At 35.6% G+C, this 72,089-nt stretch overlaps 4 protein-coding genes across 4 annotated transcripts; 3 read left to right on the top strand and 1 right to left on the bottom strand.

The window, feature by feature from the left end:
* The first annotated feature begins 7,136 nt into the window (after window positions 1–7,136).
* LOC139855272 (uncharacterized) lies at window positions 7,137–8,183 on the top strand. Its single transcript, XM_071844508.1, has one exon. It carries the CDS (start codon window positions 7,137–7,139, stop codon window positions 8,181–8,183), a length of 1,047 nt encoding a protein of 348 aa, XP_071700609.1.
* A 6,621-nt stretch (window positions 8,184–14,804) lies between these two features.
* LOC139855476 (uncharacterized) lies at window positions 14,805–18,179 on the top strand. Its single transcript, XM_071844703.1, has 7 exons — window positions 14,805–14,990; window positions 15,105–15,274; window positions 15,922–15,998; window positions 16,226–16,291; window positions 16,441–16,515; window positions 16,592–16,666; window positions 17,653–18,179. The coding sequence occupies exons 1-7, from the start codon at window positions 14,839–14,841 to the stop codon at window positions 18,034–18,036; spliced, it is 999 nt and encodes a 332-aa protein (XP_071700804.1). The 5' UTR covers window positions 14,805–14,838; the 3' UTR covers window positions 18,037–18,179.
* A 392-nt stretch (window positions 18,180–18,571) lies between these two features.
* LOC139855273 (uncharacterized) lies at window positions 18,572–59,133 on the bottom strand. Its single transcript, XM_071844509.1, is given in 5 exon segments — window positions 18,572–18,861; window positions 18,864–19,000; window positions 24,514–24,540; window positions 26,612–26,647; window positions 58,991–59,133. Coding segments are annotated over 5 exon segments (633 nt in total).
* A 5,767-nt stretch (window positions 59,134–64,900) lies between these two features.
* LOC139855526 (uncharacterized) lies at window positions 64,901–68,784 on the top strand. The gene is made up of 17 exons (XM_071844762.1): window positions 64,901–64,985; window positions 65,206–65,361; window positions 65,457–65,628; window positions 65,726–65,805; window positions 65,906–66,001; window positions 66,098–66,218; window positions 66,437–66,495; window positions 66,600–66,671; window positions 66,798–66,868; window positions 66,957–67,053; window positions 67,242–67,316; window positions 67,425–67,523; window positions 67,875–68,009; window positions 68,106–68,135; window positions 68,223–68,285; window positions 68,377–68,454; window positions 68,589–68,784. Exons 2-17 carry the CDS (start codon window positions 65,218–65,220, stop codon window positions 68,694–68,696), a joined length of 1,500 nt encoding a protein of 499 aa, XP_071700863.1. The 5' UTR covers window positions 64,901–64,985; window positions 65,206–65,217; the 3' UTR covers window positions 68,697–68,784.
* Window positions 68,785–72,089: the final 3,305 nt, after the last annotated feature.

Raw genomic sequence — 72,089 nt, forward strand, 5'->3', positions numbered from 1 at the left:
CGTCCCCAGCTCTTCACCGTCTCTATCTTCCCCGGATCTACTTGAATACCATCTTGGTTCACAATATGGCCAAGGAACTGAACTTCCCTTAGCCAAAATTCACATTTGGAGAATTTAGCATACAACTTCTCCTTCCGCAACGTCTTCAACACACTACGTAAATGATGTTCATGTTCCTTCATACTCTTCGAATATATAAGTATGTCGTCGATGAACACGATTACCGACTTGTCCAACATAGGTTGGCACACTCGGTTCATAAGATCCATGAATGCCGTCGGTGCATTCGTAAGACCAAAAGGCATAACTACGAATTCAAAATGCCCGTGTCGAGTTCGAAAAGCCGTTTTCTCAATATCTTCCTCACGGACCCGCATTTGGTGATAGCCGGACCGTAAGTCGATTTTAGAGAAATACGTTGCACCTTGGAGTTGGTCAAACAAATCGTCAATCCGAGGCAATGGATAACGATTCTTGATCGTCACTTTATTCAACTCCCTATAATCGATGCACATCCGCATACTACCATCCTTCTTCTTCACGAATAAAACCGGAGCGCCCCATGGCGAAGCACTCGGTCGGATAAAACCCTTCTCAAGTAACTCTTGGGTTTGATTTAACAACTCTTGCATTTCCGTTGGTGCTAAACGATAAGGAGTTTTAGCAATGGGGGTGGCCCCTGGAACCAACTCAATGCGAAATTCAACTTGTCTTTCCGCCGGAACACCCGGTAACTCATCCGGAAAAACGTCTTCAAATTCGTTAACCACCGGAATTTCACGAATGGATGGTGGCTCTTCACGAGTATCAACAACATGGGCAAGAAAAGCCATGCCACCACTAACAAGGAAACGACGCGTCCGTGCAAAAGTGCATATCGGTGCAAGTCTTCTTCGCTTATCGCCATGAATAATTAACTCTCCCCCACTTGGGGTCTTCACACGAATAGATTTTTTATGGCATGCAATATCGGCTCTATTACGATCGAGCCAATCCATACCAACAACGATATCAAAATCACCCAAAGTCGTCGGGATGAGATCAATTTCAAAGTTTTCGGCACCAAACACAACATTACAATTCTTACACACATCAACCACTAGTACCATCTTGCCATCCGCTATTTCGACTTCTACCGGACGACTTAACTTAACTAGCGGTTTATTTAACTTAGGCACAAATCTTGGTGACACAAACAACAAATTAGCACCACTATCAAAAAGTATCCTTGCCGGATGAGAGTTAACCATAAAAGTACCTGAGACAACTTCGTTGGATTTTTTGGCTTCATCATTGGTCATCAAGTAATTTCATCCCCTAGTTGTACCCGCTGCCTTCTCTAGCCGCTTAACATTATCGGTGTTCAAATCGGGACACTCCGTCCTTCGGTGCCCCTCTTTACCACAATTATAACAAGTAAGTTTGTTCGGCGCCTTGGTACAATCACGAGCCATGTGTCCTCTTTGTTTACAATTAAAACAAGTGGGCCCGTAACCCAGAGTATCACCCTTCTTCACGCTATTTGCACTTTCGAAACCCTTCTTTGACTTCTTGTTTGAAAAATTCGAATGACTTGAACCTTCAAACATTCTTTTAGAAAAAGAGAAATCACTTCTCTTTGGAACTTCCGGTTCAAAACCCCGAGCCAATTCAAATAACTCTTCAAAAGACTTAGCCATTCCCCGACTAATCTTACCCTTCAACTCATCATTCATGGTACGGTAGAAATCTTTCATCAACTTGAAATCGTCACCAACATATTCCGGACAAAAATGAGTCTTTGCCAAGAAGGTAGACTTGAGAGTAACCAAGTCCATTGAACCTTGTCGCAAATTGTGCAACTCGCCCCGGATTCTATCAAGGTCGGAAGAAGTTCGGTATTCTTTGAAGAATTCCTTCTTAAACTCTTCCCACGTCAAGCTCATGCATTGCTCTTCCCCATACAATTGGATTTTATCATCCCACCACAACTTGGAATCTTCACGCAACATACTAGACCCGTACCTCGTCTTCTTTTCGGGAGGACACTCCGCGGTACGAAAAGCCCCCTCGATATCGGAAATCCAACAAGTGCTTTTCAATGGATCCCTCACCCCATTAAACATCGGAGGTTAAGCATCCTTGAAATTCTTGTAATGGAAGTCCCGCCTTCCATGTCCGCCATTACCTTCACCTCCTTCACCCCGAGGATAAATATTTCTAGCGTCAAGTGCCTCCTCGATAGTGGCCTTCATTCGTTCATTTATCAAATCGGTTACTTGTCCATCAACTGAGTCTTGGAAGACCTTCCGGACGTCCTCAAGAAACGCCGCTTTTTTATTTTTAAAGATGGCCTCAACCTTGGTCGTGAATTCGAGGTCCTCACTCGTACCCTCGCTTTCGTTATCGGGTCCGTTTCTCGTCTTCATTCTATAAAACGGAATAGGTTAAACAATGAACGAAAGGACATAACATGTATGTATATATATATACCACACCACCCCATCTTGCTCAACATTCGTCGTACATCACTTGTTTGACATGACTTGAACCCGTAACAATGGTAGCTAATCATTGTTACGCGAGCACGTCGCCTTAACTCGCTAGTACAACGTCTATCTCGCTTGATGATTGCTAATACAACACAAAACAATTAGTGCAAGGTTAGTTCACATAAACTTAAGCACTAACCAATCCCGGCACGACCCGAATTCCTACAAGCCCCGCATAAAGCGCATACACGATTCAAGTCTAAGTCTAGGCACTTATCTCAAGTCGCCTAAATGCCTTAGATCATGCTCTGATACCACTTGTAACAACCCAAATCGAAATCGACACGAAAATATATATATATTTTTTTAAAAATAAGCCAATCTGGCCTGACAGGCTTAGCCCGCAGCGCGGTCAGCCCAGCCACGACGCGGCTTAACACTATTTCAGGAAGTCAGAATCATAAAGACCCTCGACCTTCAAAATAAGCTTTAGCCCGCGGCGCACCCATGAGGGCCGCAGCACGGCTCACCTGCTGTGCAGATTCTCACTTAATAAAATTCCACAAGCGCCAAATTTCGCAAACACGAGAACCAACATTTCAAAAGGCTTCGCGCCACACCAATAAACAAAGTTTACATGTTTTAAGACCCCCATTCAAATATTTAACCACCGAGCATTATTGCTCGTTACAATTCAAAATATAAGTTTCGACCACAAAAAGTTTAACTTCCAAACGACACTTAGAGCATGGTGTTTGGGGTTTAAACTACCCATATCTTTGTCGAACTTCCAAAAGCTAATTTTCCGAGAGTCACTAATCCAACTGAATACCTTTGCCCTTATCCGCTCCGGAGCCTAAAAAGGTAAACAACGAGAGGGTAAGCAAAACGCTTAGTGAATGCAATAATTACACATACACATATATAACCCATCTATTTGCAAATCACACCCAACAAATACCTCATACGAACTTGTAACTCAAATAGCATGTCATCAATACTCGTAATACTAACGAGTCGTACATTAAAACAAAATCGCATTAGCATATACTCAACCCTATATATATATATATATATATATATATATATATATATATATATATATATATATATATATATAATATGCTACACAATCACAACACAATATGGTTAACCATAAACGCTATGGTGCTACCGGCTCGTGGTTCACACTTCATTTTATAGTGCTACCAGCTCGTGGTTCACACTTGATGCTACCGGCTCGTGGTTCGAATCGCGACACTCGTCACCTACATGTTATGGCACTACTGGCTCGATGGTTCATACCATAACATTCACAAATAAATACGCTATATACATATACGTATAATTACTCCACTCACTTTAAAGTCTTTTGCGAAAGATAACCGAGCTTGCAACCTTCAATGTAACGTACCTATTACATTATGCATATAATCAATCACAAACTCAAGTTGGTCAATCAACACACTTACCATCCTAGGGTCATTTTGACCCATGGTGCAATTTCGACCCATTTGCACCCTTAACCCTAAAATTGGGTCAACTTTTCCAAAAACCTAACACATGCCAAATATGGTCTTAAAACACTTTTCAACCCGAGATTATCGCATTTTCACACTCATTAACCAACTTAGGTCATCAAAGACTCGTTTGACTCATTTCAAAGTCAACACACCCATTTGGGTCACCCGCAATCCAAATAACACCCAAAGACTCAACAACAAAGTGTGCTAGTGCTTTAACTACTCATTTAAGACCCGTAAACACATTTAACATTTCAAAATCCTAAGTTGGTCATCTTTGAGTCCTCATGACCTAAACTTCCCCAAAAACCCCCAAATCACTAACAAATGGGTTTTATGTTCATCACTAACCCAAACCCTAGCCCGTAAACTAATTAAAGTAAGGAAATCAAGGTTAAGACTTACCACCACAATCAAGACGTAGCTATTAACGAGGTGCACGACTTTAACACTTGCACTAAAACCCGAAACAAGCTCCTTCCTTTCTTGATTGAGCTTTCTCACACTAAAAGTCTTCTCTCTCACTAGAATTGAAGTGGAAAGGAAGTGGTGGTTGAAAATGGAGTAAATGGTGGTCTAGATCTGACCTTGGGGCTTTAAATCCGTCCCCCATGTGAATTTACCAAAAAGCCCTTTGAAATATCTAAAAGAAAAAGTAACAAATTCTGCCAGGTGACAGCCGCGCCGCGGGCCCGTTGGCCGCGCCGCGGCCCAAAGCTGAATCTGAGGGTCGCCAGCTGTATATATGTACAATATGTATGAAACGGTTTCGGGTCTTACAGCACTTACTTGACTACCGAAGGTTTACCCTCTATGAGGGAGTTAATGTGCTCGTTCATAGGGGGTTTTCCGCTAATCCAAAAAACCTAGATCATATTACAACTAAATACATTGAACATATACACCAATACACTCGAAACAAATCGATATCACTAACATAACATTATTGAAATGCTCAATAAACTTCAAATGAGCATAACAAACATGCGAAGCACAATTTAAATAAGTCCATAATCTCCGATCACCACCAAAACCGATCGATCCATCAACCAAAAGACTGATGAACCCACAACGATCGTTCCCCCGCATATACGTATGATAATTTCAATCTACTGAAAAGTGTTTATTGTATTGTATATTACATAATATTAACCGTTTTTTAGGACGGAGGAAGTAATTGTTACCAATCTATGGAGTAACTTACAGGACTCCTATTTTGATTGTTATTGATATGTATCTTATTTAATTATTGTTATTAATGAGAAGTGTTTATTAGTCGTGAAAGAAACCCAAAAAAAGGATCCGTGAATCGAAACAAGTTATGGTAAGAACCGGTATTAGCGAAACCGGACCGGTTCTTAAGATCCGAACCGGTATGATCGGATCCTAACGGCTAGAATATGTTGGTTCTAAACCGGATCTAAACCGAAGTTGTGGAGTATGTTCGAAGGATTATTTAGCCGAGGTATATTGGATACAAAATGTGGCATTATTAGAATGTACATTAGACGAATACATTAAAGATTTTATAATGGAGAAGAACAACAAAAGTTGGGATATCACCTCCAACAACCGAGACCGAGATCAAAATATAAGAAGGTGAATTTGATCCCTTTGACTTTGAAGAAAATATAGCGCGAATGTCGGATTACTTATTAGATGACGATCTAAGCGATGAAAATGAACATGTTCAAGATTAAGACGATTAAAGTTAACAATGCCGAAGCTCGATATACTTTAGACACTAATACATTTTCAAGTGATGGTCATGCTGAAGCTCAAAATGTATTAGCTTTTGTATAATTATATTGTTTAGATAAGAGTGTTGATAATTATTTATAGTTGTTTAAGCGTTATAAGTTATTATTGTATTGTTTAATATTAGCTATAGTGGTTTAATTAGTTATGATTATATTGTTTGTATTGTTGTTGTAAACATTATAAAAATCGATCCGGTAAAATCGAATCAAGAAAATTTATGAGTCGGAAAAAATGTCTGGAAAAACAGTTCAGAACCGAAAAAATTGATTTCGATAAAAAACCGACCCGAAAACCGAAAACTGGGTTTTTAGAAACCGGTTTTTTTGAGCTATTTAGAGCTTATAGTCAATATGTGAAAGTTCCATATTATCAACTATATTATTGTGCGTGAAATTAGATGAATAATATGATCGTTTTATTTGTGTAATATTTTAACGTTATACTATTCACAACATTGAATTTTTCATTTATCTTTCAAATTCTAGCTAGTGTCATCATGACGTTACGACTACAACATATCTCTTTATGTTTGTTTACTAATGTCATCATGATATCACAATGACAACGTGATAATTCATTTAAACAACTTTTTACACTAGTTGCCTCTTCTGCTCATGTCAAACTGACGTAAGTAATATTATTTTGAATATTTTTAACTGACATAAAAATAACAATTGTACACTTTAATAACCGTCATTGTAAAGTCAACCGCAACCGCTACATGCAGCATATTAATGAGCGTTAACGACATTCTTAAGAGTTTTCATTACAAAATTCGTATTAAAAATGTCCTTTAAATTTAAATCCTTATTCCATATTAAAAAAAGGTATAGGGTTGGGATTCGAACGTGAGACCTATTGCAAGGAACTCAGAGCCCCAACCACTCGGCTATCTAGTAATGGTTCCTTATTACTTACATATACACAAGTTTATAACATCCAAAGACAACACCGTTGAAAGACATTTACCAAAATCTTCAAAGGTATATCGACAATTCAGAACAACTGGGATATATACGACGTCATATACATGATTGTCACAGAAATGATTATATACTATAATAAAATATAACATGTTAACAAAATTTCAAAATTAGAATATGAAATTAGATATTTAATAATAATAACGAATTTTATCGAAATAATATATTCTCTAATGAGCTAATTGCAATTATCTCGTGTTCATCTTCACTACATAACTACCAGGTCAACTTTTAATTTAAGTCGCATAAGAATTCGTCTATAAAAAAAATTTGTATTACCACTTAGTTATATGATATGATATATACAAAATCATAAAACACTCATATACACCTCCCGGCACGAACACATACTTTCTCATCCAATCCAAACAAACATTTATAGAAAACACATAAATATGATGACTAAATCATCTACTTTCACCGGTGATGGTGGGATGAAAAATATTGTCAACTTGAGCCTACATGTATTCAGAGGGCGGTGGTTCATGATGTTTGCCTGCCTACTCATCATGTCAGTCGCCGGAGCAATTTATATGTTTGCTATATACTCCGGTGACATAAAAACTGCACTTGGTTATGATCAAAGTACACTTAATCTTTTAAGTACTTTTAAAGAATTAGGTGGTAATGCTGGGATCATTTCGGGTTTAATTAGCGAGATCTCACCGCCGTGGGTCGTGCTTTTACTAGGAGCGATTATGAGCTTTTCCGGGTACATTATGGTCTGGTTAGCGGTTACAAAAAGGATCGCTAAACCGCCTATTTGGCAAATGTGTTTGTTTATTTGTATAGGTGCAAATTCACAAACTTTTGCCAATACAGGCGCGTTAGTTACTTGTGTTAGAAACTTCCCTGAAAGCCGAGGGGTAGTTTTGGGTCTTTTGAAGGGGTTTGTTGGGTTAAGTGGTGCAATTATTACCCAATTGTATCATAGTTTTTATGGGCATGATACAAGATCTTTGATCTTGTTTATCGGGTGGCTTCCAGCTGTGGTTTCAATCGTTTTTATTCAAATCGTTAGAATTTTAAATGTTGTTCGACAAGTGAATGAGGTTAAAACATTTTATAACCTTTTGTATATTTCGTTAGGGTTAGCCGGACTTCTTATGGTTATAACTATAATCCAAAATAAGCTTCAATTTTTGAAAATCGAGTATGTTATGACCGCCTCAGTTGTCCTTATTTTACTCTTTTCACCCATTGTTATCGTGATTAAAGAAGAATTGAAGCTTTGGAAAAGAAAGCAGGTTAATCAGTTCCCGGTTAACATAATAACCGGGAACCTGAACCTGAAAATGAATATGAACCCGAACCTGAACACTAACCTGAACACGAGTTTCGATAATGCAACATTCTTACCTCCAAAAAAGGATGTTTATTGTTGGGAAACAGTTATTGAACCACCCGAAAGAGGGGAAGATAACGCTCTTCTCTTCAACTTCTAGCTTCTTCACATGTGCCAGAATAGCAAAACGCCCATTCTTCATAACCTTTTGTGCCTTCAAGCAACTAATAAGGTTCAACTTCGGACTACATCTCTCTCCGTAAACAATCAGTGGCTCTCCAGTCTCGCGTGGTATACGGAGAATCTTCTCACCACAGATAACTTTGGCTCTTACTTTGGACAACCAGTCCATACCGACTATCACATCAAAGCTTCCCAATTTGATGGGTATTAGATCAATTTCAAAATCCACTCCAGCTAGGTTTATAATACCTCCTCGGCCAATTTGGTCAACTTTCTCATGTTTTCAATTGGCTACCTCAACAAGCATACTCTCCTCCAGAGGAACTAACGACCAATCTATCTTAGAGCAAAAGTGTCTACACACATAAATCCTAGATGGATTTTTCGGATATTTTCAAATTCCAATAGCACCAGAGGACCAAGAGAAAACCACATTCACGTGCCCTTATGGTACTTTTGCTTACAAACGCATGCCATTTGGACTTTGCAACGCCCCTGCAACCTTTCAAAGGTGTATGATGGCGATTTTTCATGACATGATAGAAGAATGCATGGAAGTTTTCATGGATGACTTTTCAGTCTTCGGTGATACATTTGAAACATGTCTAGCTAATCTTGAACGAATTCTTATTAGATGCGAACAATCAAATCTAGTACTTAATTGGGAGAAATGCCATTTCATGGTTAAAGAGGGCATCGTTCTTGGACATAAGATTTCAAAAGAAGGAATTGAAGTGGATAGAGCTAAAGTAGATGTAATTGCTAAACTTCCACATCCCACCAATGTTAGAGGAGTTAGGAGTTTTCTAGGGCATGCCGGTTTTTACCGACGTTTCATAAAAGATTTTTCTAAAATTGCCACTCCTATGAATAAACTCCTAGAAAAGGATGCTCCATTCATCTTTTCAGATGAGTGTATCAAATCTTTTAATATTCTTAAAGAGAAACTCACTAATGCGCCGATCATGATAACACCAAATTGGAATCTACCATTTGAACTAATGTGCGATGCAAGTGATTTTGCAATTAGATACAAATACTACAAAATCATCATACATTAACGTAAATAGAACAACGTACAAAGATTAAACAACACTAAGTTCCATTCACTAATAAAAAGTTGCATACATTCGCATAAGATTCGTACAATACATGAGTGAAACATGAAACTACAAACGGGATTACATAAAGAAACCTAATACAAAATCCCTATGGTGACGGTAGGTAAAGGATGTCCATCATGTGGGACACCTGGTCCTCGAGCTCAGTTACCCGAGCACGGAGGGTATCCACCTCCCTCGTCAGTTCCTCGACAGAGGGAGAGGCTAGTGGAGCAGGCAGTGCTGATGGTGCAGGTGGTGCCGGTGGTGCAGATGATGCTGGTGGAGCTGGTGGTGCAGACGGTCCAGCACCAGAACTAGATGCTGCATAATGGGGAGCCTTACGTATGAATGGATCAGCAGGATACGGGCGGTAACTCTAACCTTCAGTCCATGTGCGTTAACGAACGACCTACCTCCGTTAACCCCTGGAATAACAGTACCATCGAAACGATACCGCTTCTTCGGTGGGGTAGAGTGTGGCTGCACGAGTGCCTCCTCAGGGTCCTCGTCGGAATCATCGTCGCTAGAGTCATCGGATGATGAGTCGTCGGAATCATCGGAAGGTGGATGTGCTCGGCCGGTAGTCATCAGTCGGTATCGGCCGGGTGGAATCGGCACAACACGTCCATCAGGAAGGCGTCTAGCCCAATGATTATGCTCATTACGGAACGGAACGTCCCCATATTCCCCAGGAATCACAGCACCACCGGAATGGTGCTGTGGCTCCGAGGGTCCTGGGATGAGTAGAGCTGGAATCTCCGGTGGATCCTCATGTCCGTCTGAGATGATCACTGGGTTGGGTGCATGGCTACTGGCTCCAGAGGACGAAGCGCCAGAGTCGCTGGAGGGTAAAGAGAAAGGGATCTGTGTGTCGGCAGCAGTAGCAGGCGAGGTGGCGGATGAGTCTGAGTCGCTCTCCAAAATGATAACAGGTGGAATATCCGACATCTGAACAAGGAAAAATAACTTTTTCCATGTCAGTAAGTCATATAGCAAGCACGTATTAGGCAAAGTAACTACGTCAGTCTAGATCATCTATAGCAGTAAGTAGCATGGTAATAATGACAAGTATCATGCAATAGAAAGTAGGTAATAGCATGCAGTAGTGAAAGCAAGTAACAGTATACGACATATAGCAGTAAAAGTAAACACCAGCATGCAGCAAGTTCCGCAGAAACAAGTAAACTAGCAAGTTGTAGATTAGTCCTATTAGTGAATCCTACTTGGTCCGGTGTAGACTCACTAATGCAACCTAATTCCCTACAACCAATGCTCTGATACCAAATGTGACGCCCCGTACAAAATTAACGTGTACGGATCATCAACAACAGGATCATTACAAGGTCAAACACTATATGCTGTTTTAAAATAAGTTTGCATTCATAAGAAAAGGTGACGTCATAACCAACGTCAAATGTTTAACATACGATAATGTGCCTCTACGAATAGAAGGCGATAATAATAGTACGTGACCCATAGGTCGTTACAAATTCATTGTTTCAAAAGTAACATAGTTTGAATGCAAACTTATTTTAAAACATCATATAGTGTTTGACCTTGTAATGATCCTGTTGTTGATGATCCGTACACGTTAATTTTGTACGGGGCGTCACATTAAGTATGTTGAACAATGCGTCACGTGCTTGCAAGTTAAAGCCGAACATCAAAAACCGTATGGTAAGTTACAACTGTTAGAAATCCCGAAATGGAAATGGGAGCACATTACCATGGATTTCATCACAAAGTTACCTAAGACGGCGAGAACCCAATTTGATACGATTTGGGTGATAGTTGACAGATTGACAAAAAGTGCCTTGTTTCTTCCTATTCGGGAAGCGATATCGTCGGAGACTTTGGCTAAGTTGTTTATCAAGGAAGTGATATCAAGGCATGGGGTTCCTATATCTATTATTTCGGATCGAGATACTCGTTTCACATCTCGATTTTGGGAAAAGTTTCATGAAGATATGGGTACACAATTGAAATTGAGCACGGCGTACCATCCTCAAACGGACGGTCAAACCGAACGTACGAATCAAACATTGGAGGATATGTTACGGGCGTGCATTATTGATTTCGGTGGTAGTTGGGATGAGCACTTGCCTTTGGTGGAATTCTCGTACAATAATAGTTATCATACTAGTATCGGGATGCCACCTTATGAGATGCTTTATGGGCGAAGGTGTCGAACTTCAATTTGTTGGGGTGAACTGGGACAAAGAGAAATCGGGAGTACCGATTTGGTTTTAGAGACGAATAGTAAGATTGAGATGATTCAGACTCATTTGAAAGCGGCCCAAGATAGACAAAAGTCGTATGCCGATAAACGTAGATGATTGATTGAGTTCCAAGAAGGTGACATGGTGATGCTTAAGGTTTCGCCATGGAAGGTTATTATTCGGTTTCGAAAACGGGGGAAGTTAGCTCCTCGATTTATTGGGCCATTTAAAATCTTAGCTCGTGTTACCCAAGTTGCGTATCGTTTGGAATTACCCGAAGAGCTTGCGGGGATCCACAATACATTTCATGTTTCCCATCTCCGTAAGTGTCTTGCGGATGATTCTTCGTGGATGCCACTAGACGAAATTGAGCTAAACAACAAGTTAGAGTATGTGGAGGAGCCGATGGCTATACTCGATGAGAAAGTCAAAAGGTTGAGAAATAAAGAGGTGAGGACTTTTAAGGTCCAATGGCGTCGTAGCAAGGACGCAATCCGAATCAAGTGGGGGAGAGTTGTAAGACCCGAAACCGTTTCGTACATATTGTACATATATACAGCTGATGACCCTCAGATTCAGCTTTGGGCCACGGCGCGGTTGTCACCTGGCAGAATTTGTTACTTTTTCTTTTAGATATTTCAAAGGGCTTTTTGGTAAATTCACATGGGGGACGGATTTAAAGCCCCAAGGTCAGATCTAGACCACCATTTACTCCATTTTCAACCACCACTTCCTTTCCACTTCAATTCTAGTGAGAGAGAAGACTTTTAGTGTGAGAAAGCTCAATCAAGAAAGGAAGGAGCTTGTTTCGGGTTATAGTGCAAGTGTTAAAGTCATGCACCTCGTTAATAGCTACGTTTTGATTGTGGTGGTAAGTCTTAACCTTGATTTCCTTACTTTAATTAGTTTAAGGGCTAGGGTTTGGGTTAGTGATGAACATAAAACCCATTTGTTAGTGATTTGGGGGTTTTTGGGGAAGTTTGGGTCATGAGGACTCAAAGATGACCAACTTAGGGTTTTGAAATGTTAAATGTATTTATGGGTCTTAAATGAGTATTTAAAGCACTAGCACACTTTGTTGTTGAGTCTTTGGGTGTTATTTGGATTGCGGGTGACCCAAATGGGTGTGTTGACTTTAAAATAAGTCAAACGAGTCTTTGATGACCTAAGTTGGTTAATGTGTGTGAAAATGCGATAATCTCGGGTTGAGAAGTGTTTTAAGACCATATTTGGCATGTGTTAGGGTTTTGGCAAAGTTGACCCAATTTTAGGGTTAAGGGCGCAAATGGGTCGAAATTGCACCATGGGTCAAAATGACCCTAGGATGGTAAGTGTGTTGATTGACCAACTTGAGTTTGTGATTGATTATATGCATAATGTAATAGGTACGTTACATTGAAGGTTGCAAGCTCGGCTATCTTTCGCAAAAGACTTTAAAGTGAGTGGAGTAATTATACGTATATGTATATAGCGTATTTATTTGTGAATGTTATGGTATGAACCATCGAGTTGGTAGTGCCATAACATGTAGGTGACGAGTGTCGCGATTTGAACCACGAGCCGGTAGCATCAAGTGTGAACCACGAGCCGGTAGCACTATAAAATGAAGTGTGAACCACGAGCCGGTAGCACTATAAAATGAAGTGTGAACCACGAGCCGGTAGCACTATAAACAAGGCGTGAACCACGAGCCGGTATCGCCAAAGTGTGAACCACGAGCCGGTAGCACTTCAAAGGAGTATGAGTCAAATGCGTATGGTGTGAACCACGAGCCGGTAGCACCATAGCGTTTATGGTTAACCATATTGTGTTGTGATTGTGTAGCATATATATATATATATATATATATATATATATATATATATATATATATATATATATATATATATATATATATATATATTGGGTTGAGTATATGCTAATGCGGTTTTGTGTTAATGTACGACTCGTTAGTATTACGAGTATTGATGACATGCTATTTGAGTTACAAGTTCGTATGAGGTATTTGTTGGGTGTGATTTGCAAATAGATGGGTTATATATATGTATGTGTAATTATTGCATTCACTAAGCGTTTTGCTTACCCTCTCGTTGTTTACCTTTTTAGGCTCCGGAGCGGATAAGGGCAAAGGTATTCAGTTGGATTAGTGACTCTCGGAAAATTAGCTTTTGGAAGTTCGACCAAGATATGGGTAGTTTAAATCCCAAACACCATGCTCTAAGTGTCGTTTGGAAGTTAAACTTTTTGTGGTCGAAACTTATATTTTGAATTGTAACGAGCAATGATGCTCGGTGGTCAAATATTTGAATGGGGGTCATAAAACATGTAAACTTTGTTTATTGGTGTGGTGCGAAGCCTTTTGAAATGTTGGTTCTCGTGTTTGCGAAATTTGGCGCTTGTGGAATTTTATTAAGTGAGAATCTGCACAGCAGGTGAGCTGCACCGCGGCCCTCATGGGCGCGCCGCGGGCTAAAGCTTATTTTGAAGGTCGAGGGTCTTTATGATTCTGACTTCCTGAAATAGTGCTAAGCCGCACCGCGGGCTAAGCCTGTCAGGCCAGATTGACTTATTTTAATATATATATATATATATATATATATATATATATATATATATATATATATATATATATATAGTTGGGTTGTTACAAGTGCTCTTATCAACTCATCACACTCGGTATTACTTTTTTACCTTACTTTTACTTACAATGAGAATCTGAATATGACGGATGTAACTTAATTTAACTATCTTACACGATAAACGCTCCATTTTAAAAACCTTGTGTTGTAGCTCATGTGGTAGTGGTCTGCCTCTCTTAGCGAGAGGTCAGGAGTTCGACTCCCGTGGAGTGCAACATTGCATACAAGGTTGCCCATTTACCCTTGAATTTCACCCAAGGGTGACTTTCACACATCGCGTTGCCGGGGCAGTGGGGGATGATGTTTTTAACGCTCATGCTCTCAGATTGGGTCGAGTTTCCTCTAGACAGCAGTGGAGGGCGAGTTATGCAATTGTGGGAGATAAACGCGGGTGATTAAGTCACCCTAGTGATCCCGTAGTACTCTCTAAAAAAAATCACTCCATTTTAAAAGAGGTAAATTGCATTTATGTACTCGTATTTCATTATTGAAACTATAATCGGTAGTTGTATTTTATCTTTTTTAGGGGGTGAAATTGTAAGTTTCATATAGCTAAAGGATATTTGTGTCGTTTCCACGAAACTGAAGGACTTTTATATCATATCAGGGAAAAAATACTACAGTAAAAATAAACAGAACTCCAAGCATAAACCTTTGATAGAGTGAGAACGATGGATCGAGAATGGGGTTCGAAACCAGGTAGCGGTGGCGCGGCATCGGCTCAAAATGAAGCCATCGATCGACGTGAACGGCTTCGAAGGCTTGCTCTTGAAACTATCGATCTTGCTAAAGATCCCTATTTCATGCGCAATCATCTCGGAAGGTACTAAAATCCTAACCCTAGCTTTTTATACGTTGCAACTATTACTGTTACATAAATATAAATTAAATTAAATGACATGAGGTTAATGATTTGTTATTGTTATTAAAACTGTAGTTATGAGTGTAAGCTGTGTTTAACATTGCATAATAATGAGGGGAATTATCTAGCACATACACAAGGGAAAAGACATCAGACCAATTTAGCGAAACGAGCTGCTCGTGAAGCTAAAGATGCGCCTGCGCAACCGCAACCTCATAAGCGTAAAGTTAATTTTCGCAAGTCAGGTAATTGGCTTTCTTTTTGAATGCTGTGTTGTAATAATCGTTTATCCGTTGGAGTATTTGTTTGCTTATGATACTTGCAAGTTAAATAATGGCGCTTTTTAGTCATTTTCTTGATATTAGTTGAAGACGATTTTAGAAACAGGTTGTAATTTGAAGACTGGTGAGGATGTTATGATGTTAGGATGGCGTGCATCGCTTAGTAAATTTTGACCAATTCATGTCCCACACCTCCATCCCAAGGAAAACAATTGAGAAAAAATTAGTTATAAACAGAATTTTAGAAAAAACTAATTAATTATAGGCAGTTATCTTGAATGTTTATAGAACTGTAATTCTGTAAAAAAAAGAAATTATCACTACAATGTACTTCCTTAAAATTTACTATTGATCTGGATGGCCAGAGTTACAACGTTTTACATTTTCATGGCATCTAACTTGGTTCAAACCAAGAACTTAATAGTATATATTTAGGATCCGTTACACATAACCTTGTTTGTGTTCGTGTTTTTATGTTGTGACGCGTTATTATTATCTCTGTTTTTGAAAGAGTATATGGTATGTTGTATTCAACAAAGATCCTTTTTTTCTGTTTCTGTTATTCTATATGTAACTTAAAGTGGTTAACTTCAATTGTATTGGTTATACAGTCAAGATTGGTCGACCTGGCTACCGAGTGACAAAGCAGTTTGATCCGGATACAAAGCAAAGGTCTTTGCTATTCCAGGTATTTCTTCTTTTCATTAATTAAATTGTATCTGCTTGTTTTTAGAAACTTAAATGAGCTATACTTATTGTATGTGCTCGGTGCCATTAAACATTTGACTGCTTTGCACGATACAAATAATATTTGATGATAATGATACAATGTGTTTATTTTGTTTGATTTTTATACTTATATACGGTTCTGCTAAGATCTTGGGTTTGTTTTCTTGCATTTGTTCTTTATTGCAGATTGAGTATCCTGAAATCGAAGATCTTACTAAACCACGACATCGATTCATGTCATCCTTTGAACAGGTGCGGCTTTTTTCCCTTGCGATTGCTCATTCTGAACTTGTAACCTAATTGCCATGTTATTTATAGTTGTTATAGTTGTGCATTGGTCTTTGACTCTTTGCTAAGTAACATAAAGGTCACACTAACGGATACTTTATTCTACATTGCAGAAAGTCGAATCTTTTGACAAGAGATACCAGTATCTTCTGTTCGCAGCTGAACCATATGAGACTATTGGTTTCAAGGTAATTTATCATCCCATTTTTGTAATTATGCTTATGTGTTTATATTAACTGCTAACTAATGCAATTTGTTGTGTAGGTTCCAAGTACAGAAATCGACAAGTCTACTCCTAAGTTCTTCTCTCACTGGGATCCAGATTTTAAAATGTTTACGGTAATAAGTTTATATGCTTTACACGTTTTTCCCTTTTTAACCAGGGAAATGCTACACCTTGGCTTGGCTATTAAGGTCAAGTAGATATATTTTTTATATTTGTGTCATGTGAACATTTTACAAACTAAAAAGATGGTTTTGAACATGCTTCTTGTTCCCTCTCATTAGATGTGGCAAATTAGGTGGATTGAGTACGTCGTGTGACGATCAAAACATTTTTGGGTTACACAAGTATATTTTGGTTTGGATTGACCCAAAACTAATAATTTTGAATATGTATATATAGCTATTCATTACCTCTTAATGCAACAACAACAACAACAACAACAAAACCCAATACCACATAAGTGGTGTATGGGGGAGGTGAGATGTAGACAATACTTCCCCTATCCGAGAATAAAGACAAGTCATTTCTTCACCCAGAGTGAAACACTCTCAAAAGTAGAGAGTCATCCCTCTCTCTATTCGACGGATAAAGAGATTGCTTCCGAGAGGACCTCCGGCCTTTAAGTAGGAAAAAGTTTAAAAAGAAAAAAAAATAATAAAATAAAAATAATTAGACGCCATGAAAATGGTAGAATCAAATTTCCATGGGTTTTAACTCCTGCCTGAAAATTAATTTAGGCTCTAAGAGTCAGTCAAGTCGCCGATAAATCGACGATTGTTGTCGACTCAATAGAGCCGTTCATTACCTCTTAATGCATTGTTACAAATTTTATGTTGTTTCTACAGTAATCAAGTCCATAAATAAAATGATTTAAACTTTTTTTTTTCAAAAAAACACATTTTGGGCCATCTTCAACGCTTTTCTTGTAGATACTCTCACCCGAGTTGATCCACTCATAAGTATGTGGGTCAAAATTCTCTTCACGTATCAGTGACAATTATCAAATTTATTTGAGCACCTATGATCACAATTATTATATGTACTTATTTATCTTTCTATTGGGCATGTCATTTATATCTTGTTTTGTTCAATTATACAGTTGCAGTTATACTTTAAGGTAAAGCCACCGGAGACAAATAAACCTGCAGCTGCAGCAAATGGAACATCAGCTCCTGGTGTCCCACCACCACCACCACCTCAACAAGCTCCACCACCACCTCCGCCTGCATCACAAGGTCCTCCAATGGGGAACCCTCCTAGGGGTCCACCGCCTGGTTCTTTGCCGCCACCACCTCCTCCAACGGGAAATGGGCCGAGACCTATGCCACCTGGCGGAAACATGCCTGCTCCACCTCCTCCTGTTGGCAGTGGCATGCCAAACTTTACACATAGGCCTCCAATGCCACCACCGCCACAAGGGTTTCAAGGGCACCAAATGCAGAATCAACGACTTCACCCTCCACCGCCGCCACCAACCCAGTAATACTTATCGGCTCGCACACATTGTATTTTGTATTGATGGGCTCTTTTTGATAATATTCAGTTACTGTCCATTCAATCTTCTGTCATTGCTTTACGAACTAACAACTATGAAAGAATCCATATTAATGTAGTTTCATAATCTGATTTCCACCATAAACAATTCAAAGGGAGCTTTTAATTGATCGAATAGAGTTGACCTCTTAATTGAGCTCGTCACCAACGTGTTTAATGAGTAGAAACAAAGTGCTCATTTAGCTAGTACTTTTAAAGGACATAAGGAATAAAGATAAGTACATTGCACAGGTAGTAAAGGGGCTCTCTATATGTGAATACAAAAAAGAAAATATGCAGTGTCTTTTAACAAATACGCACAAGAGAATCACATGTCAAACTTTTAGTTCATTAATTAATACTAATTTTAATATTAATTAATTTAATATATTGCAGTAATACTGCTAATTTATATTTATTAACAAAAAACAGAGTAAAACTATATCCAATCCCACTTTCAAAATATCCAGATTCCAAAATTTTCATTATAAATCTTTATGTGGGACTACGAATATCCAACTATTTGAAAAAGATTGAAAAAATGATCTTAACATGAACAAAAACAGCCATCTTTCCATGGTTTTAAAAAGCCTAGACAAGGCTACCACTCCACGGATCCATGAGAACTCAATACAAAACGCCTTAACTTCAATGAGAACATCTTGAACGTTGATAATCTTGTTTCTGATCAAACTAGGTAAAACACACACGAGCCTCACCAGCCGGTTCTGCATGTACTTGTCCATGATAGTCTGACAAGACAATATACAGTTATGTACATATCCACAAACTCTATTGGTAAGTCTACCGCTTGGGTTAGCCGGTTCACAACTTCCATTAAATGAAGACTCATGTCCATGTTCACAAGAACCATGTAATAATTGCGGATTTCGGGTAAATTTTTAGTTTGTATTCTCCACCAATTTAGGTAGTCTTCTTGGAGTTAACTGTTGTGATTATGAGAGGATCGCCTGGACGTTGGTACACACAAATTTGAGAGAAAATAACTCTATTACTCACAAGAATAGATTACAGAGTATTACAAAACTCAAATAAACAAAAACACTCTCAAACTAACACACTAGGAATTCTCACCACTATCTAGGGATGTATTCACTCTTGGTTAGGATTACACATTTAACTCACACACACTAAATAGGTGTGATTACACTTTTCTTAATGATTTACAATGAAGGTTTGGACCTCTATTTATAGAAAACTTTGAGGAGGTGGAATGGTGTGAACATAACGTGGTGTGAACACGAAAATGGTGGCTAGCCGTAATCGTTTTCAATTTTGCTACTTCCTTATGAGGAGGTGTATTGGTGTGAACGGAGAACAACTTGCTAGCCGTCATTATTATCAAGTTTGCTTCTTCTACATGAGTTGTCAAAGTTGACTAGCTTTGAATATCTAGACGATTCTAGATTACGGCTAGAATGGAAACATCTAGAAGATACGGCTGGAAATCATCAATTCTCCCCTCCAGACGTATCCATAGAAAACATTCCGGTTATGTCTCTGCATAACTCTAACTTCTCTCGAGTCACCACCTTTGTCAACATATCCGCAGGATTCTCCTTTGTATGGATCTTCACTAGTCTCAGCAGTTGTCGATCAATTACCTCGCGTATCCAATGATAGAGAATATCAATATGTTTTGTACGGGAATGGTACATGGAGTTCTTGCTCAAATCTAGAGCACTCTGACTATCACAATGTACCTTGTACTCCTTTTGCTTGATTCCAAATTCTTGTAGATAACGCTTTAACCATAACATTTCTTTTTCAGCTTCCGCGGCAGCAATATACTCTGCTTCAGTTGTGGATAATGCAACACACTTCTGTAGTCTTGACTGCCATGAAACAGCTCCTCCTGCAAAAGTGTAAATGAATCCTGAAGTAGATTTCCTACTATCAAGATCTCCAGCCATATCAGCATCCGTATAACCTTCCAAGATTGGATCAGCTCCCCCGTAACAAAGACATATCTTCGTTGTACCTTTAAGATATCTGAGAATCCATTTTACCGCATGCCAATGCTCTTTCCCGGGGTTAGAGAGAAAACGACTCACTGTTCCCACTGCGTGAGCAATATCGGGCCTCGTACACACCATTGCATACATCAAACTTCCAACTGCTGAAGAATATGGTACTGACGACATCTCCCCGATCTCTTCCATGGATGAGGGACATGATCTCTTACTTAACTTGAAATGATTGGCTAATGGAATGCTAACAGGTTTGGCATTGTTCATATTGAACCGTGAAAGCACTCGTTCAATATGCTTCTCCTGAGATAGCCATAACCTTCTATTCTTCCTATCTCGGGTAATCTGCATTTCCAAAATTTATTGAGCCTGTCCTAAGTCTTTCATGTCAAAAGACTTAGAGAGTTCCTTCTGAAATGTCCCGTTCTTATTGATTAAAAACGTTCCATATTAATTGATTTCGTTGCGAGGTTTTGACCTCTATATGAGACGTTTTTCAAAGACTGCATTCATTTTAAAACAAACCATAACCTTTATTTCATCAATAAAGTTTTAAAAAGCTTTACGTAGATTATCAAATAATGATAATCTAAAATATCCTGTTTACACACGACCATTACATAATGGTTTACAATACACATATGTTACAACAAAATAAGTTTCTTGAATGCAGTTTTTACACAATATCATACAAGCATGGACTCCAAATCTCGTCCTTATTTAAGTATGCGACAGCGGAAGCTCTTAATAATCACCTGAGAATAAACATGCTTAAAACGTCAACAAAAATGTTGGTGAGTTATAGGTTTAACCTATATATATCAAATCATAATAATAGACCACAAGATTTCATATTTCAATACACATCCCATACATAGAGATAAAAATCATTCATATGGTGAACACCTGGTAACCGACATTAACAAGATGCATATATATAAGAATATCCCCATCATTCCGGGACACCCTTCGGATATGATATAAATTTCGAAGTACTAAAGCATCCGGTACTTTGGATGGGGTTTGTTAGGCCCAATAGATCTATCTTTAGGATTCGCGTCAATTAGGGTGTCTGTCCCCTAATTCTTAGATTACCAGACTTTATAAAAAGGGGCATATTCGATTTCGATAATTCAACCATAGAATGTAGTTTCACGTACTTGTGTCTATTTTGTAAATCATTTATAAAACCTGCATGTATTCTCATCCCAAAAATATTAGATTTTAAAAGTGGGACTATAACTCACTTTCACAGATTTTTACTTCGTCGGGAAGTAAGACTTGGCCACTGGTTGATTCACGAACCTATAACAATATATACATATATATCAAAGTATGTTCAAAATATATTTACAACACTTTTAATATATTTTGATGTTTTAAGTTTATTAAGTCAGCTGTCCTCGTTAGTAACCTACAACTAGTTGTCCACAGTTAGATGTACAGAAATAAATCGATAAATATTATCTTGAATCAATCCACGACCCAGTGTATACGTATCTCAGTATTGATCACAACTCAAACTATATATATTTTGGAATCAACCTCAACCCTGTATAGCTAACTCCAACATTCACATATAGAGTGTCTATGGTTGTTCCGAAATATATATAGATGTGTCGACATGATAGGTCGAAACATTGTATACGTGTCTATGGTATCTCAAGATTACATAATATACAATACAAGTTGATTAAGTTATGGTTGGAATAGATTTGTTACCAATTTTCACGTAGCTAAAATGAGAAAAATTATCCAATCTTGTTTTACCCATAACTTCTTCATTTTAAATCCGTTTTGAGTGAATCAAATTGCTATGGTTTCATATTGAACTCTATTTTATGAATCTAAATAGAAAAAGTATAGGTTTATAGTCGAAAAAATAAGTTACAAGTCGTTTTTGTAAAGGTAGTCATTTCAGTCGAAAGAACGACGTCTAGATGACCATTTTAGAAAACATACTTCCACTTTGAGTTTAACCATAATTTTTGGATATAGTTTCATGTTCATAATAAAAATCATTTTCTCATAATAACAACTTTTAAATCAAAGTTTATCATAGTTTTTAATTAACTAACCCAAAACAGCCCGCGGTGTTACTACGACGACGTAAATCCGGTTTTACGGTGTTTTTCGTGTTTCCAGGTTTTAAATCATTAAGTTAGCATATCATATAGATATAGAACATGTGTTTAGTTGATTTTGAAAGTCAAGTTAGAAGGATTAATGTAACGATCCGTCAAAATCGCTATTGACGCAGCACGTTAATCATTGATTCCACAGTGAGGTTTTGACCTCTATATGATACGTTTTGATAAAATATTGCATTCATTAAAATAAGTGACTTTCTAAACATAGAAAGTTATAAACATGTGGGCGAGTGCTTAGGTATAAGCAAAACCCCAAAATACATAAGTCTTTAATTTACAGGTTGACTTCACAGTCCAATTATTTATTACACAACGCAGTTTTATTTTGAATGCAATAAACTTTGCACAAAGCATGAGAGACTCCATGCAGGCAACAAGCACATCACAGCGGAAGAATTCTAAGGACCTGAGAATAAAACATGCTAAAAAGTCAACACGAATGTTGGTGAGTTATAGGTTTAATTGCTCGAGTCATAAACATATATAAAGATAGACCACAAGATTTCATCAAAAGTTTATCAATAGATTCTACGTAACAGAGCACCCTGGTAACTAAACTTAACGCTATAGTGATAATTACCCCATTCGTTTTAATACACGCAAACCAACGTGTCTTAAACTCAAATAACATACGTCCGTTAAAAGGCTAGCGCTCTAGCTCGGACGGGGATGTCAAGCCCTATGGATCCATATACAATTATTCGCGCCCATCAGTCCATATCCTATGTACTGGCAGCTACTAGTTACCAAAGCTAAGGGATTTTCGGTTTAACTCAGTGTAGAATTTTGTATGTACTTGTGTCTTATTGCGTTTAAAATAAATTGCATGTATTCTCAGCCCAAAAATATTTAGAGTATTTAAAAAGGGAGACTATAACTCACGGTTCAATATTGAGACTCAATATTGTAGGCAAATTGCGTAGACGTAATGATGGTAGACGACTGTATAGTTGGCCTTGGATTCAAGAACAATACTCCGAACAATACCCAATATTTCCTTAGCTTAAATCGGTTTGAAACCCGAATTAAAAATACCCTCGAATATACTTTATTATTATTAAACTTAAAATTAAAATTATAATTATAATTATAAATTTAATTACAGAAGAGATAAATGATGTGTGATACATCGTCGAGAAAACTGGCATATTTATATTACTTTTCGATTTACTGTAGCTCATGCGATCGCATGAGTTTTCAGTGTTTTTGCCATGCGATCGCATGGCCGCCTTTCCCGTTTTGTTTGCTAGTTCGTCGACATCAAATAGTATTTACTGTAGCAAATAGTGTTTACTGTAGCAAATAGTATTTACTGTAGCAAATAGTGTTCACTGTACCAAATAGTGTTTTACTGTAGCAAATCACTGCAGCAAAGTCGTTTTCACTGTAGCACTGTAGCAAAATACGGTTTCACTGTAGTAAATAGTGTTTTACTGTAGCAAATAGTGTTTTACTATAGGAAAGTCGTTTTTACTTGTACATATATATATACATACATATAATTGTTCATGAATCGTCGAGAGTAGTCAAAGGTAATTGTATATATGAAACAGTTCTAAAATTTTTAAGACTCAATCTAACAGACTTTGTTTAACGTGTCAAAATAATAAATCGTATAGAGAATTGGTTTAAATAAGTCAAAATTTTTCGGGTCATCACAATTAACCTCCCCGTTAAAGAAAATTTCGTCCTGAAATTTTGAGTAGTACCTGTTTTATGAGCGATATTAGTGAACAAATGTGGATACTTTTGCTTCATTTGATCTTCACATTCCCAAGTAAACTTGGGTCCTCGTCTAGCGTTCCAACGAACTCTAACTATCGGTATTTTGCTTTGTTTTAATTGTTTGACCTCACGGTCCATGATTTCAACAGGTTCTTCAACAAAATGGAGTTTATCATTGATTCGTATTTCATCAAGAGGAATTACGACATCCTCTTCAGCTAAACATTTCTTCAAATTTGACACGTGAAATGTGTCATGAACACTACTAAGTTCTTGCGGTAGCTTTAATCGATAAGCAACTGCTCCAATTCTTTCGGTGATTTCAAAGGGTCCTACGTACCTAGGACTTAACTTTCCTCGTTTACCGAATCGTACTACGCCTTTCCAGGGTGACACTTTCAACATGACTTTGTCGCCCACTTGAAATTCTAGCGGTTTTCTTCTTACATCAGCATAACTCTTTTGGCGACTCATGGCCGTTTTCAATCGCTGTTGTATTTGAATGATCTTTTCGGTGGTTTCATGAATAATTTCTGGTCCAGTAAGTTGTCTTTCTCCTACTTCACTCCAACAGATAGGAGATCTGCACTTTCTACCGTAAAGTGCTTCAAATGGCGCTGCGTTGATGCTCGTATGATAGCTGTTATTGTATGAAAATTCTGCCAACGGTAAGTGTCGATCCCAACTGATTCCAAAGTCAATCACGCATGCCCGTAACATGTCTTCCAATGTTTGTATTGTTCTTTCACTTTGACCATCTGTCTGTGGGTGATAAGAGGTGCTCATATCTAATCGAGTTCCCAATGCTTTTTGTAATGACTGCCAGAAACGTGATGTGAATCGGGTGTCGCGATCAGATATGATAGAGATGGGTACACCATGCCTGGAAACTACTTCCTTCAAATATAGGCGTGCTAATTTCTCCATACTGTCTGTCTCCTTTATTGGTAGAAAGTGAGCTGATTTAGTTAGACGATCAACTATCACCCAAATAGTATCATGACTACTTGCAGTCCTTGGAAATTTCGTAATGAAATCCATGGTTATTCTTTCCCATTTCCACTGCGGAATTTCTGGTTGTTGCAGTAATCCTGACGGCTTTTGGTGCTCAGCTTTGACCTTTGCACACGTTAAACATTTGCTTACATAAGTAGCAATTTCTGTTTTCATATTAGGCCACCAATAAAACTTCTTGAGATCGTGGTACATTTTTCCGTTTCCTGGGTGAATTGAGTACCTCGTTTTGTGTGCTTCATCTAGTACTAGTTGCCTTAGGTTACCATGTTTTGGTACCCATATCCTACCAGCAAAATACAGGGTTCCATCGGCTTTTTCTTCAAGTTGTTTTTCTAACCCTTTGCTTATTTCGCCTTTTTCGTTTTCTTCTTTTAAAGCTTCTAACTGTGCTGCTTGAATTTTCTTTGTGAGATCAGTACGAATTGTAATATTCAATGCTCGGACCCTAAGAGGTTTTACTCTTTCTTTTCGACTTAGGGCATCAGCTACAACATTAGCCTTTCCGGGGTGGTAACGGATTTCACAATCGTAATCGTTTAACAACTCTACCCAGCGACGTTGCCTCATATTGAGTTGTTTTTGATCAAAAATATGCTGAAGACTCTTATGGTCGGTGTACACTGTACACTTGGTGCCATATAGATAGTGTCTCCATATTTTGAGTGCAAAAACTACTGCTCCAAGTTCTAAATCGTGCGTCGTATTGTTCTTTTCATGAATTTTTAGTTGTCGTGAGGCATATGCGATAACTTTAGTGCGTTGTATTAATACACATCCTAAACCTTGGAGCGAAGCGTCACAATAGATCACGAAATCATCATTTCCTTCTGGTAATGACAAAATGGGTGCAGACGTTAACTTCTTCTTTAATAACTGGAATGAGGATTCCTGTTCCGTGGACCAATCATACTTCTTTCCCTTTTGAGTCAATGCAGTTAAGGGTTTGGCGATTCTAGAGAAATCTTGAATGAATCTTCGGTAGTAACCATCAAGACCTAAGAATTGGCGGATTTGTGTTGGAGTTTTCGGTGTTTCCCATTTACTAATGGCTTCGATCTTGGCGGGGTCAACTTTAATTCCATGTTTACTGACAACGTGGCCCAAAAATTGTACTTCTTGTAACCAGAAATCACACTTCGAAAATTTTGCGTACAATTCTTCTTTCTTGAGTATCTCTAGTACCAGTCTTAAGTGTTGCTCATGTTCTTCCTTGTTCTTCGAGTAAATCAATATGTCGTCGATAAAAACAATGACAAATTTGTCTAAATACGGTCTACAGATGCAATTCATTAGATCCATAAATACTGCTGGAGCATTAGTTAATCCAAAAGGCATGACTAGAAACTCATAGTGACCGTAACGGGTTCTGAACGCGGTTTTAGGAACATCTTCTTCCTTCACTCTCAGCTGATGATATCCGGAGCGTAGATCAATCTTAGAATAAACACTTGATCCTTGCAATTGATCAAACAAATCATCAATCCTCGGTAATGGGTACCGATTCTTGATCGTTAATTTGTTTAATTCTCGGTAATCTATGCACATTCTCATAGATCCATCCTTCTTCTTGACGAACAGAATAAGAGCACCCCAAGGTGAAAAACTGGGATGAATAAATCCACGGTCCGATAATTCTTGCAACTGGTCTTGTAATTCTTGCATTTCTGAAGGTGCAAGTCTATATGGAGATCGGGCTACAGGTGCAGCTCCTGGTATGAGATCAATATGGAATTCTACACATCTGTGTGGAGGTAGCCCCGGTAATTCTTCTGGAAATACTCCGGGATATTCTCTTACAACCGGCATGTCATCAATGCTTCTTTCTTCAGTATTGATCTTCTTTACGTGTGCCAGAATAGCATAACAACCTTTTCTTATAAGTTTCTGGGCCTTCATACAGCTGATAAAGTTCAGCTTTGAGTTGCTCTTCTCCCCATAAATCATTAATGACGTTTCATCCTTACGAGGGATGCGGATTGGTTTCTCAGCGCAAACAACTTCCGCTCTTGTTTTGGACATCCAGTCCATGCCAACGATTACGTCAAAACTTCCTAATTCTACGGGTATCAAATCGATTTTGAAGGTTTCACCAGCGAGATTCATTTCGCAACCATGGCAAATTTTATCGGCTTTTATCAGTTTACCATTAGCTAATTCAATAGTATATTTATCGTCTAGAGGTAATGATGCACATTTTAGTTTAGAACTAAAGTCTTTACACATATAACTTCTATCAGCACCCGTATCAAACATAATAGAAGCTAGTTGATTATTAACGGTAAACGTACCCGTGACAAGATTAGGATCCTCACGTGCTTTACTGGCACTAACATTAAATGCCCTCCCACGTGCGGGTTCTTTGTTCTTCTCCTTATCAGGGCATTGATTTATAAAGTGACCAGACTTCCCGCATCCAAAACATTTCTTGACATCGGTCGGTTTTGTCTTTACTTCAGAAACAGTGGCATAATAATCTTTCTCCACATGTCCTTTCTTGTTGCACTTATCACAGACCACTTGACAATAACCTGCATGATGTGTGTAACATCTTTTGTAGAACGGATGGGGTCCCTTATAGTTTGGACTTGCAGTTGCCCCATCTTGTTTACCTTTAAAAGTTTCTTGTTTCTTCAGGTGAGTACTTTTGCCCTTATAGTCTTCCCATTTCCTCTTTCCTTCAGTTGTCTTGACTTCGGTAATTGGTGCCTTAAAAGAACTCTTTGTGATCTGGTCCATGAGTTGGTGTGCCATTGTCATGGCTTCCTGCATCTGATGTCAAAGCTAAGGGGTATAAAATACTATTAAATTTTAGCATGAAATACTATTAAATACGATACAATTTTACACAAGATATTTATTTATTTAGAGAATGGATATACTTAAACCTTGCTACAACACTTATAGGCAGTGTACCTAATCGTACAGTAGTGTAGTTTTTAGTAAGTCCGGTTTGTTCCACAGGGAATCTTTTTTAAACAAAGCTCAACGCTATATTAGTTTACTTTTATAAAAATACAAACATATATATAAGTAATATTATTATTATAAAGGGGGTTGTCGATTTTTAAACTTTAGTCGCAGTTAAAACCAAATGTAAAATAATAAATATAAATACAAGACTTAAATTAAAGCGTAAAGTAAATAACAATAATGAAATTGCGAATAATAAAAATGCGATAAAATAAACTTGCGATAATTAAAAAAAATACGATAATTAAAAATGCAATTAAATAAAATAACAATAAAAATGCGATAATTAGAGGTGCAATTAAATATAAAATAAAGGAAATTAAATATGAAATAAAAGAATTATGCTTATTTAAACTTCCGTAATCATGATGTTTGACGTGTTGATTTTAGTTTTATGCCCATGGGTTAATTGTCCTTTGTCCTGGATTATTTAATATGTCCATCTGGTTTTTGTCCATAACAGTCCATCAGTCATAAATATAAAGTGCGAGTGTCCTCGTCAAATTATTCTTATACCCGAAGTTAAATATTCCACCTAATTGGGGACTTAAACTGTAACAAGATTTTAATACTTTGTTTAATAATTACACCAGGATGTCGACTGAGTGTAACCCAAGGTTTTAATATTTTGTTATCAATTATACCAAGTGTCCTTGTACATAATTTCACCCCTGTTTTAATTATTCTAGTGGCTATTAATCCATTCCCGTGTCCGGTTAGATGAACGATTACTCGTACATATAAATACTCCGCCCATCGTGTCCGATTGAGTGTATATGGTAATTTATAGGGACGCCCAATTGTAAATCTTTATATTAACATTAACAAACTATCATTTAGTTAAACAAATATAAAGCCCATTAATAGCCCATAGTCTAATTTCCACAAGTGTCGTTCTTTTGTCCAAACCCCAATTATGGTACAAAGCCCAATTACCCAATTTTAGTAATTAGCCCAACATCATGATTACTTCGTTTTAAATAAGCATAATAATAACTTAGCTACGAGACATTAATGTAAAAAGGTTGAACATAACTTAGAATGATTAAAAATAGCGTAGCGTTACACGGACAGAATTTCGACTTACACCCTTACAACATTCGCTAACATACCCTTATTATTAGAATTATAATTAAAATTAAAATATAAATTATAAATATATATATATATATATATATATATATATATATATATATTTTACGTATGAGGAGAAGAAGAAAAAGATGATATTTTACGATCAGAATGCGCGAGCTTTATAGGGGGTTTCTGAATTTGGGGCTCCGCGACTCGCGGCCTTTTTGGCCTTCAAACTCCGCGAGTCGCGGAGATTGAAATAACAGCTCACAACTTTGGAGTGTTTCTCTGCCGACGGTTTTTATTTATAAATATAATATATATATATAATTAATATAATTAATTATATATTATATTATATTTATATACATAGTTAACTTGTAATTTTTAGTCCGTTGCGTCGAGCGTTGAGAGTTGACTCTGGTCCCGGTTCCGGATTTTCGAACGTCCTTGCTCACAATTTTATATTTTGTACTTTGCGTTTTGAATCTTGTACTCTTGTAATTTCGAGACGTTTCTTATCAATAATTGGAACCTCTTTGATTGTCTTTTGTACTTTTGAGCTTTTTGGTCGTTTGCATCTTCAATTCGTCGAGTCTGTCTTTTGTCTTCACCTTTTATTATTTAAACGAATATCACTTGTAAATAGAACAATTGCAACTAAAAGCTTGTCTTTCTTGAGGAATAATGCTATGAAATATATGTTCGTTTTTAGCATTATCAAATATTCCCACACTTGAGCGTTGCTTGTCCTCAAGCAATATCGTCTTGAAATACTAGAATCACTTCTTTATTCTTCACACTTTGTACATCAGTGATTTCTATACGGCGGTATAAACAATGGTAGTAACGATATGGTTTACAGTCCCACATGACTATAAAAATTTAGATCCATTAAGGAAATTGGATCTTTATGAAAACATTTGATCTTTTGAAAATTAAATCTAGTTTTTACCCTAGATAAGTTTTCCGGAATAACCCTTTACCGGTGTTTGCAAAATATTTTTGTGGGTTTGGTGGGTTTCAGATTTGAAAATTTTAGCTCAAAACTTGCGGTTTTGTGTCACCCACTTGCTAACCTTGTATTTGGAAAGCAACACGTCCAGTTTACTTGTCCCGTATATTACCTTTCGGTAAACTACCGTCCGGTTGTAAAGGAAAGCGTTGAACAAGCAACTGTTAAGGCAATGTCCCCTGACATGCTTTTAATTATGGTCTATAACGTGTCGGACGCAATTACTATCCTTGGTAGGAGCAATAGTAAAGCTCACCCTTATGATTTTTCGATATGGCACAAGGTCCTGTCTTTGACCACTATGCAACCACCGTTCTTACGGTTGACACCCGTTTTAGTTCAGGTGACCTAATGAATTCCAGGTGAATTCCTAGGATTTTACGTTCAATGGTAATGAACGCATTGAAAATAGAGTTTTCAGAAAACAAATCGGTTTGTAATTTTGATCAAAATATTTTCTCGTTCAAGCTCGAGTTTAGATATCATTGAATTCCATGAGTTTGAATTCTCAATCTTTAAGGTCAATCTCTAGGATTGAGTAATATCAGTCTTAAAAGCTGATTTTTAATCTTTAAGGAGATTATCCTTTCTGGGGATCTGATTCATTAGTCTTATCAAGCTAATTTTCATGGTGTCCCCCCATTATACAAGATAAATCCTTCTCATGGTTAGGATAAATCTGACCACTTGGCGACCCTGTTTAATGCTGAGGTCCGTGGATTTTCTGCTGATTTTAGTGATGACTTTTCTAGATTTTTCGTCAACCTACAGCTGGTCTGGACGACAACTTCATGACCTAAATCAAGAAGCGCGTGTCTTTTTCGGAAGACTTTACTTCCTTTTAATGATGGAATTGATTCATCGTGTAGATCCATCTTTTCTTTTCTTTCATCGGGTAAAACAGTTTAGTTTAGTCCAAAGCAAAAGTATTTTCAGTTATTTGTTACAGATATATGTGACATATGTTTAAGATAACTTGGTAAATTTTCCCACACTTGGCTTTTATTTTCCTTTTTATCGTCCTCTATTCCATTTTAAATGAATTTTAACATTTTAGTTTGTTTCTCAATTTATGTCCTTTCCGAGGTAACAATAATTTCGGTGTTAAAACCTAGTTTTATCGTTCATAAATATGTATAAACATGATTTTGAGTTCATTTAATTGAAAATTTTGAAAATTTTTACTAGAATTGGGTAGTTAGTATATAAGACTAGGGCTGTTTTTTTTTATCAAAGAGCACTAGATTCTAATACAACTACTGCTTTACTAGTATTTTTAATGGTAACCAAGTGTTTAAGATAAAAATTTTAAAATCCGAAAGAATTTAACCCCTTCCCACACTTAAGATCTTGCAATGCCCTCATTTGCAAGAAATCAGTAACAATTTAAATTATTGAGGGTGATTAGTGTGAAAATGATTAAATTTTTACCAAAGTTTCCAAATATATTGGCGTTTGTTTGCTGAATGATAAATGGTGCACATCATTTGTTCATTCCGTCTTGTTGTTATTTCACATATATTTTGCATCTTGTCGTCAAAATTAGTTGCTTTTGCTGAACTTAATGCCAGTCTTTGAAAATGCGTTGTTTTACCCTGTTGTGTACATAAGATAAACTGATAACATATATACATATTTTTGAAGTTTGGTATATTACCCCACATTCAAATATTATTAAAATCTAAGAATAAAAGTTAGATAATTATAAAAATGATTACAATATTAACAAAAGTATTAAACGTATCAATAATTACAAATTAAAAAAAAAATAAGTATACTAGGGATGATACTGGTACCAATAGGGGTTCCAGGCATAACCATAGGTGCTATAGAATGCTTCGGCAGGGTTATAAGTAGGATACGATGTCTGCATCTCTATAGACCAGGGAGGGAAGATGGGTTTCGGTGTAGGAATATAGTTTCTACCTATATGTTGGCAATGAGCTATGATTTGGTTCTAATGAACTTGCCAATCTTCAAATGCTCTCTGTCTAGCATTTTCATACTCCTGAGAAGCTATAAACCTTTGCATTTCTTGCATCTCATTCCCCCCTCCTACATTACCTTGCTGTTGGTTTCTCTCAACCTGTGGATGTCTACCATGGTATGGTACTGCGGCGTTATTTCGCCTCTTCAAAACTTTCGCACCATGGTATACATTTAAACCTATAGTATCGCGGGGTTCTGGTTCTTCCACTAATAATCCCCCCCGACTTATATCCACACCGAGATATTCACCAATCAAAGTAATAAAAATACCACCTCCTATTATGCTATGCGGTCGCATCCCCCGAACCATAGCTGATAAATAATAACCCACACAATATGGTATACTTACAGCGCTTTGTGGGTCTCGAATACACATATGGTAAAACAAATCCTGTTCATTTACTTTTTCCTTGTTCTTACCCCTTTGTGTAATCGAATTGGCTAAAAACCTATGAATCACTCTTAATTCGGCTCTATCTATATCCAAATAAGAGTAATTTCCCCCTTTGAAACGGTGATGGCTTGTCATTTGACTCCACACACCGTGTGTATCAAAATTTTCATCTATCTTTCTACCGTTTAGTATCAACCCTCTACAATCGGCAGATGCTAACTCCTCAGGCGTATATATACGTAAAGCCTGAGCCATGTCTAGTAAAGACATGTGGCGCATCGAACCGCCTAACAAAAATCTAATAAAAGAATGATCGGTTAAACTAGCTACCCGATCATTCAACTCTATACTACACAACAATTCTTCACACCATACTTTATATACAGGTCTACGCATGGTGAATAAACGTACCCAGTCATTAAAAGTAGAATTACCATAACTCTGTACAAGTAATTCCCTAATTGGCCCGGCCAATTCTACAGCTTCTAAGGGTCCCCATTCTATGACCCTCGGTACCTCAACAACCTTAGAATGAAGAGTATGCAAACCCCTTTGGTATTTTGGATAATCTATCCAAAGTCTGTCAAATCTCAGGTTCGGGTGCAACTCTTCCAAGTGCATATCAGAAAAGGTCATGACTGGATGAGGTATATCCTGCTTGTAGTAGTTATCCACCTCCTGTTGTTCTGCATTCTCAGCAGGAGCATTGCGGGCTTGGGATGAAGATTCACCCCTTTCAGTCTGCAAAACACATCAAACACAAATTTTGTGCATCCAAATATGCATTAGTGTCAGCAAAATCATCAATCAAAATAATTACAATGACATTATCAATTTATATCAAACTTAAGCTCATTTTCATATTTTCATCAAATCTACACTTTTTCAAATAAGCATATACGAAAATGTTCGCCAAGTTCATAAGCATTCAACTCAAATAACATGTCAAAATAATCATTACTAGCAATTAAACAAGTCTCAAATGGCATTATCTTTCAAAAATCAAGTTCATGAATTTTAGACTTGAAAAAGTCCACTTTAATTCTCAAAATCATGTTTAGGCTCAAAGTTTGGATCATTTAACTACCTAGACATGTTACACTACTCAATTTAGCAACAATTCATGACAAAAATCGGCCATAACCTGTTTATATCAAAAAGCCCCAAATTTGCTCAAGAACACAAACCCTAGATTACTCAAAATTTGAAGTTTAAGGCTTCTAATCATGTTAAACAGCATCAATTTAGGTTATACAAGCATAATACATATACAATTTAAGCATAATTACACTAAAAAGCATCAAAATCAAATTGGGGAAAAAATGGCTCAAGAACACTAATTTCGGATTAAATGGTGTTTAGGTGTAGAAATTTACCGTTTTTCTTGAGTAATTCCTAGATAGCATCCTTCTCAACATGATTTTAGTAAAAGATTTTGTGATTAACGGTTAAAAATTGTGATTTTGGGGGTTTTTTTTCGGGTTTTTCTTGGGTTTTTCGCTGTTCTTCGCAGTATTTTTGGGTGGGGGAGTGAACTGCTCTGTTTTTTACGTTTTATTTTTTTTCTGGGCTTTGGTCCCTCCGCGACTCGCGGTGTTTGGACCCTTCAAACTCCGCGAGTCGCGGAGTTTGGGTTTTTTTTTTTTTTTTTTTTTTTTATAATCATTAACTTATAAAACAATTAAGTACTTAATTTTAAAATTTTGTTTCCCTTGTTATTTAGGACGAGGTCGTTTCGGATCGATGTCCTAGTCCGTCCCTCGACAAAATTTAAAATTTGTCTTTTTGTAGCGATTGTTTTAAAAGCTAAGATTTTTGGGGTTTTTTTAATGTTTTTGGCATACTTTAATTCAATGAGATTAAAAATAATGATAATAAAAATTCTCGTCCCTCTCTCGGGTAAAGCAATTTCGGTTCAAAGACCTAGTCTTCAACTTACGACGAATTTTAAAAATCATATTTTTAACTTAATGAGAAAAAGTAAATTTTTGTTTTTAAATTCACACAACTTAAATATAAAATTCAAAATTTATATTAAAAATTCACACCAAACTTAAAATTTGAAATGCATAAAATTAAAAATTTATATTTTAAAAATTAAAAATTCACACCAAACTTAATTTAAAAATTTATAAATTTATACCAAACTTATATTAATTTTTCAAATATTTATAATTTTAAATATATTGTTTTTACAAAGTTTACAATATTAATTTAAGATTTAAATATTAATTTTAAAAACATGGTAAAAATAAAATTAAAAATCTTTTTGGCTTTTTATCCCACTTTAGTCAATCAAATATTATCAAAAATATGCACCCCTCTTTTCGGTAAAGTAATTTAGGTTCCAAGACCTAATTTAACTCATGACGAATTTTTGAAATATTTTGGGTTGATTGATTAAAGATATTTATACCTTAAGAATAAACGTTAAATTTCGCAGTGATGTAATAAATTTTTGAATGATATCAATAATTTCGGTCGCCAAACCTAATTTTATTCAATACCAATTTAATACTTTTTAGCGAACAAATTAGCGTTTATTATCAAAAGGTTAAAAATAAAAATAAAAATAAAAACTGTACAGACATACCTGTGAAATAGATTTCTTAGTTATATGATCTATCCCATTCATAAGATAGTCGGTTTAATTTGTTTCCATGGCTACATAGGCGTAACCTCGAGCATTCAGTGTCTTTTCTTCTAAACATATGAACGGTCCGTCTCTGCATAAAGTAACAAATTCAGTGTTTGAATAGGTTTGATTATTTGAACATTTACCTCCATGTGACCATTTTCCGCATTTGTGACATCGTTCTAGGTGTCGTGCTCTTCTTTTCGCTGCGGATTTTGATTTTCCTTTACCAAATTGTAACTTATTATCTTCGCATCTGGATTCTTTTCTAACTCCGTCCATTCTTTCTCTTATTACTGATACTAATTCACTCGGTAGTATGTCATTATTATGTTTAGTGATCAAAGCGTGTAGCATTAGACCATGGTTTAGTTCACAGGCAGTCTTCATTTCGTAAAAACCTAAAAAAAATAAAAATTCAGAATGGGGGGAGAAGACTAGTTCTTTAGGGTCTGCTAGGGAAAGACCATTCGGGTTCCATTTTTGAGAACTACACGAAAACAGATAATCTAACTCTAACAGAAATGCATATTATCCTTTAAAGACTTGATTCTCCCCACACTTAGTTAGCTGTGGTGTCGAAATTGTGATTAACTTCGTTGTCGACTTCCATCGGACCATGTATGTAATGTTTAACTCTGTGACCATTAACTTTAAATTCAATCCCATTTGAATTTATTAATTCTATCGTTCCGTATGGGAAAACTCTTTTGACTATGAATGGTCCAGACCATCTTGATTTCAATTTTCCAGGAAATAGCTTGAATCGTGAATTGAAAAGAAGAACTCTGTCTCCTTCTTTAAATTCTTTTGAACTTCTGATTCTTTTATCATGCCATTTCTTCATTCTTTCTTTATAGATTAACGAATTATCGTATGCTTCATGTCTTAATTCTTCTAATTCGTTTAGTTGACTTAATCGTAGACGTCCGGCTTCATGTAAATCAAGATTACATGTCTTCAAAGCCCAAAATGCTTTGTGTTCAATTTCTACTGGAAGATGACATGCTTTTCCATAAACAAGTCTAAAAGGTGTGGTTCCAATTGGAGTTTTGTAGGCTGTTCTAAAAGCCCAAAGTGCATCCTCCAATTTAATGGACCATTCCTTCGGATTTGATCCTACGGTTTTCTCTAGAATACGTTTTAAAGCTCGGTTGGTATTTTCAACTTGTCCACTTGTTTGTGGATGATATGCGGTGGAGATTTTATGAGTTACTCCATATCTTTTAAGAACTTTCTCAAGTTGATTATTACAGAAATGAGTACCCCGATCACTTATTAAAGCTTTCGGTGTTCCAAACCTTGCAAAAAGACGTTTTAAAAAGTTGACTACAACTCGTGCATCGTTATTTGGGAGAGCTTGTGCTTCCGCCCATTTAGATACATAATCAATGGCTACGAGTATATATAGATTATTATGAGATTTTGGAAATGGACCCATAAAGTCAATACCCCAAATGTCAAATACTTCACATACTTGGATGACATTTTGTGGCATTTCATCACGTTGACTTATTTTTCCGGCCCTTTGACATGCATCACAGGATTTGCAAAGAAGGTGTGCGTCTTTGTAAATTGTAGGCCAATAGAATCCAGCATCATAAACTTTTCTTGCTGTTAGTTGAGGCCCATAATGCCCTCCTGTTGGTCCTGTGTGACAATGGTTTAAAATTTTACTAGCTTCATCTCCAAATACACATCGGCGTATTATTCCATCGGGACAACTTTTAAACAGATGTGGATCTTCCCAGAAATAGTGTTTTATATCACTGAAGAATTTCTTTCATCTTTGGTACGATAATCCTTTTTCAAGGAATCCACAAACTAAGTAGTTTGCATAGTCTGCAAACCATGAAATTTCTTTATAATCTATCTTCAATAGATATTCATCATGAAAGTTGTCTTGTATGGCCGATTTATTTAGAACTTTTAACTCAGGATTTTCAAGACGAGAAAGATGATCAGCGGCGAGATTTTCTGCTCCTCTTTTATCTCGGATTTCAATATCAAACTCTTGTAAGAGTAAGATCCAACGGATTAATCTTGGTTTAGCATCTTGTTTCGAAAATAGGTATCTAAGAGCAGAATGGTCGGTATAGACCACCGTTTTTGCTAGAACGAGATATGATCGAAATTTGTCAAAAGCAAAGACAATAGCAAGGAGTTCTTTTTCAGTAGTTGTATAGTTCGTTTGTGCTCCTTGTAACGTCTTACTAGCATAATATATAGGTTGAAATCGTTTTTCAATCCTTTGTCCTAAAACGGCTCCCATTGCAAAATCACTTGCATCGCACATTAGTTCAAATGGTAGATTCCAATTTGGTGTTATCATGATCGGCGCATTAGTGAGTTTTTCTTTAAGAATATTAAAAGATTTGATACACTCATATGAGAAGATGAATGGAGCATCCTTTTCTAGGAGTTTATTCATAGGAGTGGCAATTTTAGAAAAATCTTTTATGAAACGTCGGTAAAAACCGGCATGCCCTAGAAAACTCCTAACTCCTCTAACATTGGTGGGATGTGGAAGTTTAGCAATTACATCTACTTTAGCTCTATCCACTTCAATTCCTTCTTTTGAAATTTTATGTCCAAGAACGATGCCTTCTTTAACCATGAAATGGCATTTCTCCCAATTAAGTACTAGATTTGATTGTTCGCATCTAATAAGCATTCGTTCAAGATTAACTAGACATGATTCAAATGTATCACCGAAGACTGAAAAGTCATCCATGAAAACTTGCATGCATTCTTCTATCATGTCGTGAAAAATCGCCATCATACACCTTTGAAAGGTTGCAGGGGCGTTGCAAAGTCCAAATGGCATGCGTTTGTAAGCAAAAGTACCATAAGAGCACGTGAATGTGGTTTTCTCTTGATCTTCGGGTGCTATTGGAATTTGAAAATATCCGGAAAATCCATCTAGAAAACAATAGTAACCATTTCCGGCTAATCTTTCCAACATTTGATCTATGAAAGGTAAGGGAAAGTGATCTTTTCTGGTGGCGTCATTTAATTTTCTATAATCAATACACACACGCCATCCTGTTACAGTTCTAGTAGGAATAAGCTCATTTTTCTCATTTGTAATGACAGTCATGCCACCCTTCTTAGGCACGCATTGAACTGGGCTTACCCATGGACTATCAGAGATTGGATAAATCAAACCTGCATCTAGCAGTTTAATAATCTCTTTTTTAACTACATCTTGCATATTTGGATTTAGTCTTCGTTGGCGTTGCACATACGTTTTATGACCTTCTTCCATAAGGATTTTATGTGTGCAATACGAAGGACTTATTCCTTTAATATCATGAATCTTCCATGCAATGGCTGGTTTATGAGCTTTCAACACAGAAATGAGTTGTGATTTCTCATTTTTAGTAAGAGAAGACGATATTATTACAGGTAATTCAGATTCACCATATAAATAAGCGTATTCCAAATGGTTTGGAAGTGGCTTTAACTCTAATTTCGGAGGTTCTTCTATCGATGATTTGTATCGATATCTGTCTTCTTCTTTTAGCATTTGAATTTCTTCTGTTGTTGGTTCATATCCATTAGCTATAAGTGTAGCTAACATTTCAGCTTCATCAATTGGTTCATTACCTTCTCCTAAAGAACATTCTCCTGTTCCTTGTAATTCTAGAAATTCTTCTAATAATTCTGCATGTGCATCTATAGTTTGAATATAATAACATGTATCATCTGCAGATTGTGGTTGTTGCATTGCTCTATCGACTGAAAAGGTAACACTCTCATCCTCTATACTTAGGGTCAGTTTCTTACCGAACACGTCTATCATTGCTTTAGCCGTGTTTAAGAATGGTCTTCCTAATATGAGAGGAACTTGAGAATCTTCTTCCATGTCCAAAACAACAAAATCTACTGGAAATACTAAAGTACCAACTTTAACTAGCATGTTCTCCATTATCCCTCTAGGATATTTTATTGATCTATCGGCTAGTTGTATACTTATTCTGGTTGGTTTCAATTCTCCAAGGTCTAGTTTAGCGTATAGTGAATACGGCATTAGATTTATACTAGCACCTAAGTCTGCCAATGCTTCTATTGAACTAAGACTACCCAGAAAACATGGAATTGTGAAACTTCCTGGATCAGATAATTTTTCTGGTATCTTATTCAACAGCACTGCTGAACAATTAGCATTCATAGTAACAGCCGAGAGCTCTTCCATTTTCTTTCTATTTGAGATTATATCTTTCAAGAATTTAGCATATCTAGGCATTCCTGAAATCACATCAATGAAAGGAAGATTTACATTTATCTGTTTAAACATATCTAAGAATTTGGATTGCTCGGCTTCAAGTTTTTCTTTCTTCATTTTACTCGGGTAAGGAAGTGGTGGTTGGTATGGTTTAACATAAGGTTTATCCTTAACTGTGTTATCTTCATTAACCTTTTCAACTACCGGTTCTTTTTCCTTATCTTGATCAGGTTGTGGTTCTTGTGGAGTAGGAATAGCTTCATCAGAAGTTACAGGTATTTCAGGTGGTTTAAGTGTTGTACCACTTCTTGTGGTAATAGCTTTAGCTGTTTCATTCCGGGGGTTAGCATTTGTATCACTAGGTAGACTTCCTGGTTTTCTTTCACCTATTAACCTTGCTAGGTTACTCACTTCTTGTTCCAGATTTTGAATAGAAGCTTGTTGATTTCTAAATGCTTGAGCATTTTGTTCATTAGTTTGTTTCTGAGATGTGAAAAACTGCGTTTGAGTTTCAACTAGCTTCGTCATCATATCTTCTAAATTCGGCTTTTTATCATCGGTTTGTTGTGGTGATTTGTTTTGAAAATTAGGTCGCTGCTGATTGTAAGTATTATTGGATACTTGTTGATTGCTAGGACCTTGTTGGTTGTTGTATGGAATATTTCGGTTATAATTTTGGTTTTGATTGTAAATCGGTCTTGGCGGTTGATAATTATTCTGATAATTATTTCCAGGCCTTTGGTTTATGTATGAAATATTCTCTCTTTGTTCCATTGTTAATTCAATACTGAGACAATCTTTTGTCAAATGTGGTCCTCCACACTGCTCACAACTAATTCGTATTGAGTGAATATCTTTAGTCATCTTTTCCATTCGTCTCTCGACAGCATCTATTTTTGCAGAAATAGAATCTAAGTCATGGCTAGAATCGGCTCTAGCTGCTTTAGATGATATAACGATATCTTTTTCTTGGTGCCACTCGTGTGAGTGGGAAGCAGTGTTATCAATAATTTTGTAAGCATCAGTTTCGGTTTTCTTCATAATAGAACCACCAGCTGCTATATCTATGTCTTTCCTTGTAGTGATGTCGCATCCTTGGTAGAATATTTGTACTATTTGACAGGTGTCTAAACCATGTTGCGGACATCCTCTTAACAACTTTCCATATCTTGTCCATGCCTCATATAGAGTTTCATTCGGTTTTTGTGTGAACGTAACAATTTCTGCTTGAAGTCTTACGGCTTTAGATGCAGGAAAGAATTGTTTAAGAAATTTGTCAACTAAAACATCCCATGTATCAATCGCCCCTTCAGGTAACGATTCTAACCAATCTTTGGCTTCTCCCTTTAAAGTCCAGGGAAATAACATGAGATATATCTGTTCATCCTCCACTTCTCGGATTTTAAATAGTGTGCAGATCCTATTAAAGGTACGTAGATGTTCATTTGGATCTTCCTTCGGCGCACCACTATATTGGCATTGATTAGTCACCATGTGTAGAATTTGTCCTTTGATTTCATAATCTGGCGTATTAATGTCTGGATGAGTAATTGCGTGACCTTGGCCAGTGCGTTTAGCTCTCATTCGGTCTTCCATACTTAAAGGTTCCAGATTCTCCATAATTGAATTTGTTGAATCGGAATCACTAGAGGATTCTGATTTAATGGTTCGTTCCTCAACAATCTCTGTTTGAATGATTGGTGGTTCCGGAGGAAAGTTTAATGGTTCAGGATCTACGAACCGTTCCTGAATATTCTCCGGATTCTCAATTATGAGGTCAGGTTCAAAAAATGGATTATCGGAAATTTGAACTGAAGTACTTGGTTGACTGGATGACGATTCTAAAGAAAAATCAACGGCGGTTATATTTGCTAAATGTCTTGATCTAGTTACAGGTGGTGAACGTACAAAAGGTGGTGATCGTCTTGCTCGGTGCATTCACTGAATATCCTATTAGTTTTTAAAAGGAAAGAAAAATTATAATAAGTTATCCAATTAATAGACTTTTCTGATTTTGCCCACGTTTCGAATAGCCAAAAGATGCAGCAGAGGGGCAGGATTCGTTTGGTCTCAATATAATTGAGGACTGTTTGGCTCCAATAACCCGGTCCACGTACAAATCCAACTATTACTACGAACCAGAAAATTTTGATGTCTATCAATTTAACCACTTAAAATAAATTTTCGTAATTTTAAGAAATTTAGATAAGAAGTAAAATAAAAATCTATGTCCTAAAACTAGAATAGCGAGAAATAAGAAAGAAAAAGAGTTCGTCGGAAAAAGATTGAAAAAAAAAAAGAAAAATGGTTGAAAAATAAAAGGTGACGGAAAAATAAAAGAAACTTATAAAACTTAAAAATACTTGACTAACCTAACCTTATTACTACAACTAACTTAAAATTATAATCGCAAATTGAGATTACTAATTGGAATGATAATTGATACATAGGTAAAAGGTGTCTAAAAATATTAAAGCTTACAGGAAAAACTAAATCCCAAATGGAATTAACTTAAAAAGAAACTAAAACTTAAAAAGGCGTCGCAAAATTCTAAAGCACCTAAATCTTAGTCTAAAGAAAAAGCACTTAAGGAATTCTACGGCAAAGCCTAAAAATCTAGAAGTAAAAATAACTATGGCAAAATCTAAGTTTAAAACTAAATATGAGCTAAAAATACAAATATTACGTTAAACGATTGAAAAGGGACAAAATATAAAAATATACAAAAAGTTGTAAAAATTACAATTTTTATAAAAATATTATTTTTATATTATTTATTTATTAAAACTATTAATTTTATAATTTAATTAAACTAATTTAAACAAAATATACAAAATAATAATAAAAACTAAAAACTAATTAAAAACTAAAAACATAATTAGGGTTTTAATTAATAAATAATAATAATAATAACTTCGTAATTAATGCCTGATTAGGGCTTCTGTCGCGTGTCAGAATACCTCCGCGAGTTGCGGTATATAATGCATCAAACCCCGCGAGTCGCGGGGTTCAGAATTTCAACTGACAGGTTTAATCTTCAACGCGTTTTTCTTTATTTATTTATTTATTTTATTTTCTGTTTTTAATTTTTTCTGTTTATAAAAAAAAATATGTGTATAAATAAAACTTATATTTAAAACTTAAATAAAAATAGAATCACTTTATAATTTTATAAATAAAAATCTTAAAACTAGATTTATATATATATTTTTTATATTTTTTTTATATATATATTTTTTTTAAAACAAAATACTTAAATAAAACTTATGTTTTTATAAAATAAAAATAAAGAAACTTTATAAAACTTAAATATTTAACAATAGCAAGGAGTTCTTTTTCAGTAGTTGTATTGTTCGTTTGTGCTCTTTGTAACGTCTTACTAGCATAATATATAGGTTGAAATCGTTTTTCAATCCTTTGTCCTAAAACGGCTCCCATTGCAAAATCACTTGCATCGCACATTAGTTCAAATGGTAGATTCCAATTTGGTGTTATCATGATCGGCGCATTAGTGAGTTTTTCTTTAAGAATATTAAAAGATTTGATACACTCATCTGAGAAGATGAATGGAGCATCCTTTTCTAGGAGTTTATTCATAGGAGTGGCAATTTTAGAAAAATCTTTTATGAAACGTCGGTAAAAACCGGCATGCCCTAGAAAACTCCTAACTCCTCTAACATTGGTGGGATGTGGAAGTTTATCTACTTTAGCTCTATCCACTTCAATTCCTTCTTTTGAAATTTTATGTCCAAGAACGATGCCTTCTTTAACCATGAAATGGCATTTCTCCCAATTAAGTACTAGATTTGATTGATCGAATCTAATAAGCATTCGTTCAAGATTAACTAGACATGATTCAAATGTATCACCGAAGACTGAAAAGTCATCCATGAAAACTTCCATGCATTCTTCTATCATGTCGTGAAAAATCGCCATCATACACCTTTGAAAGGTTGCAGGGGCGTTGCAAAGTCCAAATGGCATACGTTTGTAAGCAAAAGTACCATAAGGGCACGTGAATGTGGTTTTCTCTTGATCTTCGGGTGCTATTGGAATTTGAAAATATCCGGAAAATCCATCTAGAAAACAATAGTAACTATTTCCGGCTAATCTTTCCAACATTTGATCTATGAAAGGTAAGGGAAAGTGATCTTTTCTGGTGGCGTCATTTAATTTTCTATAATCAATACACACACGCCATCCTGTTACAGTTCTAGTAGGAATAAGCTCATTTTTCTCATTTGTAATGACAGTCATGCCACCCTTCTTAGGCACGCATTGAACTGGGCTTACCCATGGACTATCAGAGATTGGATAAATCAAACCTGCATCTAGCAGTTTAATAATCTCTTTTTTAACTACATCTTGCATATTTGGATTTAGTCTTCGTTGGCGTTGCACATACGTTTTATGACCTTCTTCCATAAGGATTTTATGTGTGCAATACGAAGGACTTATTCCTTTAATATCATGAATCTTCCATGCAATGGCTGGTTTATGAGCTTTCAACACAGAAATGAGTTGTGATTTCTCATTTTTAGTAAGAGAAGACGATATTATTACAGGTAATTCAGATTCACCATGTAAATAAGCGTATTCCAAATGGTTTGGAAGTGGCTTTAACTCTAATTTCGGAGGTTCTTCTATCGATGATTTGTATCGATATCTGTCTTCTTCTTTTAGCATTTGAATTTCTTCTGTTGTTGGTTCATATCCATTAGCTATAAGTGTAGCTAACATTTCAGCTTCATCAATTGGTTCATTACCTTCTCCTAAAGAACATTCTCCTGTTCCTTGTAATTCTAGAAATTCTTCTAATAATTCTGCATGTGCATCTATAGTTTGAATATAATAACATGTATCATCTGCAGATTGTGGTTGTTGCATTGCTCTATCGACTGAAAAGGTAACACTCTCATCCTCTATACTTAGGGTCAGTTTCTTACCGAACACGTCTATCATTGCTTTAGCCGTGTTTAAGAATGGTCTTCCTAATATGAGAGGAACTTGAGAATCTTCTTCCATGTCCAAAACAACAAAATCTACTGGAAATACTAAAGTACCAACTTTAACTAGCATGTTCTCCATTATCCCTCTAGGATATTTTATTGATCTATCGGCTAGTTGTATACTTATTCTGGTTGGTTTCAATTCTCCAAGGTCTAGTTTAGCGTATAGTGAATACGGCATTAGATTTATACTAGCACCTAAGTCTGCCAATGCTTCTATTGAACTAAGACTACCCAGAAAACATGGAATTGTGAAACTTCCTGGATCAGATAATTTTTCTGGTATCTTATTCAACAGCACTGCTGAACAATTAGCATTCATAGTAACAGCCGAGAGCTCTTCCATTTTCTTTCTATTTGAGATTATATCTTTCAAGAATTTAGCATATCTAGGCATTCCTGAAATCACATCAATGAAAGGAAGATTTACATTTATCTGTTTAAACATATCTAAGAATTTGGATTGCTCGGCTTCAAGTTTTTCTTTCTTCATTTTACTCAGGTAAGGAAGTGGTGGTTGGTATGGTTTAACATAAGGTTTATCCTTAACTGTGTTATCTTCATTAACCTTTTCAACTACCGGTTCTTTTTCCTTATCTTGATCAGGTTGTGGTTCTTGTGGAGTAGGAATAGCTTCATCAGAAGTTACAGGTATTTCAGGTGGTTTAAGTGTTGTACCACTTCTTATGGTAATAGCTTTAGCTGTTTCATTCCGGGGGTTAGCATTTGTATCACTAGGTAGACTTCCTGGTTTTCTTTCACCTATTAACCTTGCTAGGTTACTCACTTCTTGTTCCAGATTTTGAATAGAAGCTTGTTGATTTCTAAATGCTTGAGCATTTTGTTCATTAGTTTGTTTCTGAGATGTGAAAAACTGCGTTTGAGTTTCAACTAGCTTCGTCATCATATCTTCTAAATTCGGCTTTTTATTATCGGTTTGTTGTGGTGGTTTGTTTTGAAAATTAGGTCGTTGCTGATTGTAAGTATTATTGGATACTTGTTGATTGCTAGGACCTTGTTGGTTGTTGTATGGAATATTTCGGTTATAATTTTGGTTTTGATTGTAAATCGGTCTTGGCGGTTGATAATTATTCTGATAATTATTTCCAGGCCTTTGGTTTATGTATGAAATATTCTCTCTTTGTTCCATTGTTAATTCAATACTGAGACAATCTTTTGTCAAACGTGGTCCTCCACACTGCTCACAACTAATTCGTATTGAGTGAATATCTTTAGTCATCTTTTCCATTCGTCTCTCGACAGCATCTATTTTTGCAGAAATAGAATCTAAGTCATGGCTAGAATCGGCTCTAGCTGCTTTAGATGATATAACGATATCTTTTTCTTGGTGCCACTCGTGTGAGTGGGAAGCAGTGTTATCAATAATTTTGTAAGCATCAGTTTCGGTTTTCTTCATAATAGAACCACCAGCTGCTATATCTATGTCTTTCCTTGTAGTGATGTCGCATCCTTGGTAGAATATTTGTACTATTTGACAGGTGTCTAAACCATGTTGCGGACATCCTCTTAACAACTTTCCATATCTTGTCCATGCCTCATATAGAGTTTCATTCGGTTTTTGTGTGAACGTAACAATTTCTGCTTGAAGTCTTACGGCTTTAGATGCAGGAAAGAATTGTTTAAGAAATTTGTCAACTAAAACATCCCATGTATCAATCGCCCCTTCAGGTAACGATTCTAACCAATCTTTGGCTTCTCCCTTTAAAGTCCAGGGAAATAACATGAGATATATCTGTTCATCCTCCACTTCTCGGATTTTAAATAGTGTGCAGATCCTATTAAAGGTACGTAGATGTTCATTTGGATCTTCCTTCGGCGCACCACTAAATTGGCATTGATTAGTCACCATGTGTAGAATTTGTGCTTTGATTTCATAATCTGGCGCATTAATGTCTGGATGAGTAATTGCGTGACCTTGGCCAGTGCGTTTAGCTCTCATTCGGTCTTCCATACTTAAAGGTTCCAGATTCTCCATAATTGAATTTGTTGAATCGGAATCACTAGAGGATTCTGATTTAATGGTTCGTTCCTCAACAATCTCTGTTTGAATGATTGGTGGTTCCGGAGGAAAGTTTAATGGTTCAGGATCTACGAACCGTTCCTGAATATTCTCCGGATTCTCAATTGTGAGGTCAGGTTCAAAAAATGGATTATCGGAAATTTGAACTGAAGTACTTGGTTGACTGGATGACGATTCTAAAGAAAAATCAACGGCGGTTATATTTGCTAAATGTCTTGATCTAGTTACAGGTGGTGAACGTACAAAAGGTGGTGATCGTCTTGCTCGGTGCATTCACTGAATATCCTATTAGTTTTTAAAAGGAAAGAAAAATTATAATAAGTTATCCAATTAATAGACTTTTCTGATTTTGCCCACGTTTCGAATAGCCAAAAGATGCAGCAGAGGGGCAGGATTCGTTTGGTCTCAATATAATTGAGGACTGTTTGGCTGCAATAACCCGGTCCACGTACAAATCCAACTATTACTACGAACCAGAAAATTTTGATGTCTATCAATTTAACCACTTAAAATAAATTTTCGTAATTTTAAGAAATTTAGATAAGAAGTAGAATAAAAATCTATGTCCTAAAACTAGAATAGCGAGAAATAAGAAAGAAAAAGAGTTCGTCGGAAAAAGATTGAAAAAAAAAAGAAAAATGGTTGAAAAATAAAAGGTGACGGAAAAATAAAAGAAACTTATAAAACTTAAAAATACTTGACTAACCTAACCTTATTACTACAACTAACTTAAAATTATAATCGCAAATTGAGATTACTAATTGGAATGATAATTGATACATAGGTAAAAGGTGTCTAAAAATATTAAAGCTTACAGGAAAAACTAAATCCCAAATGGAATTAACTTAAAAAGAAACTAAAACTTAAAAAGGCGTCGCAAAATTCTAAAGCACCTAAATCTTAGTCTAAAGAAAAAGCACTTAAGGAATTCTACGGCAAAGCCTAAAAATCTAGAAGTAAAAATAACTATGGCAAAATCTAAGTTTAAAACTAAATATGAGCTAAAAATACAAAAATTACGTTAAACGATTGAAAAGGGACAAAATATAAAAATATACAAAAAGTTGTAAAAATTACAATTTTTATAAAAATTACAATTTTTATATTATTTATTTATTAAAACTATTAATTTTATAATTTAATTAAACTAATTTAAACAAAATATACAAAATAATAATAAAAACTAAAAACTAATTAAAAACTAAAAACATAATTAGGGTTTTAATTAATAAATAATAATAATAATAACTACGTAATTAATGCCTGATTAGGGCTTCTGTCGCGTGTCAGAATACCTCCGCGAGTTGCGGTATATAATGCATCAAACCCCGCGAGTCGCGGGGTTCAGAATTTCAACTGACAGGTTTAATCTTCAACGCGTTTTTCTTTATTTATTTATTTATTTTATTTTTTGTTTTTAATTTTTTCTGTTTATAAAAAAAAAATATGTGTATAAATAAAACTTATATTTAAAACTTAAATAAAAATAGAATCACTTTATAATTTTATAAATAAAAATCTTAAAACTAGATTTATATATATATTTTTTATATTTTTTTTATATTTTTTTTTTAAAAACAAAATACTTAAATAAAACTTATGTTTTTATAAAATAAAAATAAAGAAACTTTATAAAACTTAAATATTTAACAAAATCTTAAAAATATACAAATTTTTGTTTTTCTTTTTATATTTTCGAATATTTAAAACGTATTTTTACAAAAGCGACTTTTAATAAAAGTAAACTAAATTTTTTTTTTTTTTTTTAATATTAGCGTTGCGCTTCCGGCTTTTAAGAAGATCTCCCCGGCAGCGGCGCCAAAAATACTTGATGTCAAAGCTAAGGGGTATAAAATACTATTAAATTTTAGCAGGAAATACTATTAAATACGATACAATTTTACACAAGATATTTATTTATTTAGAGAATGGATATGCTTAAACCTTGCTACAACACTTATAGGCAGTGTACCTAATCGTACAGTAGTGTAGTTTTTAGTAAGTCCGGTTCGTTCCACATGGAATCTTTTTTAAACAAAGCTCAACGCTATATTAGTTTACTTTTATAAAAATACAAACATATATATAAGTAATATTATTATTATAAAGGAGGGTTTTTACCGTTTAATGACCGGTTTGTCGATTTTTAAACTTTAGTCGCAGTTAAAACCAAATGTAAAATAATAAATATAAATACAAGACTTAAATTAAAGCGTAAAGTAAATAACAATAATGAAATTGCGAATAATAAAAATGCGATAAAATAAACTTGCGATAATTAAAAAAAATACGATAATTAAAAATGCAATTAAATAAAATAACAATAAAAATGCGATAATTAGAAGTGCAATTAAATATAAAATAAAGGAAATTAAATATGAAATAAAAGAATTATGCTTATTTAAACTTCCGTAATCATGATGTTTGACGTGTTGATTTTAGTTTTATGCCCATGGGTTAATTGTCCTTTGTCCTGGATTATTTAATATGTCCGTCTGGTTTTTGTCCATAACAGTCCATCAGTCATAAATATAAAGTGCGAGTGTCCTCGTTAAATTATTCTTATACCCGAAGTTAAATATTCCACCTAATTGGGGACTTAAACTGTAACAAGATTTTAATACTTTGTTTAATAATTACACCAGGATGTCGACTGAGTGTAACCCAAGGTTTTAATATTTTGTTATCAATTATACCAAGTGTCCTTGTACATAATTTCACCCCTGTTTTAATTATTCTAGTGGCTATTAATCCATTCCCGTGTCCGGTTAGATGAACGATTACTCGTACATATAAATACTCCGCCCATCGTGTCCGATTGAGTGTATATGGTAATTTATAGGGACGCCCAATTGTAAATCTTTATATTAACATTAACAAACTATCATTTAGTTAAACAAATAAAAAGCCCATTAATAGCCCATAGTCTAATTTCCACAAGTGTCGTTCTTTTGTCCAAACCCCAATTATGGTACAAAGCCCAATTACCCAATTTTAGTAATTAGCCCAACATCATGATTACTTCGTTTTAAATAAGCATAATAATAACTTAGCTACGAGACATTAATGTAAAAAGGTTGAACATAACTTACAATGATTAAAAATAGCGTAGCGTTACACGGACAGAATTTCGACTTACACCCTTACAACATTCGCTAACATACCCTTATTATTAGAATTATAATTAAAATTAAAATATAAATTATAAATATATATATATATATATATATATATTTTACGTATGAGGAGAAGAAGAAAAAGATGATATTTTACGATCAGAATGCGCGAGCTTTATAGGGGGTTTCTGAATTTGGGGCTCCGCGACTCGCGGCCTTTTTGGCCTTCAAACTCCGCGAGTCGCGGAGATTGAAATAACAGCTCACAACTTTGGAGTCTTTCTCTGCCGACGGTTTTTATTTATAAATATAATATATATATATAATTAATATAATTAATTATATATTATATTATATTTATATACATAGTTAACTTGTAATTTTTAGTCCGTTGCGTCGAGCGTTGAGAGTTGACTCTGGTCCCGGTTCCGGATTTTCGAACGTCCTTGCGTACAATTTTATATTTTGTACTTTGCGTTTTGAATCTTGTACTCTTGTAATTTCGAGACGTTTCTTATCAATAATTGGAACCTCTTTGATTGTCTTTTGTACTTTTGAGCTTTTTGGTCGTTTGCGTCTTCAATTCGTCGAGTCTGTCTTTTGTCTTCACCTTTTATTATTTAAACGAATATCACTTGTAAATAGAACAATTGCAACTAAAAGCTTGTCTTTCTTGAGGAATAATGCTATGAAATATATGTTCGTTTTTTAGCATTATCAGCATCGTATTCGGTTTGGACGATGTAACATTTCCTTTGATATTGATCGATAAACCGTCAATATACATTTCTTTCTTTCGTTTCTCATTTGGCACCAATTCGGGACACAACAAGGCTAGTTCCATGAAACGCTTTTCATAGTTATTGAGATTCGTGCCGATAACCTTCAGATTACGTAACTCAGATTCCATTTTTCTGATCTCGTTTCGAGGACAGTACTCCTCGATTAGCATCTTTTTCAGTTCTTCCCAAGAGATATCATATGCCGTATCTATTCCTTCTGCTTTAGCATAATTGTTCCACCAAGTAAGTGCACCATATTGCAACGTGCACGAAGCATACTTTGACTTGTCTCCGTTTGCACAATTACTGATTTTGAAAACGGACTCCATCTTTTCAAACCATCGGGTTAGACCGACTGGTCCCTCAGTTCCACTAAACGTCTGTGGTTTGCATCCTTGAAAAGTTTTGTATGAGCATCCGTTTCGTGAATTTGTGTTTACAGCTGCTGCTTTGGCTGCTGCTTCGGCTGTTGCTTTTGATGCCTCGGTTGCAGCAATTCTTTCATTCACACGTTTCTCGACTAGTTGCTCAAACTCAGCATCCGACATTTGAGACATGTTTCTTCAATAAACACAACAGATATAATTTAATCATATAGAATATTATAGGTAAAATGAGTTGTCAATAGTTAATCGTAGCATATTAATAATATGAACCAATTATTATAAAAGCCTTTTCTTCTTATTAGCATTTTATAATTATTTCTATGGTATTACCTACCCGTTAAGTTCATACATAATAGCTAGTATAAGGAATTAACTACTAAAATCCTAATAATATTCCACTATGAAAAATTATAGCGAGTTACTACATTATTATGTAATAATAATAATAAGAAGTAGTAATAATACAAATAATCATTCCATGCATTTATTATTAATAAACCAAAATAATACAATACCATACAATACTGATATTTTACATATGCTTATTTTACATAACAAGATAGAGTAGCACACATAAGCAATAAAATAGCGCATGGAAGATTTATGGTTGCGAGGTCGTTTATTCAGAACTATCAGAAACTTCTTCTCATTTGGTTCTCTCTGCCAATTGTTTGTGTGCACATGGTCCAACAGACATTCTGGCAGTGTATTTTATTTTTGGTTGGGGTTTTGAGGTACCCGTTGCCTCAGTGGGTTTAATACAATAAGGGTGGTTACGGATCGAATGGTCATGTTCCTTTTTAATAATTAAGGACTTTTTTATTATTGTGGTTGTTTTTATTATCTATAGCAAGTTGAAATTTCTCCTTAGTGATCTCTTTTATTTCATTAGCGAAATCCTCCTCCTTACTGATCTCGTCTGATGACGAACTGTCTGAGTCATGTGTAGGAGAATATGATGACAAACTGCGAGAATATGTACCGGTGGTCATGAACCGAAATCTGCCAGGCGTAATCGGCACAACCCGCCCGTCGGCGGTATATCTGGACCAATGTCCATATTTGTTTAGAAATGGACGATCCTCGTTTACTCCAGGGATCATGGGTCCATGCCAACGATACTGTGGCTCCGAAAAACTAAAGCTGGGTGGAGCTGGAACCTCCTCTGGGTTTACCGGGAGTTGAGATTCTCCGGCTAACACAATTTCTTCTTTAATAGGTATTGGAACGCCCTTTTCAGTTGTGGATAGAATAGATTCAGTGTCCGATTTCGAGTCGTACAAAATGATAGGATTAGAGGAAGTCATCTATCACATAATTGAAACAACAATTACGTTAGCATATAAATATATCACATATAATGTTTTTGACCAAATAATAAGCAAAAATCAGTAAAAACAGATATGGTCATAGTCCAGACTCACTAATGCATCCTAACAATTACCAGTTAAACACACTAATGTAATTTCTGGTTCCCTATGACCTCAAGCTCGGATACCAACTGTAACGACCCGTCAAAATCGCTATTGACGCAGCACGTTAATCATTGATTCCACAGTGAGGTTTTGACCTCTATATGATACGTTTTGATAAAATATTGCATTCATTAAAATAAGTGACTTTCTAAACATAGAAAGTTATAAACATGTGGGCGAGTGCTTAGGTATAAGCAAAACCCCAAAATACATAAGTCTTTAATTTACAGGTTGACTTCACAGTCCAATTATTTATTACACAACGCAGTTTTATTTTGAATGCAATAAACTTTGTACAAAGCATGAGAGACTCCATGCAAGCAACAAGCACATCACAGCGGAAGCATTCTAAGGACCTGAGAATAAAACATGCTAAAAAGTTAACACGAATGTTGGTAAGTTATAGGTTTAATTGCTCGAGTCATAAACATATATAAAGATAGACCACAAGATTTCATCAAAAGTTTATCAATAGATTCTACGTAACAGAGCACCCTGGTAACTAAACTTAACGCTATAGTGATAATTACCCCATTCGTTTTAATACACGCAAACCAACGTGTCTTAAACTCAAATAACATACGTCCGTTAAAAGGCTAGCGCTCTAGCTCGGACGGGGATGTCAAGCCCTATGGATCCATATACAATTATTCGCGCCCACCAGTCCATATCCTATGTACTGGCAGCTACTAGTTACCAAAGCTAAGGGATTTTCGGTTTAACTCAGTGTAGAATTTTGTATGTACTTGTGTCTTATTGCGTTTAAAATAAATTGCATGTATTCTCAGCCCAAAAATATTTAGAGTATTTAAAAAGGGAGACTATAACTCACGGTTCAATATTGAGACTCAATATTGTAGGCAAATTGCGTAGACGTAATGATGGTAGACGACTGTATAGTTGGCCTTGGATTCAAGAACAATACTCCGAACAATACCCAATATTTCCTTAGCTTAAATCGGTTTGAAACCCGAATTAAAAATACCCTCGAATATATTTATTATTATTAAACTTAAAATTAAAATTATAATTATAATTATAAATTTAATTACAGAAGAGATAAATGATGTGTGATACATCGTCGAGAAAACTGGCATATTTATATTACTTTTCGATTTACTGTAGCTCATGCGATCGCATGAGTTTTCAGTGTTTTTGCCATGCGATCGCATGGCCGCCTTTCCCGTTTTGTTTGCTAGTTCGTCGACATCAAATAGTATTTACTGTAGCAAATAGTGTTTTACTGTAGCAAATAGTGTTTACTGTACCAAATAGTGTTTTACTGTAGCAAATAGTGTTTACTGTACCAAATAGTGTTTTCACTGTAGCACTGTAGCAAAATACGGTTTCACTGTAGCAAATAGTGTTTTACTGTAGCAAATAGTGTTTTACTATAGGAAAGTCGTTTTTACTTGTACATATATATATACATACATATAATTGTTCATAAATCGTCGAGAGTAGTCAAAGGTAATTGTATATATGAAACAGTTCTAAAATTTTTAAGACTCAATCTAACAGACTTTGTTTAACGTGTCAAAATAATAAATCGTATAGAGAATTGGTTTAAATAAGTCGAAATTTTCCGGTTCATCACAATTAACTTTTGTTTGCGAACAAGTTTAGAATTAACTAAACTATGTTCTAGTGATTACAAGTTTAAACCTTCGAATAAGATAGCTTTATATGTATGAATCGAATGATGTTATGAACATCATTACTACCTTAAGTTCCTTGGATAAACCTACTGGAAAAGAGAAAAATGGATCTAGCTTCAACGGATCCTTGGATGGCTCAAAGTTCTTGAAGCAGAATCATGACACGAAAACAAGTTCAAGTAAGATCATCACTTGAAATAAGATTGTTATAGTTATAGAAATTGAACCAAAGTTTGAATATGATTATTACCTTGTATTAGAATGATAACCTACTGTAAGAAACAAAGATTTCTTGAGGTTGGATGATCACATTACAAGATTGGAAGTGAGCTAGCAAACTTGAAAGTATTCTTGATTTTATGTAACTAGAACTTGTAGAATATATGAAGAACACTTAGAACTTGAAGATAGAACTTGAGAGAGATCAATTAGATGAAGAAAATTGAAGAATGAAAGTGTTTGTAGGTATTTTTGGTCATTGGTGTATGGATTAGATATAAAGGATATGTAATTTTGTTTTCATGTAAATAAGTCATGAATGATTACTCATATTTTTGTAATTTTATGAGATATTTCATGCTAGTTGCCAAATGATGGTTCCCACATGTGTTAGGTGACTCACATGGGCTGCTAAGAGCTGATCATTGGAGTGTATATATCAATAGTACATACATCTAAAAGCTGTGTATTGTACGAGTACGAATACGGGTGCATACGAGTAGAATTGTTGATGAAACTGAACGAGGATGTAATTGTAAGCATTTTTGTTAAGTAGAAGTATTTTGATAAGTGTATTGAAGTCTTTCAAAAGTGTATAAATACATATTAAAACACTACATGTATATACATTTTAACTGAGTCGTTAAGTCATCGTTAGTCGTTACATGTAAGTGTTGTTTTGAAACCTTTAGGTTAACGATCTTGTTAAATGTTGTTAACCCAATGTTTATAATATCAAATGAGATTTTAAATTATTATATTATCATGATATTATCATGTATGAATATCTCTTAATATGATATATATATATATATACATTAAATGTCTTTACAACGATAATCGTTACATATATGTCTCGTTTAAAAATCATTAAGTTAGTAGTCTTGTTTTTACATATGTAGTTCATTGTTAATATACTTAATGATATGTTTACTTATCATAGTATCATGTTAACTATATATATATATATATATATATATATATATATATATATATATATATATATATATATATATATATATATATCCATATATATGTCATCATATAGTTTTTACAAGTTTTAACGTTCGTGAATCACCGGTCAACTTGGGTGGTCAATTGTCTATATGAAACATATTTCAATTAATCAAGTCTTAACAAGTTTGATTGCTTAACATGTTGGAAACATTTAATCATGTAAATATCAATCTCAATTAATATATATATATATACATGGAAAAGTTCGGGTCACTACACCTTCTTCAGCTGGTTGATCTTCGTTGCATCTTTCCCTACGATCAAAATATCGTCTACATATAGTAGAAGAGCAACGAAATCTCCTTCAGAAAACTTCTGAATATAGACACACTCATCCGCTGCAGTTTTCTTGTACCCTTGACTCACCATGCACGAGTCAAACTTCTTGTACCACTGCCTAGGTGCCTGCTTTAAACCGTACAAACTTTTCTTCAGCTTGCATACGAGATTATCTCCTGAAACCTCAAAACCATCTGGCTGCTCCATGTAAATTTCTTCATGTAAATCTCCATGATAAAAAGCCGTCTTTACATCCATCTGTTCAAGCTCCAAGTTCATACTTGCAACTAATTCAAGTATGACTCTGATTGAAGTCATCTTGACTACTGGTGAAAATATCTCATCAAAGTCAATTCCTTTCTTCTGTTGAAATCCTTTGACTACAAGCCGTGCTTTGTATTTCACCACTTTTCCGCTGCCATCCTTTTTCAGCTTGAACACCCATTTATTTTTCAGTGCCTTCTTCCCGCGTGGAAGTTCTACAATCTCATAAGTTTGATTTTTCTGCAGAGAATCCATCTCATCCTGCATTGCGAGCAACCATTTTTCTTTATCTTTTTGAGATACTGCTTCATGAAAACTCTCTGGTTCTCCATCTTCAGTAAGTAGAAGGTACTCGGATTCCGGATATTTACTCGATGGAATCTGACCTCGTTCAGATCTACGAACTTCTGGAATATATTGAGGAGATCCACCATCATCTTCGCCTTGTGATGGTCCTGGAACATCTGGCAGATGGGGTTGTGGCTCCCCCTGCTCAGCACCATCATTTTCCTCATTATCTTCTACTTCCGGTATTTCATCTTGCACTGTATATTCATTTCTCATGAATGATTCCGTTGTTGCCTCTGGCACCTGAGCAGCAACATTTGATTTCTGAGATATTGTGGGCTTTTCAATATCTTCTATTGTCTGGCTTTCATGGAACACTACGTCCCTACTTCTGATCACCTTTTTCTCCTTTGGATCCCATAATCTGTATCCAAATTCTTCATCTCCATAGCCTATGAATATGCATGGAGTGGTCCTTGCATCCAGCTTCTGCCTGAGCTCCTTGGATACATGTGCGTACGCCAAACATCCAAATACTCTTAAGTGAGAGTATGATGGATCCTTTCCAGACCAAAGTTTCTCCGGAACTTCAAAATTCAGTGGTACTGATGGAGATCTGTTGATCAAGTAACATGCGGCTCTGACAGCTTCTCCCCAGAATGGCTTTGGCAGCTTAACCATACTGAGCATGCTCCGAACACGTTCCATGATTGTTCGGTTCGTTCTTTCTGCTATACCATTGTGTTGAGGGGTACACGGAACTGTCTTCTCATGTCGGATGCCATATAATCTGCAATAGGCATCGAACTGCCTGGAAGAGTATTCACCGCCGTTATCGGATCGAAGACACTTTAACTTCTTTCATGTCTCACGTTCTACCATGACATGAAACTGTTTGAAGTAATCGAAAACATGGTCCTTCGTCCGCAAGAAATATACCCACACCTTTCGAGAAGCATCATCAATAAACGTTAGAAAGTATCGATTGCCGCCAATTGATTCAACCTCCAAGGGACCGCAAACATCAGAGTGCACCAGACTGAGTAACTCTGATCTTCTCGTTGAAGAGGAATTAAACGAGACTCTATGCTGCTTACCAAACAGACAATGATTGCAAGGATCCAGTGCATCATCCTTGTCTGCATTGATAAGCTCCTTCTTTATTAGGGTAGACAACCCTTTCTCACTCATGTGACTGAGTCTATGGTGCCATAAATTTTGTGACGCCTCGTTTTCTGCAACATTAAGGCCGTCTGTACAGATCTTCACATGAGTTTTGTATAGTGTGCCACAAATGTGTCCTCGAGCGACTATCATAGCGCCTCTTGACAATTTCCATGTGCCTCTACTGAAATGACTATCATAGCCCTGTTTGTCTAGAGCTACTCCAGAAAGTAGATTCAGTCGAAGATCTGACACATGGCGGACATCCTTCAAAGTGATTGTGCTCCCGGAACTTGTCTTTATTGTGACATCTCCAATTCCGACAATCTCAGCGGAACTGAAATTTCCCATCTTTACAGCTCCAAAGTCACCAGCTTTGTATGTTATGAAGTATTCCTTGTATGGAGTCACGTGGTAGGAAGCTGCAGTATCTACCACCCATTCTGTGTCTTCTCGTGAGACGTGAAAGCATGTCTCATCATGGGTTGAACAATAAGCTAAATCACCGGTTATAGTAACTAATGTTTCTCCAACCTTATTCTTCGGCTCTGAACTGCTCTGATCATGTTCCTCTTTCAATATGTAGCAGTTCTTCTTCATATGTCCCTCTAATCCACAATGATAGCATTTACATATTGGTTTTATGCTATCAGCAGACCTGCCAGACCTGCCCCTGCTCTTGCTTCTGCATCTCCATTTATTTTTGCTACTCATTCGTTGTCTCCCCCGATTCTCTATAACAAAGGCATGGGTCTGATCTGTGTCCATGTCCTTTCTCCTTGCCTCTTCACCGAATAGGGCATCCTTGACCATTGACATGGTAAGTTTTCCATTCGGGGCTGAGTTGCTGAGTGTTACTACCAGCATTTCCCAACTATCAGGAAGAGAACTAAGTAGCAGTAGCGCTTGAACTTCATCGCTAAGAGGCATCTCTACAGACGATAACTGGTTGACCAAGCTTAGGAACTCACTGGTATGTTCGGCAACTGAAGTTCCACTTTTAAGCTTCATGTTGACTAAACGCCTCATCAACAAGGCTTTATTCCGAGCAGTCTTGGCCTGGTACATGTCCTCCAACTTTTTTCAGAGGACATATGCGTCTGTCTCTTGTGCAACATGGTGGAAGACACTATGATTAATCCATTGGCGGAACTGACCAATAGTTTTTCGGTTTAACTTCTTCCACTCTTTCTCTTTGGTGGAATCAGGATTTGTACCCTTTAATTCAATAGGGTTAAACAAATCCTTACAGCTGAGGAGATCTTCCATCCGAGGTTTCCACAACGTGTAGTTGGTGGCAGTGAGCATAATCATGGCTCCGGAAGATGATACTGACTCTTCTGTAGACATTATCACCTTACAAATAATTTTTCAACACAAACGGGGTTGAAAAATTCAGAAAACTGGAAAACTCGACCAACGCCTCTAACCTTGCTCTTGATACCACTTGTTGTGATTATGAGAGGATCGCCTGGACGTTGGTACACACAAATTTGAGAGAAAATAACTCTATTACTCACAAGAATAGATTACAGAGTATTACAAAACTCAAATAAACAAAAACACTCTCAAACTAATTACAAAACTCAAATAAACAAAAACACTCTCAAACTAACACACTAGGAATTCTCACCACTCTCTAGGGATGTATTCACTCTTGGTTAGGATTACACATTTAACTCACACACACTAATTAGGTGTGATTACACTTTTCTTAATGATTTACAATGAAAGTTTGGACCTCTATTTATAGAAAACTTTGAGGAGGTGGAATGGTGTGAACATAATATGGTGTGAACACGAAAATGGTGGCTAGCCGTAATCGTTTCCAATTTTGCTACTTCCTTATGAGGAGGTGTATTGGTGTGAACGGAGAACAACTTGCTAGCCGTCATTATTATCAAGTTTGCTTCTTCTACATGAGTTGTCAAAGTTGACTAGCTTTGAATATCTAGACGATTCTAGATTACGGCTAGAATGGAAACATCTAGAAGATACGGCTGGAAATCATCATTAACCCACAGTGATATGCAAGTTTTGGGTCGGATGTTAACTCGACTAAAACTTCTTGTTGGGGTGGAGCAAGCGGGCCTTTTAATGCTTTGACAATTAGGTCACGAAAGGCTGCACCACGGCTCTTCAATTGGTCGTTTTTGACCATCTTTGTGCAGGGAATACAAAACAACAGTTTCCGGTTTCCCAATCATATTCTACCACCAAAATAATCATAAATGTCAAGTTCATAGATCTCTTTTAAGCATAAATAATGCTTTCAGCCTGTGATATACAGACAAACCTTTTTTCATTTACAAGAAGAACATCGAGATTCAAACTTTCTCCCCTCTATTTTTTTAATGAACGGACGCATATAATGCTATAACAAAATCTAGAAATCATAAAAAAGTTCAAAGCACCACATAGTTCACAACTAACACCATCTTATAAAGGGTCGTCGATTTGTATGATCCTTCCATTATTTTAATAAGACTTCCATACTCACGCACACAACATTCATCTTTATTCATAATGTTATACAGAGTATAACATTATGACATGAAACACGTATATAAAAAAATTAAACCGTCAGTAAATGATCATAATCTGAATAGGTGTTGGCTTGCTATAGCTTTAAAATCTACCTATAGTTTGCATCATCTTCTTCAGAATTAAAATCTTCCTATAGTTTGATATCATGGACCTCTAAGGACATGAATTATTGAACATATAGACAAGACATTACTGTATATAGTGTTGCGAACACAGACTCGTGATTAAATAAAACTAGTCCAGTCGTTCGAGATCGTCCTCTAGCATCATGAGGTCTTTACTAAAGAAACAGTTTCATGATGTTGAGCGGACCATTCATGAGTTCACTGAAGATGTGTTTGATTATATCATAGTTATAGTGGAGGTTTTGGTAAGTAGTTCAAAGGAATATCAACAACTTTATGGATGTTTAAAACTACAATGGGAACCTCGATCGATACAATGAAAAGGTATTTTGAAGAAACGTTGAAGGGAATAATCAAGCTCGAGAAAAGCTTTATGGAAACAAGCAATCCGTGTTTTAATTAAAAGTTGGAGAAAAACATACCATTTAAGTTTGAGGCGAAGATTTGAAAGAATGAAACTGCGAAAATAGAAGGTATTGGAAAAGTAGATTTGAGGCACTTTAAAAATTATCGACTTGAGAATCTCAACAATGCGTTTGAGATGTGAATGATAATGTTCAGTTAATAGGAATTTTTGGCCATTCGAGTTCCCGATTTGGTTAGTTTGAACATGATGTCATTAATGAAGAATATCATCGCGACCTTAATTCCATTTGGCATGATATTTTCCACCAACGATATCATATTCAAACTAACTAAATCAACAACTCGAATCATCAGACACTCCCAGTAAGTGAATATTATCATTCGCATCTCAAACGCAATGTTGAGATTCTGAACTCGATAATTTGTAAAGTGGCTCATATATACCTCTTCAGGACTTTCTATTTTCGAAGCATCATTCTTCAAAATATTTGCATCAAACTTAAATGGTTTGTTTTTATACAACTTTTGATTAAAACAAGGGAACTTGTTACAATAAAGCTTTTCTAGAGCTCAATTATCCCTTCAACTTTTCTTCAATACATCTCTTCATTGTATCGATAAAGGTTCGCACAATAGTTTCTAAACATCCATAGAGTTACCGATAGTCCCTGGAACTACTTACCAAAACCTCCTCCACCACAACTCATGATATAGTTAAACACATCTTCAATAAGCTCTTGAATGATCCACTCAACATCATGAAACTGTTTCTCTAGTAGAGACCACTTGATGCTAAAGGACAATTTCAGTCGATGGGGAAAAAAATTGCATATTATGACACAAAAATCTTCAACGAATGAGGTAAACTATAATATGTTACAAGAGAGGCTGCTTGTAAAGAAGTTGCTGAAAAAGAGGCTACTGGAATCGCATTACACCCACTCGATGAACATAGCTAAAAAAATTGATGTCATTTTTATTACAACATGAATTTAGAGAAATTAAACGCAACATAAGTGTTATTATTGTTTTTAATCCGAACGATGATGCATTATTATCATAAGGTAATCAAAATGGTACTTACTTTGGTTTATGTAAGGTAGTGTTTGCAGTCATCTTAAAGTGATAGTTTTGACAATCAAACAATATAATAGTTAAATGTCTCGCATGACATAAAATGGAGAGTAAAATAGAGATTGAAGTAAAATGGAAGCGAAAGTATCTTAGAAATTAGGTTATAAAATTGATTATCAGATGTGTAGAAGTGGTATGAAATTATAAATCCAAAATAAGTATTTGATACTTACACTAGTCAGATAAGCAAAAGGATTATACGTTTAAACAAACTTGATCAGATAGCTAGTTTCAAAACGCAAAACCAAGCACCCACAAATCGTAGAACGTACTGGAAATAAGATAGAGTTTGTAAACATTTCAATGATAAATAGATGAAAATAAGGAGAAAACTTACCTAGTCAGGTCACGTGGACACTCACAGTTGATAACTGTTTTAACTCCAACAATATCAAGCCCCTGTAAAAAACCGTTAAAGGGTTTAATATTCACCATCGTGTATTAAACATATACTACTAACAAAAAAAAAAAAAAAAACGAGAACTTACCCGAGCTGCAACGCTAGTGGCTATCAAAAAATCAACTTCCTGCCTTCTAAAAAGTTCCAGGGGCCTGCATTGACAAAGTTCTTATGAGTTATGTCATTCAACAGCTACAACAACTTCTTGATCTATTTACTTGTTCTCTTTCTTCTCTTGGTATGTTTGAGTAAGGCATAATGAATCGAAACTTTATTAATAATGTTCCAATAGTAATAATGTTCTAATAGCAAAATCCTTCACTTTAGTAATCACCTTTAGTAATAATGTTCCAATAGTCTATATCTTTGGAGCGGACATACGTTTCAAATCGATGCTTCCAATAGCAAAATCCTTCACTTTCAAGAAGTGGAGGCCTTTGCATGGAGCATCCTTCACTATAGTTCAAGTTCTCAAATTTTTGTTCCATGATCTTAAACTCTAAGATTTGCAAAAATTAGTCTTAATTTCGAATTAGTAATTTTTGACAAAATGTTTAGAGCAACCGCTCTGATACCAATTGTAAGTAACTAGGGGTTGAATAGTTACTTAGTCGATTTTTCAAAATTTTCTTTGCGTTTTGTGAATTTGAACTTGATATAGTGTGATTTGAAATAGGTGTTCTCTAATAATACTAACAATATAAATATATGTAAAACTTGTAATCAAAAGATAAGGAAAGAGAGAACAAACACAACGATTTATAGTGGTTCGGGAAGATGTTAACTAATCTTCCTTAATCCATTCCTCAATTCTACGAATTGAGATTTTTCTTCACTATGATACTCCAAACTCGGTGGAGTGTCCGGATACAACACTAGTACTTCGATAAGCCGCAACTCGTGAACTCTTACGTCCCTTAGAAGACTTCACAAACACCTATAGCCCTTACCACAAGATCCTAATGAACTATCCTAGTGAAAACACAACTATCCTCTAGATCCCTTTAAGAAGATAGTTTACAAGTAAACTTACAACTTCAAGCTTACAAGTAATCTTGCTTGAATCACTCCAAAAGATTACAATTTAATTATAAGAATGATATCAGTAAGTATGAGAAAATATGAGTGCAAGAGGTGAGTCTTCAAATGCTTCAAGTCTTGGATTTTATAGGAAAGAGAAATCTGCCTGGAAGCTATACGACTCGCTGCACGGTCGATCGTGGTTCGACCGTGTACCTCTGACATCTGATTCTTATGACCGTTTTTGTCCTTTGAAAATTGTCATTTTTCCTTGTTTAATAGCTGCAACTAAAGGCCAATTACTTCTGAAACTATCCCCATTTCCATTTATGTTTTGGATATAAGCATGGAAGTTGACATGTCTATTAAAGAAGAAAGTCTTCAATCTTTGACCATTTGTCATTGATTACCAAAAGAGGTAATTGCAGAATTTTGTCTCTTGACAAACCATTATCTTCCAAAAGCTTCATCAACCTTTCTTAATTACTTGTCATTTTGATTATGGGAGTATCTTGCCCTTTGGAACATTGTTACAACTTAAATGAACTAGTTTGAATCTAGTTTGAGCATAGTGATTCTTGTTACAACTTGACTAGACTTGAACTAATTACATTCTCATACAAATAATGATACATAGAATTAATGGGAGAGCAACTCTTTAATTGAGACTTTAATGACCATTATTAGTATGTTTAAATGATACTATGTATTAGGATAAAGAGATATAACACTTGAGTGTTTTAGTCTAAATCAAGCTTAAAATGTCATTAAGATGTCATTAGGTGTGATTAGTAAAAATTAACATCTTTTGGTTCAAAACTCTTTTGAGATCAAAAAGGGCAACTATTATAAGTATGTTTAAAAAGGTTTTGTAAATTATAGGTGTCGGAAACTAGTCAAACTTTATTTGGTCAAAATTGGTAACAGAGAAAACTGCGGTCGAGCTGCGGTCGTCCGTGAGGTAAGTCGTAGATTAACAGTTTTAGAAAAACTTAAACTCGTTGGTACAGGACACGCACGGTTAGTGTCACGGTCGACCGTAGTTCAGCCGTGTAGCATTTTTACCAAGATAATTACTTATGTATTGGTCCTTTGCTAGAGATAGTTTAGACTTATGAACTCATGTCGTCCTACATATGATTAACTACTTAGCTCTTGTGTGTCATCATCAAAACAAAGTGATTAACCTTTGAATATTATGATGTGAATCTTAACCAACACGTCGCATCGAGCCAACATTCGGCCAAAATTTCTTCTTTTTCCGGAGTACAATGCATTAATTGACGTGTCGGCTTTTCGCTTCCTTCGGCTACTTTAGCTTTTCCCTTTCTTTTAGCTTTTTGTTTTTTCGGTCTCGGGTTGTGTTTCGTGTACGCTTTCAAGCGTCGGTTGTGTTATATGTTGTGGCATGTATGGAAGTTGTTGTTGTTGAGATTGTGAAAAGAATTGTTGTTGGTTAATAGGAAATTGTGGTTGTGTATAGTATGAATTCATGTTTTGATATTGTAATTGTTGTTGAAATGGTAGTGTTGGTGATTGAACAAATTATAATTGTTGTTGAAATGGTAGTTGTTGTGATGGAACAAATTGTTGTTGTTGAGAAAAACTAGTTTGGCTTGAAGACGAATTGTTAGCTTAGTTCGATGATGAATGATTCGGTGACGGGATTGGATTGTTTAACATATGGTTGAAGAAATCGTTTTTATTTTGTTGAGACATTTTTTTTGGAATGGAAGATTGAGAGTGTATAAAAATGTTTGAGATTAAATAAAGATTGAGAGTGTTGAGTGGTTATGTTTGTGTAGTATGTGTATGTATATATAGATAGGTAAATAAATATGTAAAAGAAAAAAAATAAAAAAATAAAAATTAAACATTCTAGCCGTTGGGGAAAAAAAAAAGAAATTCGGTGGGCCCCACAAACTCGACCGTTAGAGGGGTGAGGGGTCTCACTGGCGGCCGGTGGCGGAATGCTGGTGGTGGGGGTGTGACGGTTGGCGGCCGGTGGCGGAGTGGGTAACGGACCACTACGTGTGTCCTAAGTAAAACAACAAAAACAATAAAACTGAAACATTCTCTCTACAATATAATTAAATAGTAAAAATAGTAAAAATAATGATAAAAAATGATACTGATAAAATAATATAATAATATAATAATAATAATAATACTGTAAATAAAAATGAATAATAAATAGATATAAACAAAACAAAGTATTGGCGTACCGGGTTTGGGCCCCCGAAATTTTAAAGTGCAGAGCTAACCCACAAAAGGAAAAACTATATACTCCGTAAATCTTCTATAAGCCCTAAACCCCGCGTTTATTTCCGTCGATCAACCACCTCAGCGGTACGTGATAAAATCTTCCTTGCTGGTACTCAGATTTCAGTATCATCTTACTTCTGGTTTAATTTACTTCCGGTGAGTAATTTTATAATCCTCCACCTTCTATTCTCTTGTTATTTTGGTCCATCGATCAATGAATATTGCCTATTTATTCCACTGCCATAAATTCAATTCTGGCTTATTTGTTTTAACGTCATGCATTATATAAATTCAATTGTGATTGATTGGTTAATTTGCCTTTGGTACGTTAATGACATCGTGATTCTTAGTCGATAATTAGTTGTCTTTGTAATAGGTTACGTGAAGAATGATTTCAGCAATATCATGGGTTCCTAAAGGGGCTTCAAATAAATCTGTCCCCTGTGTAGCTGACCCTCTTTCTAAGGAGGAAATCGAGAAGATAAAGAAGATGATGGTCCAAGCGGAAAAAGGGTTTGTATTATTGTGTATAGTTTCATTCTTATAAGTTATACGTTTGTTAGAGACAGTTTCTCTTTGATGCTGTTACTTAGCTTGTTATTTGATGTTTGTAGTTTTGATGCTGAGAGTGAAGAATGTGATGATGAAGAGATGAGTGTTGATGATGCATACAAAGATGTGGGTGAGATCGAGCATGCATTTGGCGCAGCTAGTGCGCTTGGTGGTGGATCGAACCAGACTGATATAACGGATGGTTTAGATGAACTAAACATGGATGGTTATGATGACGAGGATGACGGTATAATAATTCATGTGTACATTGACATATTTTTTCATATTCACTTTTCCGTACTTACTATTATTTAATTTCACTTTTTATTATTTTATCATATCAGCCATTGACATATTTTGTTCGGGACTTGGGGACACTTTCTACCCAAGTAATGAGTTAGACCCGTATCTTAAGAATAAAGATGTAAGTTGCATAGTTTCACTTAACTGACTTTAAGTCAATCTTTGAATATTTGAGGTTGTAAATTTAAAGCCTTAATCTTATTTAATTTTATGTTGTTTAGGATGAGGATTCTGAGGAGCTTGAAGATATAATGATAAAAGCTGAAGATGCTGTTGTAGTTTGTGCATGTACTAAGGATGATACGGGTTGTCTTGAGGCATGTGGTGTTAAGTATATTTTGATATTTTAGCCTTTTTTTTTTTTTTTTTTTTTTTTGTAGAATTTTGATGTGTTAATTTGTGTTTTTAAATAGGTTCTGGTTATAGAGGACCCTGATGGTGATCCAAACAAGTATGTTCACCATCATATTAACCTTTCGAAGTTTCCTCTGTGCACAGCATGGCTTGATTTCCCAATTAATGGTGGCGAAAAAGGTAGCATTAAAACTTTTATATATAACCATTTGTTTTTGCTACTTGAAAAAAAAAAACAAAAATTACTGGAAAACTATCTTTTGTCACATTGTTTGACAAAAAAATACCGGAAAACTATAATATATCATTTAACAATTTCAAATTGTTTTCTTGTTGAATCCTGGATCACCCTGGATTGCCCACATGTTGTTTTAGCTCATTTATATGTTTTTTTGCAGGGAATTTCGTAGCGGTGGGCTCATGTAAAGCAGAAATCGAAATATGGGACCTTGATGGTGTACGTATATTATGATTTATTCTAACTGATTGCAGGTTTCTAGTTAATGTATTTGGATTATATAATAGAAAGTGATTTAAATCTTGTACTTCGGTTGTTTTCAGATTGATATAGAACAGCCATCACTTATATTAGGTGGTAAAAATAAGAAAAAGACGAAAGGAAAAGAGGTCGAGGTATTATTCATTAGTCCATATTTGACTAATTAGTGCTAAATGAGCTCGTTTTTAGATCCAAATTTCGATACTTCAAGTACTTTCTCGGTGCACTCTAACTTCAAACTTGCAAATTGTTGTTTGTAGAAGTCAAGGAAGTACAAGGAAGATAGTCACACTGATTATGTACTTTCTCTAGCGTGGAATAAGGGCTATAGGTAAGTTAAAGTTATATCTTATGGGTTTTATTTTCTTTATTATGCAGTTTTCTTGATGCTGATGTCATTCTGTCACATTTATATACAGGAATATTCTTGCAAGTGCTAGTGCTGATAAATCGGTGAAGATTTGGGATTTGTCAACCGGAAAATGCAATCTTACTTTGGAACACCATACTGATAAGGCATGCTTTATGTGATCTTTAGTTTATAAATTGTGTCTCGACCGAAACCCGTCCCGTTTAGGCCTAAAACCGTTTGGACCGGACCCGACCCGACCACATTTCTAGATATAGGTATTCCAAGTAGGCGTGTGAGTTGAGTATGCATTGATTGTGTATTCATTACAATGTTGTCTCTAAAAATTGTTTAGGTTCAAGCAGTTGCATGGAATCATCATGAACATGAGGTTCTTCTTAGCGGATCGTTTGATCATACAATAGTCATGGTGAGTGTTTTGCAAAATCTAACATTTGATTACGGTTAAACACTACGACGGCCTTAAATAAATCGTTTATATTATTGTTTTGTTGATGATTTTGTTGTTATGTTGCAGAGAAATGTAAGGACTCCTTCACATTCTGGGTTTAAGTGGTGTGTCGCTGCTGATGTGGAAAGCTTGGCATGGGACCCACATGACCAACACAAATTTGTGGTTAGTGGTACAAATTTTAGATTTGTATACATGTATGAAAGTTTGTGATATTATTTACAAAAGTAGTGTAGTAGCATCGCGTATATAAGACCGGGTTGAAATCTGTTCTTTTTAATTCGGGTTGTGTCAATGCTCATTTTTTGCACTATATAATGAAGAATCCCTGATTTTTATAATAGTAATTAACTATTTACAGTTGTTATAGAACTTGTGTGCATTAATGATAAACTATGGGAGTCTGGGTGATGTTTGACCCATATGACCCGTGTGAGATTAATCATAACCCCAATTGACACATTCATAAAATAAAATGGGTCGAAATTGCAAGTTAATTGTCTTCTATGTTTTCAGGCAAGTCTCGCGAATGGTATAGTTGTTGGTTTTGATATCCGAACGGCAACATCCACTGAAGTAAAGCCTAATTTCACTCTTCATGCACACGATAAAGCTGTTTGTGCTATTTCTTATAATCCTGCAGTACCAAATGTAAGGCTTTGTTTTACCTTTATTTGTTTTGTTCTTATGATGTTATTACAATTACAATTCATATTTAGTATTGACTCACAATGTTACTTTTTTCAGCTTCTTGCAACTGGCTCTAAAGACAAAATGGTAACTAAACATTAAGCATATGAACTATTTATTTCTCATGCAAATGATTTACTTGCATATGTTTGTTATTCTTTTAAACAATAACAGGTTAAGCTATGGGATTTGTCAAATAACAAACCTTCATGCATCGCCTCAGAGAATCGTAAAGCTGTATTTTTCTAGACTCTTATACACACAATAGCATACTATTTTATCACATTAATAAGTTATTTCTTTTTTAACGTTTGTCTCATTTTATCAGGGTGCTGTCTTTTCCTTATCGTTCTCGGAAGATTCTCCTTTTTTGCTGGCCATTGGTGGCTCTAGAGGAAATTTGAAGGTACAAAATTGCTTCAAGTTTTGTATAAAGTCAGAAAAGTTGATATTTCGTTAACCGATTTTTTCAGGTTTTGTTTTTTTTTTTTTGTATATTGTTGCTTAGAAGTATCTCCTTTATTACTCAACTTCTTGCAGTTATGGGACACTTTATCGGATACTGGTGTTTCTAGAAGATACGGGACATATGCAAGAAAGTTTAATCAACCTGATCAGAGTGTGATTAAGGGATTTAAATCGACTTAAACAGGGGACTGTATTGCGCGCATTCATACCGTGTAGAAATATTAATATAGTTAGTGTGTCATTTATCTAGATGAACAAACAGAAATGAGATAAATAAAGGGCTTAGAACCTTTTTTGATTTCTAGTAGTATATATTGTTTTTTGTTATATTATGTTTATGTTTAACTCAATGATTCGTTTAATATACTCATGTTTTTTTCCATAAATTTATTACTTTATAATTTTTCTAGTCGCGATTTGGATGAAACACAATATGTAAACCTAACTTGACGCGCATTTAGTGTTAACGCGCATTTAGTGTGAACGCGCATTTAGTGTGAACCTAGCTTGACATGCATTTAGTGTGAACGCGCCTATATAAATGTCACATTAGTGATTGGCTCACTAAGCCGTTGTAAGGTTGTTTGTTCTCCCCTCCCTACTTTCTCACTAGCGAGAGGGTTTTAATAAAAATTTTGTCGTTAAAAAAAAAATAAAAATGTCACATTAGTTATGTTCAGGTCAATATTCCTCTCACATACACATAAACCCACACATATAACTATCAGAGCAATTGAGCAAACGGAGTCGGTGCACGTTTGCCGCTCGTCGCCCTAGGCGACGCCGTCTCCCACTCACGACCCCATCTCAGGTTGTGTCGCCAGCCTCGTTTCGACCAATATGTCGACTACGTGACGGAGTTTTGTTTCGTTTTATACCTCGTTTTAACATATATAATAATAATAATAATTGATAATTGATGATAAATTACAATCGATTACGTATGTTACTCCATAATTTAACAAAATAATAATAAAATAATATCTTTGTTGGCGAACGTTTGCTTCAACGGTATCAAGCCTCAAAGTGGAAGGGCCCGCGCTTAGTTGCCAAGCAACCCGAGTTCAATTCCTGGAAGCGGAAGGTTTTCTCTCCAATTTCCTGCGATTAGTTGCTAAGCAACCTAGGTCCCGCGATTAGTTGCCAAACAACCCGGGTAGGAGTTTCCTTCTAGTGTGTGTGGGTGCAAATGATGAGGGTCTTTGAAATAAATGATCCGCTGATGCAAATTCGCCGTTAAAAAAAAGAAGGTAAAGATGTAGCATACATGGATGATGATGATATTTATTATGGTATTGTAGGGTTTAATGGGCTTAAATGACTTATAAATGGGTTAAATATAATATAATTGATTTTTATAATATATATTAGGTTTAATCTAGTTCTTCAAATTATTTACAAAATAAAATGGATCGACATTACTCTATATATCTAAATGATATATGCCAAATTAATAGTAAAGTTCATTGCCTTTAAAAATCCACACCAAACTTTTTATTTTTTCACACTTCAACCCCACCCTTCATACTATTTACACTTTTACTTTTTCACAACTTACCACAAAGCCCACAAATATTTTTCCCAGGTGTTCTAGACCTTTCATCCTGTCTCATAAAAAAAAAACCAACATTTACTACATTTACAGACAACTAGCGGAGAGGGGTGCGCGATGCCGCACCATTTTGTTTACGGTGGGCATCATTTGTTGACATGTATACTACAACAATCTATTCATTTCTGATATTGTTTGCATCGCGTTGTGGTGGAAACATTGCGATGCAATCTATTCACTTCTGATATTGTATACTACTCCCTCTGTCATTATATAATTGTCCCCAGAAAAAAAAACACATAGTTTAAGAAAATGTCATAGAAGTATTGTATTTTCTGTTTACTTTTCAGTTTTACTCTTACTTTTTCTTTATCGTTTAATCATATTCAAATATAATATTAAGGCTATAATAAAACTTAATCTTCTTATTCTTTTATAATTTATGGAAATGGATAATTAATTAGAGACATCTCGAAATAAAATATTGAATAATAAATTAAGGACGGAAGGAGTACGACGACACCCTAGATTTCACCTATTTTTCCTTTTGATTGACATATGAGTTATATTAGTGTAACTGGTTATTCCTTATCTCGGGACCAAATTGGTTATTGGGCAGTAAAAATTGTAACAGGTGTACCTGACGCTATTCCTGTAATAGGATCGCCGTTGGTAGAATTATTACGCGGAAGTGTTAGTGTGGCACAATCCACTTTGACTCGTTTTTATAGTTTACACACTTAATAAAAAAGCGAGTAAGAAGGGAGTATTAACTTTTCATAAATATATTAGATAGGAGCACATAAAAATTTTATCATATTATTTTTATTTTTTATACACTGTGAAGTCAACGATTAACTTTTTTGCTCTTATTTAATTTCAACATACTCTCACCCATTCAAATTGTCACAATATAATAAATAATGACAAAATAATCACAATATACAATAAATGGTGTGTACGATCAATTTGTAGTGTGTTAGTATCACTCTTCTAAAAAATACTCCGTAGTAGACAACGAATGTATGACGGAGTAAGTATTACTTGGTTTAAATTATATTCCAAAAAAATATATTACGGAGTTAATCTACTTATCCAATTTAAGAAGAATTTAAATTAAAGAAAAAGATACTACGGAGTATGTAATTAAAAAAGGTACCTGTTACAAAGGACTTTAGCAAGTGGGCTAATATTTATTGTAAAGTCCAGTTTGTCTTTTGACATCCTTTCAATTTTCATTGTTTGTGAAAATTGTATAATCTATTTTCAGTTTTTTGAAAAGAAAAAAAAAAAAAAAAACTACCGAAAGAAACAATTGTGGTCTACAGCTGTCCACCTCTACAATGTCTTATATTTCTATTATTTTCACAAATTTAAATAAAATTAAATTAAATTTAAAAGAATCATATTCATTACCCCATCTTCACTCCAACTATCATTTCTCTCTCTGTTATCAAAAATCCCAAAAAAAATTTGGCAATGCAACAACATAATCGATGTTATTTTTTCTCCTATCTCTGTCTACTGCCGTTGACCACCATTACCGAGCCCGAAGGTTATTAATCGCGGCGGAGGATCAGAAGGTGTAGAAAGTCTTCTCTACTTTGATTTTTCTACTTTTTTCAATTTCTTTTTTTTTCCGGTAGCCGTCGTCGATCTATTTTCCGGCAAAAGGCCGTCCACCGCCAACCCATCAAAATTTATAGTCATCGGTGAAGGAACGCGCCACCAAGGTCACTGCCGGAAATTTCGCTTTTTCCGGCCACTTTATCAGTTTTTCGGCATTATAATTGACAGGTATTCTTTGCTCGATTGCCAATTTTTATTAGATCCGATTTTGATACGTCCTTTTTTTAGATCTTTTTTTTTCATAAGGTTTTTTTTTTCCTAGATCTTGGTGACGTTGGTGGTTGCCATATGATGGTCACTGTTGGTGACGTTGGTGGTGACGGCGGTGGTTGTCAACGGTGGTGATGAGGGGTACGGTGGTGGTTGGTGGAGATTAAATGTGTGGTTGAAAT

The sequence above is a fragment of the Rutidosis leptorrhynchoides genome, chromosome 6 (genome assembly GCF_046630445.1).
Source record: "Rutidosis leptorrhynchoides isolate AG116_Rl617_1_P2 chromosome 6, CSIRO_AGI_Rlap_v1, whole genome shotgun sequence".
NCBI lineage: Eukaryota > Viridiplantae > Streptophyta > Magnoliopsida > Asterales > Asteraceae > Rutidosis > Rutidosis leptorrhynchoides.

Bases quoted from the DNA above. Each gene is read 5' to 3' on its own strand.
- LOC139855272 (XM_071844508.1), top strand. From the start codon at position 7,137: ATGACTAAATCATCTACTTTCACCGGTGATGGTGGGATGAAAAATATT.
- LOC139855476 (XM_071844703.1), top strand. From the start codon at position 14,839: ATGGATCGAGAATGGGGTTCGAAACCAGGTAGCGGTGGCGCGGCATCG. The intron at 16,516-16,591 runs GTAATTTATCAT...TTTGTTGTGTAG, and splicing joins ATGAGACTATTGGTTTCAAG to GTTCCAAGTACAGAAATCGA. The intron at 16,667-17,652 runs GTAATAAGTTTA...TCAATTATACAG, and splicing joins CAGATTTTAAAATGTTTACG to TTGCAGTTATACTTTAAGGT.
- LOC139855526 (XM_071844762.1), top strand. From the start codon at position 65,218: ATGATTTCAGCAATATCATGGGTTCCTAAAGGGGCTTCAAATAAATCT. The intron at 66,496-66,599 runs GTACGTATATTA...GGTTGTTTTCAG, and splicing joins AAATATGGGACCTTGATGGT to ATTGATATAGAACAGCCATC. The intron at 68,455-68,588 runs GTACAAAATTGC...AACTTCTTGCAG, and splicing joins GCTCTAGAGGAAATTTGAAG to TTATGGGACACTTTATCGGA.